General features: G+C 40.2%; 1 protein-coding gene and 1 non-coding gene across 6 annotated transcripts; one reads left to right on the top strand and one right to left on the bottom strand.

Annotated features, from left to right (window-relative positions):
- The first annotated feature begins 20,218 nt into the window (after window positions 1-20,218).
- Window positions 20,219-20,291, top strand: TRNAE-CUC (transfer RNA glutamic acid (anticodon CUC)). The gene has a single exon. It is a non-coding gene; the product is annotated as a tRNA-Glu (tRNA).
- A 9,233-nt stretch (window positions 20,292-29,524) lies between these two features.
- Window positions 29,525-65,122, bottom strand: MYB (MYB proto-oncogene, transcription factor). 5 transcript variants are annotated; one of them, XR_011568501.1, is made up of 17 exons: window positions 64,864-65,122; window positions 60,370-60,487; window positions 58,594-58,665; window positions 56,985-57,077; window positions 56,525-56,745; window positions 54,605-54,839; window positions 53,290-53,370; window positions 52,743-52,847; window positions 51,188-51,442; window positions 49,909-50,271; window positions 48,288-48,430; window positions 47,149-47,263; window positions 46,932-47,057; window positions 45,948-46,058; window positions 42,523-42,630; window positions 31,427-31,553; window positions 30,721-30,846 (listed from the first exon to the last, which is right to left on the bottom strand). XR_011568501.1 is itself a non-coding variant. In XM_019967473.2 (16 exons), the coding sequence occupies exons 1-16, from the start codon at window positions 64,884-64,886 to the stop codon at window positions 30,730-30,732; spliced, it is 2,286 nt and encodes a 761-aa protein (XP_019823032.1). In that variant the 5' UTR covers window positions 64,887-65,114; the 3' UTR covers window positions 29,525-30,729. The 5 variants fall into 5 exon arrangements, 4 of the variants coding, with proteins under 4 accessions (XP_019823032.1, XP_019823033.1, XP_070652315.1 ...); XM_019967473.2 differs by lacking the exon at window positions 31,427-31,553 and having other exon boundaries at window positions 29,525-30,846; window positions 64,864-65,114; XM_019967474.2 differs by lacking the exons at window positions 31,427-31,553; window positions 64,864-65,122 and adding an exon at window positions 63,550-63,764 and having other exon boundaries at window positions 29,525-30,846.
- Window positions 65,123-72,089: the final 6,967 nt, after the last annotated feature.

The raw sequence follows: 72,089 nt of genomic DNA, 5'->3' as shown, positions 1-72,089 counted from the left end.
ACAGTGGCTGACTTTATTTTGGGGGGCTTCAAAATCACTGCAGATGGCAGTTGCAGCAATGAAATTAAAAGACGCTTACTCCTTGGAAGGAAAGTTATGACCAACCTAGATAGTATATTCAAAAGCAGAGACATTACTTTGCCAACAAAGGTCCATCTAGTCAAGGCTATGGTTTTTCCAGTAGTCATGTATGAATGTGAGAGTTGGACTGTGAAGAAAGCTGAGTGCCGAAGAATTGATAGTTTTGAACTGTGGTGTTGGAGAAGACTCTTGAGAGTTCCTTGGACTGCAAGGAGATCCAACCAGTCCATTCTAAAGGAGATCAGTCCTGGGTGTTCATTGAAAGGGCTGATGTTGAAGCTGAAACTCCAATATTTTGGCCACCTGATGTGAAGAGCTGACTCATTTGAAAAGACCCTGATGCTGGGAAAGATTGAGGGCAGGAGGAGAAGAAGACAACAGAGGATGAGATGGTTGGATGGCATCATCAACTCGATGGACATGGGTTTGGGTGGATTCTGGGAGTTGGCGATGGACAGAGAGGCCTGGCTTGCTGCGGTTCATGGGGTCGCAAAGTGTCAGACATGACTGAGCGACTGAACTGACTGAACTCTCTTAGTACAGATTTTTAAATAAACTGAAGAACCATTTACTTTGTGATATTTTGCAATATTTTGTTTTGAAATGTATACTCTTGAAATCGATAGTAAGTCATAATAGTGGCCTTTATTTTCCAACTTCAAAATTGCCTTTTTTTAAAATCAGAAAGGCGTGTGATACCCTCTTAGCTACAAACATCATTTTCTAAGAAATAAAATACCCTCAGCAACAAATTTCAGGCATGTTTTATTTCCTGATACATAGATCAAGATAATGAAAATAATATGCCAGATCAGTTCTACAGAAATCTGTCTTTATTCAAACATCTCTATGAGTTTAAATACATTTTATTTATGAATGTTTTTGACAATTTCCAGAGCTTTTTCTTTCCATTAGAAACTCTTCATTCTAAATGACATCTCTATAAGTAATTATTATTTAAAGGAACAAGTATTATAAAGAAGAGATTGTTGCATCCTTTACAATACCATCTTCTCGGTCTTACCTGGTGGCTCACACATAAAGAATCTGCCTGCAATGCGGGAGACCTGGGTTCGATCCTTGGGTTGGAAATATCCCCTGGAGGAGGGCATGGCAACCCACTCCAGTATTCTTGCCTGGAGAATCCCCATGGACAGAGGAGCCTGGTGGGCTACAGTCCATGGGGTCAGAAAGAGTTGGACATGACTGCAGCAACTTAGCATGCACACACGTTCTTTCCCCCGTCTCTGCTCGCAAGCTCTAAATAGCAGCAGACAGCATTTATGTAACCTTATACACTTGGCCACAGAGATTGCTTAAGAGAAAGTCCCTGAATCAAATGAAGATGCATCGACTCCCAAGACACTGAGTGCAGCATTTCATCCTGGGAAAGCCTCATGTAACAGAAATTCTTGGAACTTTGCACCGATCCTCTCCGGTATCTATTTTTGTGTGCCCATTTCCTGGCTTTGGTGCACTTTGCCTCTAAGAGCTTGCATCTGTGATTCTCTTCTGAGGCCTGTATGGGGCTACTGGAGATACTTTGCTTTCATACATCTGCAAGCAAGTGCAGAGAGTCAGAAGCATCTGGAATGGTGTGGCCTTTAGCCAATGACCAGCTGTTGTGCAAGTTTAAAAGTGCGAGAAACTTGCCCTATATCTGGACAAACCTTGAATGCCATTTGCACTCCAGAGGTTCCCCGTAGGATCCAACTAAAGCTGGAATTTTGTCTGAAATTGAATCCTTGTTTGGCTTCCTTCCTCTTCCATGTCCTGCTCCTCCTTCCTTTTCTCCTAAGGGCACTTTCATTATAAATGACTTGAACATAGAGCCCCTTCACAGGCTCTGCTCCTAGCGAACCTGGCCCAAGCCAGCATGGACTTCCCTGGGGTCCATGAGTTTCTCTCTGAGATTTTCACACATGGGGTTGGGAGGTAGGAAGCTTGTTAGGATGAGCCTGAAGCTGACCCACAGGAAGCTGGGAAGACAAACCTGAAAGGCCAGTCTCCACCTTCAGGTATCCTGGAGGCGTCTCAGAAACTTCCAAGGTGTGCTTGAGATAGAAGCTGTGGTTCAGATAGTTTATTCCACCCTTACCATTTGCACAAAGAAAATCTCAACTAATATCATCCAGACAGAAGAACCCTCAAAGGCTAAAGTCCCTCTCCATGGGAAGCAACAGTTACTCCAAACGTCATACATAATTTCAGGGGTTCACAGCCACAGTCATGAATTCTTTATGGCTCAACCCCACCTCCTATTAGCGTAATCCCAGCACTTCTGAGTTTATGAAAGTTAAATGCTCACAGGTTGTTTATTACTCATCCTGGCAACAGTGCTTGCCTTGATTGATAATCCTTTAGACATGTATGAGAAAAACAATAACCAGGACTCTTCTGTTTGGATTTTTCCCAAGTAAACACATATACAAATATAGAAATCACAGCTCATAAAGTCAATAAATAAGGAAGAAAAAAAAAATAGTACATGCCAAGTGGAGCACCTACTTGTAGCTGTGCAAATGTCCCTTAGAACAGAGAGGTCATGAAAACAAGTGGGCAAAACAGAGAAAGATGGTATCCTTGAACTATCATCTGACCCTGAGCATTACCTAAGTAATAGTACTTCTCTGATAGAATTTTATGCTGCTGCAAGATCAGTGAAATTACAACGTATGCTCCATAATTCACTTACCTGATTTTGCATATTTTATCAGTTCTGCCATGTGTCCAAATGAAAAAAAAATTCTTCTCAGGACAGCTGGGCAAGCTCCTGTCTTCTCCCTGCTCTGCACCCTTCAGCAGCCCTGTCCCCATGCTACACACAGTATATTGTGTTAGGAAGATTAAGTAGCCTAATATTCTCAGGCCCATAGTGGCAGCATCCAGTAAATATCTACAGGTTTGTTTTAGTCCTGGACCTGTGCTCAGATGCACCTCATACTCTATTCTCTGAGCCCCTTAAGGTGCCCCTCTGTCACAGAAGCCCCTCTGGGTGTGGATGTCAGAGTAGCCGGAAGCTGAGTCTACGAGGGGTTCCCTTGGGACATTTACCTTGAAATCCCATCATCTTACAGAAAACACTCAAGAATGTTCTGGGATCATTTTGCACTAGTTCCTTGACCTTGGAAAGCAGGGCTAGGCAGAGGGGACAAAGGAGTTCTTCATGCCTGGCAGAATTGTCACTCTAAGATGGTAATCATCTTCTACAGTTGTAGGTAAATGTCCCTAAATTGTTTCCCAACAAAAGTTGGGAAACTTTTGGGGATCTGGGAAACTTTATTTCCCTCTGACTGTGTTATCTTCTGCTTTATGAAAACCCATCTTTGGAGTGGTGGAGAGGGTGAATTGGATGAAGGCAGCCAAAACATACAGACTTCCAGTTAGGAGATAAATAGTTACTAAGGATGTCATGTACAACATATTAAATGTTATAATATGCTGTATTTTATGTGGGAAAATTGTTGAGAGTAAATCCTAGGCATTCTTACCATAAGAAAAAAATATTTTTTTAGTTTTCTTTTATATATCTGTATGAGATAATGGATGTTCACTGAACTTTTTGAGGTATCATTTCATGATGTATGGAAGTCAAATTGCTATGCTGAAGTGCTGTGTGTCAATTATATCTCAATAAAACTGAAAGGAATCAACAGAAAACCTATCTTTATAATAAGTAAACTTATATTTGCCTATCCCTTGATTTTACAAAAAAAAAAAAGAAAGAGAAAAAAAAGAAAGGAGGACAAGTCATACCCTACACTTGATAATGGTGCCTGTCAGCATCTTTCTGTTGAACACATCATCTTCTCATTTTGACAGGCATATGGCAAACGTTAAGGCTGCCTCCACCTCTACGCCTTAACTGAAACTTGGTTTTGCCTGATGACAGTGTTCCTTATAACCAGTTTTCAAGAATAGAGTACTCATATTCCCTCTCCTCTTTAAACTTCACACCTTTAAACTACAGAGTCATACGCTGCTGCACAACAGATTACCACAAGCTTAGCAACCTCAAGCAACGCCTAATTATTAGCTCACAGTTATGCGGTCAGCAGTTTAGGAGGTTCTGACTGGGTTCTTTGCTTAGGGCCTCACAGGCTGAAGTCAAGGTGTTGGCCCAAGTCAGCTTTATCTGGGGGTTCTGGGGAAGAATCTGCTTCCAAGCAGATCGAGGCTGTTGGCAGAATTCAGTTGCTTGGGGGTTCTCATTTCCTTGCTGGCCGTCAGGTGGAGGCCTTTCTCAGCTTCTAGCAACTTCTCTCTGGCCCTGGCATGAGGCCCTGCTCTATCTGCAAAGCCAACAAGGAGTGTAAATCCCCATCACATTTTCTGACTTCTTCTTTTGCCACTTTCTGGAGAAAATTCTCTGCTTTTAAAGGGCTTATCTGTCTGTCCAGCCCACCAATAGAATCTCTGACTTGGGGTTTTAATGGCAGCTGCAAAATCCTTTCAGAGCAACACCTAGATGAACGTGAGATTGAACATCTAGGGCACAGACATCCTGAGGGAGAGGCCATCTTTGGAATTCTGTCCACCATGGCTACCAACTTAGAAGCACCTCAGCCTCTTTGAGGGTCTTGGATTAATGTGAAACCTTCACAGCTGGGATGTGTGGTTTCTCCTAGGGCAAGCTCAGCTTTTGGAGTTATTTGCAGCTCACTGTTTGGATTTTTGTCTGCTACGCTTCTTCATCTTATTTATGTCTTCTTCGAGTTTTGTGGAAGGTTTAGAGATTTCATTTACTTTCTTGTGAGGCTAAAAAGTTCTTTAAAAATTATGTTTGTATAAATTTATATAGGATCTAGTTATGTTTTAATAGAAAGGCATTTTGGAGTAGATAACCCTTATGATGATGCATTAAGTGGCCACAGATTCTTTAATTAAATATGTGTGTGTGTACTTATCAATGATACAGCATGGTTACTGAGCATTCAGAATGGATTCCAGCCATGAATGCCCAGTACAACTAAATAACAGCCTTGCTATGGTGGCTCAGTCCATGGGGTCGCTAAGAGTCGGACACAACTGAGCGATTTCACTTTCACTTTTCACTTTCATGCGTTGGAGAAGGAAATGGCAACCCACTCCAGTGTTCTTGCCTGGAGAATCCCAGGGACGGAAGAGCCTGGTGGGCTGCCCTCGGGGTCGCACAGAGTCAGACACGACTGAAGTGACTTAGCAGCAGCAGCAGCATGGTGGCTCAGTGGGTGAAGAACTCGCCTGCAATCCAGGCAACATAGGAGACATGGGTTCAATCCCAGGGGCAGGAAGACCCCCTGGAGAAGGGCAGGGCAATCCACTCCAGTATTCTTGACTGGAGAATCCCATGGACAGAGGAACCTGGCATGCTACATAGGGTCGCAGAGTCAGACATGACTGAAGCAATTGAATACACGTGTATGCTCTAATATCAAGGAGGTATGTTATAAAGTGCTATGAGAGACTCAATGATGAATACAAAAAGATGTGACAAGTCTTATGAGGAAGAAGAGCTATGTATGTAAAAGATAATAGAAAAATTTGTGTTAAAAGAGATAAAAATAAAATGTTTTGCATGGGAGGGGAGAAAGATTGTTTCTAGCTAAGCAATCCAGAAAATTCCATGAGAATACTGCTCATGAGATGAGGCCTGAGGAAAACAGGCATCCCAGGCCTTTCACAATCTCACCTAGGGAAAAAACATTTTTCAAGACCTTGATGGAGTACCCCCTGTAACATGTGTGTTAATGTGCTGGCAAACTATTAAAGATAACTTCTGTGTCTAATGTAGGTATAAGCCTATTTTCTGCATTAGATCTAATTTTGATTATTAAAAGGTAAACCATGACATCAAGACATCAATTTCATGACATCAGGAGACTCAAGAGACTAGCCATAAGGCTATCTATTGTTTATTAATCTCTGTTTAAAGTAATACAAAATATCCAGATATCATCACATTGTTTTTTAATTGAAGTATAGTTGACTTTCAATAGTATCATAGTTTTAGGTCTACAACATAGTGATTTGATATTTCTATAGATTGTATTTCATATAATGTAATTATAAAATATTGTCTATAGTCCCTGGGGTATACATTATGTCCTTGTATCTTACTTATTTTATACAAAGTAGCTTGTATCTCTTAATCCCCTTCACCAGTCTTGCCTGTCCCTCTAGTCCTCTCTACTCTGGTAACAGCTAGTTTGTTCTTTGTGTCTGCTTCTGTTTTGCTATATTTGTTCATTTGTTTTATTTTTCAGATTTTACATATAAGAGAAAAACACACAGTATTTGTCTTTTTCTGTCTGACTTGTTTCACTAAACATAATACTCTCCAGGTCTATCCACATTGTCACAAATGGTAAAATTTCATTCTCTTTTATGGTTGAGTAAAATTCCATTATATATATACACACACACACATATCACATCTTCTTTATCCATTCATTGGTTCACGGACAGTTAACTTTCTGTCATATCTTGATAACTGCAAGTTATGCTGCTGTGAATATTGGAGTTCATGTATCTTCAAATCAGTGTTTTCATTATCTTGGGATTTATATCCAAGAGTAGAATTGCTGGATCATATGACAGCTCTATTTTTAATTTTTTGAGGAACTTTCATGCTGGGTTTTTGTTTTTGTTTTTACAGTGGTTTCACCAATTTACATTCCCATCAACAGTGCACTTGAGTTCTCTATTCTCCACATTCTTGCCAACACTTATTCCTTGTCTTTCTGACAGTAGCCATTCTGGCAGATGTGAGCACATTGATTTTTCATAGCTCAGGGCTCTCATCTTTTGATCGTCAGTCCTGAAGCAGAGGATTTGGTTCATGACTGCACATCCTCTTTAAAGAGGAAGATATGCTGATCCTTTTTCAGCAGCATCTCTCAGGGTAAAAGTGATGGATGTGTTGGTTGCTTTGATAGATTGCAAATGTGGCTACAATTATTTGGCTCCCTTTGCAATGTGACTTTGTAGCTCTTCCCATCAAGATGGGGGGCCTATTTTCCCTCTCCCTGATTCTCAGCTGAACTTGTGACTTGCTTTAATCAATAGAATGTGAAAGAGGTGACATCATGCCTGGTCTCCAGAGACTGTGCCTGCTGCCCTGCTCTTTTGGAACTTTCTGGAACCACAAGTGAACAAGTCCTGTACCCCATGCAGCCAAATCCAGAAACAGAGCTGGATTTTAGGTGCTTGAGGAAGCACAGCTGAGATCAGCAGAAGTGTCGGTTCCCAAGAAAAAAAAAATAGTGGCTGTTATTTAAAGACACTAAGTTTGGAATTGCTTTGTTATTCTATCATAATTCCCTTTCTCTTCTGAGGCAGGTTAAAAGGGCAAGTCACTCCCTGTTCTAGTAGTATTACATAGGGATCTGGGACAAAGATTTCTTTCAGGAGCTTTGCAAAAATATTTCATTTGTTTCAATAATGTGCAAATTTTCTTTCTGTGATAGATACACATAGATTCTGGGTAATTTACTTAAGAACTACAGCTAAACATCACAATATTTTATTTCCCTCTTTTTTTCTCTAAAAGTGAAAAAAAAAAAAAACCACATTAAATGTGTAGTAAGCTCCAGGTACTTCAGAAGAAAAATGAAGTGTTTAATTAAAAGTCTCCTGAATGTCTAAGCTTCCCAAAGCCTCCAGCAGTGCTATTACATTACATAGCATTGGCCAAACTGGGGGGGCGGGGGGGTGGGGGCCGCTTAGAGGAGGGATGGTGTCTAAAACATCTGAAAAACATAAATGTCACTTTAGTTTTTGTGATGCTAATAGTGGATTTCTTTTTCTAGGTAACATTTATAACTTTCAAATTGTAAGATGTGGGCATTATTCTTCACTCTTGCCCTCCGAGCTCATTCTATGCATACGGATACAAGGCTCGGAGAAATTAAGTCACTTGGCTTAATGATACTGGTATGTCATTTTCCCATTGCCATCTGACACCCAAACCCAGGCTTTTCCCACATGTTAATGAATAATCGCTGCTGTTTGTTGTTTAGTTGCTTCAGTCACGTCTAACTCTTTTGCAACCCATGTACTGTAGCTTACCAGGCTCCTCTGTCCATGGGATTTCTAGGCAAGAATACTGGAGTGGAGATCTCCATTTCCTTCTCCAGGGGATCTTCCTGACCCAGGGATAGAACCTGGATCTCCTGCATTGGATTCTTTACCACTGAGCCACTTAGGAAACCCAATAAATAATGAGTGGTTTGAAATTTAACAGTATGTTTCACTTAAGATCTTTAAAATGTTAATAACTTTTCTTCTTCCATAACATCCATTTTTTAATTTGGAAAATATTGAATAGAGAAATAATTATTATAACAATATAACATTTAATTTAAAAACCACCTCTACAATAATCTTTCAGGCTAACCTCACTGCTAAAATTGTGTTCATCTCCCCACCCCCAACTTTTGGTTTGTGAATATTTTAGACATTCAGAAAAATTGAAAAAATTTTAAAGCAATCACCCATTTTGATTCTATAATTTATATTTTATAATACTTGCTTTACCACATCATCTACTCAGTTATCCTTTCTTACCCATCCTCCAACCAATTTTTGTGTATTCCCCTTTAAAAGGATGGTTCTATAGTCCAAGACAAAACACTGTTAAGAACATTGCTTTGTGGAGAAGGAAATGGCAACCCACTCCAGTATTCTTGCCTGGAGAATCCCAGGGACAGCAGAGCCTGGTGGGCTGCAGTCTATGGGGTTGCACAGAGTCAGACACGACTGAAGCGACTTAGCTTAGCTTAACTTAGGATGGTCTGTCTAGGCCAAGATACTCAGAAAATGCCTATGTTATTGAACGCAATAATGATCCTCAACTTTGAACCCACCTGAATCTAGCAACAAAGTTCAAAATTTGCTTCTAAAGGCTTTTTTCTTTTAAAAGTCTACAGAGGCTTAATGTTTCATTGATGTGAATTCTTAACAATGCTGAATAAATGATACTGGTTTTTTAAAAAAAAAAAAAAAAAGAACATTGCTTTGTGAGCAAAGGTTTGTCATCTCACCTTGGCACCAAGAGCTGCAGACAAAACCACTGATGATCTGAAAGCCAACTTCGAAGGAAGGATGCCAATAAAAGAGCCAACTGCAATCAGTTTCAAAATGAGTTACGTGGTCTGAAGGAGGCATTGCCTGCCGCTAATAGGAAGGCTTGGCAAGAATGCAACTCCTACCCACTGGCCTAGAGGATGTTTTTTCCTGCAGCTCTAATCCTGAGTCATATGTTGGCTCTTTCCCTTCATTTCCTTCTTTCCTTCTTTTTTATCTTTCTTTCTTCTTAGAGAAAGACTTTTCTCTAAGAAGGGACTTTCTTAGAGAAAGTTTGGGCTTTCTTCTCAAGAGTGATAGAAACAAAAATAAAAAACCATGGAAGGAATCATGGAATCAGGATATAGAAGGACAGGAGAACACCCGACTCTGCCAAATGGGCCAGATCCCTGAGATTAAGGGTAAAGATCACCGAACACAGAAAGCTGAAAAAAAAAAAAAAAAAAAAACATGCACAGTGTTGGAGAAAAGAGGAGAGGCAACTCCAGAAGAGTGACATAGCTGGAGGTTAAGGAAAAGTGGTCAATATGTGCTGCCAGGAGTCTGGAAGAAGGGCCTAGAAATACTCCATCCACTATTGTTTTAAAACCATAATGCCCACATAGGCTGGTAAATGATTATTTTTTTGTCCCTGGACCATGCTACTTTATACTTTGTTCTATTCACTAAATACAAGTATTGAACCAAAGGGAACCAGTCTTACAAATGGATTTGAAATCTTATAGATTTCAAATATAGCTATGCTTTGGGAGGCCCAGAAATTCCAGTGTATGCAGAGAGTTTTTATAAATCTTGTGGGAAGTTTTGTGGCTGCGTGACCCTGGCTTCTGGGAACTTCTCCAGTAAGTGAAGCCCACTGACTGCCCCCACGACTAAAACCACAACCATCCTTTGGGGGGGATAAACAGATAAACAAATGTCACTGCTTACCAAGAGAGCACTCAGACTGGAGTGTTTAGAGGACTAGAAAGAAGGATCTGGAGGAACTTGATCAACTGTCTTACAGTATGAAGAGTAAGGAAAAATCCTTCTTGACCTAAGGTTATTATAGATGTGGTTGTTATTTATGGATTTCACCAAGCACAAGATTACTTGGACCCTGGCTTGTAAAATGAGTGTTTCTGATAACAGCAGAAAATAATTCAAAAATAAAGCCTAAGACAAAAAAATCATGTCATTTTATTGTTACAGAGATAATATGAGGCTCTATCTGTTATAAGAAAAGTGGACCAGGGCTTGGAGAGACATTCGTATTAGGAAGGGCTATGGAACCAGAGTGACTGGGAGAGAACAGCCACTGAACCTTGGAAATGGAAGGCTACTTAGGGCAATTGGACGATCACAACTGCCTTGATGTCCCATAACCATCTAGCTCTCTGAAGCATCTGAGTCTGAATGTGTCTTTTAAAAAATATTTATTTATTTATTTGGCTATACAGGTCTTAGTTGTAGCTTGGGGGATCTAGTTTCCTGACCAGGGATCAGACCCAGGCCCCCTGCACTGGAAGTGCAGAGTCTTAGCTACTGCACCACCAGGGAAGTAAGTCTCTGGTCTTTATAGTCTTAAGCAGCTCAGACAACTGAAAAATGATGACCACCTCTCATTCTAAGCATCCCAGAAGCTCTATGTGTGTGAGAGGAGCAGAGAAATGAGCTGTATCACTCATACCTCTGTGTTTTTCGTATTAGGATCTCAGATATATTAGAGACAATATAATTTTATGGTTTATTATAAACCTGTATTTGTAGTCAGTGGTTGCTATGGACTGTATCATGTCCACTCAAAGTTTATATAAAATGTATCTGTTGAAACCCTAAGCCCCCTTGTGACTGTATTTGCAGACAGGGTTCTTAGAAGTTAATTAAGGTTAAATGAAGTCTTCAGAATAGGGTCCTAATCTGACAGGATTGGTGGCCTTTTCAGAAGAGGAAGATAAAGAGACCTCTTGTCCTCTCCCTGTGCACACACTGAAAGGCCTTGGAAGGATCCATGAGAAGGTGGCCATTGACAAGATGGGAAGGGGACCTCCAAATCCTGACCATGCTGGCACCCTGATCTCAGACTTTCAGCCTCCAGACTGTGAGGAGCCTCCAGACTTCAAACAAAATAAATTTCTGTTAAGCCATCTAGTCTGTGGCATTTGTTATGGCAGACTGAGCTGACTAAGACAGTGGGAACAAGACCAAAGGAGGAGCCTAGATCTGACTCCTGGTCAAATACATTTTTTTGCTATTTTTAAAAATTTATCCACCAGTTCTCTTTCATTTTTGTTCACTTTCTTGGACTTTCCCCCTCTCTCCATCTGTTTTCCCAAGTGAGTGTTGTGTTCTTGTATCTCTTCCAGCTGACCTCAGGATGACAGAACTTGGTAACATGGAATTTAAAAGGGGTTTTCAGAGGTCTAGGAACCATTATGCAGAGAATTTCTGTGTGCTGCTACAGTAGTCCATGTTTTTCTTTGTAGTACTCATGTTTGCTCTTTCCCTAGAGTAGAAGCTCCATGAGGACAGAGGCTTTTTAACTTGTTCATTGCTATATCTTTAGCCTCTAGCACAGAGAAAAATCATCAACTGTACCTTCTGTCACAATTCTCCCGTTTATCTGGTTTAGCAAGCATTAACAAAGGACTTACTACAACCTAGGCTTTGTGCCATGGTAGATAGTAACAGTATGTGCTCAGTCATCTCAGTCACGTCTGACTCTTTGTGACCCTATGGACTGCAGCCCTCCAGGCTCCTCTGTCTGTGTGATTTTCCAGGCAAGAATACTGCAGTGGGTTGCCATTTCCTTCTGCAGGGGATCTTCCCAATTCAGGGATCAAACCTGCATCTCCTGAGTCGGCAGTCGAGTTCTTTACCGCTGAGCCACCAAGGAAGCCCCTATAGTGGTATAGTGGTTCTGAAAGTGTGGATCCTGAACCAAAAGCATCAATATCACCTGGGACCTTGTTAGAAATACAAGTTCTTGGGCCTGGCCCCAGACCTAGAAATCAGAAACTCTGGGTGTTGGGCATAGCATCTGTTTTTTCACAAGCCCTCCAGGTGCTTTAGCTCAGGTTCAGGTCTGTAGTAGTGATTACGTCAGTCGTTCATTCCATTGCCCCCATTTTTCTATCTCGGTGGAAGAAGTCCTTAATGCCCAGCACCTGAGTATTGCCAACAGCCCTTAGTAACTCTGAGCTGCTAAAGTCTAACTCAGTGTGCTCAGGCACACTGGAGTCACGCTGGGGTGTTTCCCAAATGTACTGAACACCGGGCTCCTCTTTTAGAAGCTCTGCTTCAATTAGTTCTGCCCGTGACCTGGGCAATAATGTTTTAAAAGTTCTCCAGGTGATTGTAATATGTAGTCAAGCTTGAGAACCACTGAGATAGTTGGAAGAGGAATTGAAACTGAGCATGCTGAAGAAGGTTGAAGTTTTAGATTGAGTCACATGAAGCTGCCATAGTTACAGGTCAAACTCTGTCAAATATTGGTAATTATATGTAGTTTAATGTATTGAATGTTCTCAACTCCCCCCAAAAAGCAGTCAACACACCCAATCAAAGGGCTCAGAAATAAAGAAATTATTATAAACTCAATTTGTTCAACTGAAGCAAAATCCATTATCTTCACCATTAATAATAGAATTGCTGAGAATTCCCTGCTGGTCCGGCAGCAGTGACTCTGTATTTTCACTGGTGGGGCCTGGATTCGAGCCCTGGTCAGAGGAACTAAATTCTACAAGCCGTGTGGCACAGCCAAAAAAAAAAAAAAGGAACTGCTACTGTGATTTTTGATTACTTTTCCCAAGAGCTGGGGTCACCAACTTTTCTGCAAAGGACCTAATAATAAATATTTTAGGATTTGCAGGCCACACGGTGTCTCATACCTTCCCTAAACTCTGCCATTGTTGTAGGAAATCAGCCAGAGACAACATGTAAACAAAAGGGCACAGCTGTGTTCCAGGAAAACTGTATTTACTAAAACAGGCAGATTTGACCAGGGGCCATAATTTGCCACCTCCAGTTCTGTGTTACGAATTTTCTATAACAGTGTCAGATAAAAGTTAAGACTTTTGCATGATGAAACAGCTGCCTATTGACTTAAGTAAAGTTACACAAATTAGCTGTAAGACACAAAGAGAGCCTCCATATGTCAAGCAGTTTTCAAGTGCTCAGTGTAGTGTTGTTGAGTTCCTTGGAATAGAAGGACTCCCATTTAAGCAACAGTTGTGAGGTGTGGGGACAGAGATGGGAGAAGTCCCAAAGTGTGGGAAGTACTTTTCCCTTCCTATACAATTAATGTTTAGCAAATATTACTGTCTTAGTTCTTTACAGCATTGGACCTTGCGTCTATCACCAGTCACATCCACAGCTGGGTATTGTTTTTGCTTTGGCTCCATCCCTTCATTCTTTCTGGAGTTATTTCTCCACTGATCTCCAGTAGCATATTGGGCACCTACTGACCTGGGGAATTTCCCTTTCAGTATCCTATCATTTTGCCTTTTCATACTGTTCATGGGGTTCTCAAGGCAAGAATACTGAAGGGGTTTGCCATTCCCTTCTCCAGTGGACCACATTCTGTCAAATCTCTCCACCATGACCCGCCCGTCTTGGGTTGCCCCACGGGCATGGCTTAGTTTCACTGAGTTAGACAAGGCTGTGGTCCTAGTGTGATTAGATTGACTAGTTTTCTGTGAGTATGGTTTCAGTGTGTTTGCCCTCTGATGCCCTCTTGCAACATCTACCGTCTTACTTGGGTTTCTCTTTTTTTGGGGGGGGGTGGTTTCTCTTACCTTGGGCATGGGGTATCTCTTCACGGCTGCTCCAGCAAAGCGCAGCCATTGCTCCTTACCTTGGACGAGGAGTATCTCCTCACCGCCGCCCTTCCTGACCTTCAACGTGGGATAGCTCCTCTAGGCCCAGCTGTGGATGTGACTGGTGATAGAAGCAAGGTCCGATGCTGTAAAGAGCAATATTGCATAGGAACCTGGAATGTCAGGTCCATGAATCAAGGCAAATTGGAAGTGGTCAAACAAGAGATGGCAAGAGTGAATGTCGACATTCTAGGAATCAGCGAACTAAAATGGACTGGAATGGGTGAATTTAACTCAGATGACCATTATATCTACTACTGCGGGCAGGAATCCCTCAGAAGAAATGGAGTGGCCATCATGGTCAACAAAAGAGTCCAAAATGCAGTACTTGGATGCAATCTCAAAAATGACAGAATGATCTCTGTTCGTTTCCAAGGCAAACCATTCAATATCACAGTAATCCAAGTCTATGCCCCAATCAGTAACGCTGAAGAAGCTGAAGTTGAATGGTTCTATGAAGACCTACAAGACATTTTAGAACTAACACCCAAAAAAGCTGTCCTTTTCATTATAGGGGACTGGAATGCAAAAGTAGGAAGTCAAGAAACACCTGGACTAACAGGCAAATTTGGCCTTGGAATATGGAATGAAGCAGGGCAAAGACTAATAGAGTTTTGCCAAGAAAATGCACTGGTCATAACAAACACCCTCTTCCACCAACACAAGAGAAGACTCTATACATGGACATCACCAGATGGTCAACACCGAAATCAGATTGATTATGTTCTTTGTAGCCAAAGATGGAGAAGCTCTATACAGTCAGCAAAAACAAGACCAGGAGCTGACTGTGGCTCAGACCATGAACTCCTTATTGCCAAATTCAGACTGAAATTGAAGAAAGTAGGGAAAACCACTAGACCATTCAGGTATGACCTAAATCAAATCCCTTATGATTATACAGTAGAAGTGAGAAATAGATTTAAGGGCCTAGATCTGATAGATAGAGTGCCTGATGAACTATGGAATGAGGTTCGTGACATTGTATAGGAGACAGGGATCAAGACCATTCCCATAGAAAAGAAATGCAAAAAAGCAAAATGGCTGTCTGGGGAGGCCTTACAAATAGCTGTGAAAAGAAGAGAAGTGAAAAGCAAAGAAGAAAAGGAAAGATATAAACATCTGAATGCAGAGTTCCAAAGAATAGCAAGAAGAGATAAGAAAGCCTTCTTCAGCGATCAATGAAAAGAAATAGAGGAAAACAACAGAATGGGAAAGACTAGGGATCTCTTTAAGAAAATCAGAGATACCAAAGGAACGTTTCATGCAAAGATGAGCTCGATAAAGGACAGAAATGGTATGGACCTAACAGAAGCAGAAGGTATTAAGAAGAGATGTCAAGAATACACAGAAGAACTGTACAAAAAAGATCTTCACGACCCAGATAATCACGATGGTGTGATCACTGACCTAGAGCCAGATATCCTGGAATGTGAAGTCAAGTGGGCCTTAGAAAGCATCACTACGAACAAAGCTAGTGGAGGTGATGGAATTCCAGTTGAGCTATTCCAAATCCTGAAAGATGATGCTGTGAAAGTGCTGCACTCAATATGCCAGCAAATTTGGAAAAGTCAGCAGTGGCCACAGGACTGGAAAAGGTCAGTTTTCATTCCAATCCCAAAGAAAGGCAATGGCAAAGAATGCTCAAACTACGGCACAATTGCACTCATCTCACACGCTAGTAAAGTAATGCTCAAAACTCTCCAAGAAAGGCTTCAGCAATATGTGAACCGTGAACTTCCTGATGTTCAAGCTGGTTTTAGAAAAGGCAGAGGAACCAGAGATCAAATTGCCAACATCCGCTGGATCATAGAAAAAGCAAGAGAGTTCCAGAAAAACATCTATTTCTACTTATTGACTATGCCAAAGCCTTTGACTGTGTGGATCACAATAAACTGTAGAAAAGTCTTCAAGAGATGGGAATACCAGACCACCTGATCTGCCTCTTGAGAAATTTGTATGCAGGTCAGGAAGCAACAGTTAGAACTGGACATGGAGCAACAGACTGGTTCCAAATAGGAAAAGGAGTTCGTCAAGGCTGTATATTGTCACCCTGTTTATTTAACTTCTATGCAGAGTACATCAAGAGAAACGCTGGGCTGGAAGAAACACAAGCTGGAATCAAGATTGCCAGGAGAAATATCAATAACCTCAGATATGCAGATGACACCACACTTATGGCAGAATGTGAAGAGGAACTCAAAAGCCTCTTGATGAAAGTGAAAGAGGAGAGTGAAAAAGTTGGTTTAAAGCTCAACATTCAGAAAATGAAGATCATGGCATCTGGTCCCACCACTTTTGGGAAATAGATGGGGAAACAGTGGAAACAGTGTCAGACTTTATTTTGGGGGGCTCCAAAATCACTATAGATGGTGACTGCAGCCATGAAATTAAAAGACGCTTACTCCTTGGAAGGAAAGTTATGTCCAACCTAGATAGCATATTGAAAAGCAGAGACATTACTTTGCCAACAAAGGTTCATCTAGTCAAGGCTATGGTTTTTCCTGTGGTCATGTATGGATGTGAGATTTGGACTGTGAAGAAGGCTGAGCGCCGAAGAATTGATGCTTTTGAACTGTGGTGTTGGAGAAGACACTTGAGAGTCCCTTGGACTGCAAGGAGATGCAACCAGTCCATTCTGAAGGAGGTCAGCCCTGTGATTTCTTTGGAAGGAATGATGCTAAAGCTGAAACTCCAGTACTTTGGCCACCTCATGCGAAGAGTTGATTCATTGGAAAAGACCCTGATGCTGGGAGGGATTGGGGGCAGGAGGAGAAGGGGATGACAGAGGATGAGATGGATGGATGGCATCACTGACTCGATGGACGTGAGTCTGAGTGAACTCTGGGAGTTGGTGATGGACAGGGAGGCCTGGCATGCTGCGATTCATGGGTCGCAAACAGTCAGACACGACTGAGCGACTGATCTGATCTGACTGTCTTAGTTTGCTAGGGTCATCGTAACAAAGAACCACAGATTGTGCTAAACAGCAAAAATTCATTTTCTCACAATTCTGGAGGCTGGAAGTCTGAGAACCGGGTATTGGCAAGGTTGGTTCCTTCTAAGACCTTGGCTTGTCACTGGCCATCTTCTGATCTCTCTGTGCGTGTGTTCATCTCTTCTTTATCTTATAGAGACACAGGTCCGATTGGATTAGGATCTACTGGTATGACCTCATTTAACCTTAATTATCCCTTTAAAGTTTCTGTTTACAGATATAGACACATCCTGAGGTACTGAGAGTTAGAACTTCAGCACATAAATGGGGTGGAGGCATATATTCAGCCCATAACATTTATCAAATGCATTACCTTCATGACCAATACACATGTCAAGTAAGTTCTCCTCTAAAATCACTGTAGTTTCTGTTGCCGCTGCTGCTGCTAAGTCACTTCAGTCGTGTCCAACTCTAGACAGTGTCATACTGAGAGAAGTAAGTCAGAGAAGGAGAAACATCATATGACATCTCTTATGTGTGGAATCCGGAAAGAAATGATACAAATGAACTTACTTACAAAACAAAAGGAGACTCACAGGCTTAGAAAATGAACTTATGGTTGCCAGGGGGGAGGGGATAGTTAGGGAGCTTGGGATGGTCATATACACACTGCTATATTTTGAATGGATAAACAACCTATTGTACAGTACATGGAACTCTGCTCAATGTTATATGGCAGGCTGGATCGGAAGGGGGGTTTGTGGGAGAATGGCTACATGTATATGTATGGCTGAGTCCCTTCTCTGTTCACCTGAAACCATCACAACATCGTTAATCGGCTATGTATCAATACAAAATAAAAAATTAAAAAAAAATCACTGTAGTTTCCCATTTGCCACATCCTAATGACTTGTCTCGGAGAAGGCAATGGCACCCCACTCCAGTACTTTTGCCTGGAAAATCCCGTGGACGGAGGAACCTGGTAGACTGCAGTCCATGGGGTTGAGAAGAGTAGGACAGGACTGAGCAACTTCACTTTCACATTTCACTTTCATGCATTGGAGAAGGAAATGGCAACCCACTCCAGTGTTCTTGCCTGGAGAATCCCAGGGACGTGGAAGCCTGGTGGGCTGCCGTCTAGGGGGTCGCACAGAGTCGGAAACGACTGTAGCGACTTAGCAGCAGCAGTAGCAGCAGCAGCAATGACTTGTCTTACTCAGGGATAGTTACAGCTGGAAGGAGCCTGCAGCTGAGCTTATCCAAACTCATTTTGTAGCTAAGCAAACAGACCCAGAGAGATGCAGTGGGTGACCATAGTCATACCAATAGGCCAGAGGTAAGATGGTGTCAGGATGCTGATTCATGTTCTTACATGGATTTTCCAAATATTTCTTGAGCACTTACCACATCTAACCCAATGCTGGGCATTGGGTTAGATGCTAGAGATAAAGGGAGTTCCCGTCATGGAGTGGTTTAGACATGTACCCACCCATGAGCCATAGTTAAGCATGCAGTGTTGATGTGCCTGGGAAAAGTGGACTAAGTTTGTGGGGATGTTGAACATCTGTTGTTTCATCTCTAATTTCAACTCTAAAGCTAGGGAGTTCTTTCTGAAACTTTTGCTTTCTTCCTTTGTTTTATGATATCATCAGCTATATGGCTATATGGATTTACTAGCAATTTGCAAAGAAAGAAAACAATCAGACAATGTGAAAGATACATCCTGATGTAAAATGTTAAAACATGAAAAAAGGACATTTTAGATTTAGAGAAATAAGATTATGGTTATGAAGATTTAGAGAAGAGTCTGAAACAGGCCATTTTCTTAGTACTTTGGGGATATCCAAGATAATATTGCTTTGCCAGTAATTTGAAAATTGTATATATCAAATTATGTATAGTTTTGAACTCTGTATTACCTGAGAAGTTCCATAAATATTTGTTGAATGAGTGACTTAGATTATCGGTGAATGTCTCATACCTGTTGTTTTTTATCCTTTCTGACTTGTATATTTAATGCCCCTGTTTTCCCTGTCATTTCCCCTGTCATTTGGTGGAGTTTCCTGGTGGGGAGTCATTAATTCATGTCTTCAGTGCACTATATTTAACCAGAACACATGTTTCTAGTGTCTTTTTATTCTGGAAGATTTGAAACAGGGGAGGGAAATGGGTTTGGGATGATCTGAGTAAAGCCAAGTGGCTACTACCTTACATAATAACTATTTTTACGCTGTGCTTCAGGCTGTTCATCAGTCAGTGCTTGCACTGACTCAGAACTGTCCAATGAAGGGAAGGCAAGACAGTCTTCCTTTTGTTAGGTCCTTGGGACCATTAAGAAATAGGTGAATGAATTTACATTCTTTAGGTAAGTGAAAAAAGTCTTAGCTCTGTCCTTAACATCCGCTCCCAGAAACAGGTTAAAGGTGATTCATTAACTTTCAGATTCAATTCAGAGGGTGTTTTCTAGCAGGAAAGCCTAACAATTCTATCCACGTGCTCCAGAGTCTTTGGGTTACTAAAGCGTTCTTTGAATTGTATTTGTCTTTGATCTGAGGACCTCTGTGTGCTTTGTAACTATATACAGGATTAAATACTTCCTCCATTTATATAGAAATCCCAAAGCCCAGAGGTATAAAGTGATTTGAACAAGAATTTTCGGTAACTTGATTGGAGACTGGTTTAGAAGCAGGGGCTTCTGGATTAAAATAGTGTTGTTGTTTTGTTTTATTAATATGCTAAACTTCTTGAGCTATAAAATCCCTTTTGATAGATTATGTGCAATAGAATCATATTATTAAAGAGATTCAGATACACTGTGTATAAAATATGCTTTCCTACATGTTGTAAAAATCAAACAAAAGATGGCTCTTGAAGGCCAAAGTTAGCCTTAATTAACAGTATCTATCACATAGTAATTCTCCAGATTTAAGAAACTCTTATAGTTATGGGCTTAGTATTTTTCTAATATTCTATAGACCAGTGGGCATCTTAATGAAGAATTATGGATTCCACTGGAATTGAAAGCTACGGGGAGGGTTAGAAGGAAAGCACAGGTTTGGGGGAGTAGAAGGCTTTTCCTAAGGTGGGGTTTTTAGTGTGAACCCCTCAGACTACCTGCCTTAGAATCACCTGGAAGCTTGTTGAAATATTTCTAGGCCTACACCTCACTCATGAATCAGAATCCCTTTGGGTGAGGTCAAGAATCTTTATTTTAAATAAGTTCTCAGTGTGTTTCTGAAACCTCCAGTTTGAAAACCACTGGATTGCAAGAATAGGGAATTCTCTGGTGGTCCAGTAGTTAGGACTCAGCACTCTCACTGCTGAGGACCCGGGTTCAATCCCTGGTTGGGGAACTAAGGATCCTGTAAAGTGTGTGGTGGGACATAAATAAATAAACTTAAAAAAAAAAAGAATATGTTCTAGATTAAAGAGTGTAATAAAAGAATTGTAAAAGTGAACTGAAGATGCCCTCAAGAGAATATTGGCAGGATTCCTGAAAGGGCAAAAATCTCGGGCAAGTCAAGGATTATGCCTTATTTTTAAAAGTCACTTGGGGACTTTGCTGGTGGTCCAGTGGCTGGGACTCCACACTCCCAGTGCAGGGGGGCCCAGTTTGATCCCTGGTCAGGGAACTAGCAGAGAAGGCAATGGCACCCACTCCAGTACTATTGCCTGGAAAAATCCCATGGATGGAGGAGCCTGGTAGGCTGCAGTCCATGGGGTTGCTAGGAATCGGACACAACTGAGCGACTTCACTTTCACTTTTCACCTTCATGCATTGGAGAAAGAAATGGCAATCCACTCCAGTATTCTTGCCTAGAGAATTCCAGGGACAGCGGAGCCTGGTGGGCTGCCATCTATGGGGTCACACAGAGTCGGACACGACTGAAGTGACTTAGCAGCAGCAGCAGCAGCAGGGAACTAGATCCCACATGCTGCAACTGGGGGTTCATATGCCACAGCTGAAGATCCCTCATGCTGCAACCACAAGACCTGGCATGCTGAAACGAAGATCGAAGACCCCACGTGCCACAACTAAGACCCGGCACAGCCAAGTGGATAAATAAATAAAATAAGTATTTTTTTTTAAGTCAGTTGAAGTTTTGATGTTTGAAAACAGCAGGGAAACATTTAGATAAATTGTTGGTTGAAAATATTCTGCTCTTAAAGGAGAAAGGTGTTTTATGCAAACAATTCTTTTGAACTACTTTTTATATGATAAAATATGTAAACCCCGTTTATATACTCAGATCAAAGGATATTTTTCAATAAGATTTTCTGGGATTAAAGCACATTCCTTTGAAATTAAGAAGCACTAGGAAAGGTACTATGTAAAATCCAATTAACGGGGTATAAAATTCAGACTCTGCTATCATTTGGCCCCTGCAAACCTGAGGTTTAAGTTTATACCATGTATGAAAAAGGGATTTGCACAGAATGATTTCTGTAAATCAGGTGTAAATTAATCACCTTATTACCCTGACTAAAATCATTTGAAGACCCCCCCCCCATATCTCTAAGGACAAGGTTCAAAGCCTTGAACAATATTCATAGTATTCCTTCTCCAGTCTTATGTCTTTCCCCCAGGTTTCCCTTTTAGTTTCTGCTCATTTTGACCTTTCAGATCTTCTCCTTCTCAGACCGCCATTCTTCTTCTTGCTGCCAGCAACATTCCCTTTTTCTCCCTTCTTCTCTAGCACGTAGTGAGCATTTAACACATATTGTATTATTACTAATATTATCATTACTGACAATGAAGAAAAGTGCACATTAAGATATATTTTCAAGGTAAACTGGTCTTTCTGAGCCCATGGGTTTAAGAGGGGTGAGAAGGTATAGAGAGACATCTAGGATGATGCTTAAATGTTTACCTTGAGAAATGAAGAAATTAATTTAAAAGTTAGGGCTAATTACTGCATATGAGAAAACAAAGAAGCCCTAAGTGATTACACATTTTGTTTTATTCATGCTAAATTTAAGATGCTTATGGGTTGGGGGGGAGAGATGTTAACATGGAATAGAAATCAGGAGTCTGGACTTCCAGAAGCAGGTAAGAGTTGAAGATAGAGATATAGTTAAAGCAAGAGCAGTAATGGGATGTATTTAAAGATATATTTAAATATATTTAAAGCAACAGCAGTAATGAGATGTATTTAAAGATATATTTAAAGGTATTTAAAGCAACAGCAGTAATGGGACTTCCCTGGCAGGCTAGTGGTTAGGACTCCATGCTCCCCATGTAGAGGGCATGTGTTTGATCCCTGGTAAGGGAACTAAGATCCTGTACCCTGCATGCCACACAGAAGATCCAAAAGAAAAAAAAAAGCAACAGCAACAAAGAAAACCCTTGGAGAGAATGATGTAGAGAGAGGTGGGAAGGGCCACTTCAGGCCCAAGGGGAGGAGGAATAGCAGCAGAGGAAGCCAGTGGGGAAGGAAGAAAGCTAGAAGAGTGGTACCCTAGAGTGAGGAGAGGCAGGTGGTTCAAGAGCGTGGGGGTGTCAATTCTGTTGAAGACTGCCAGTAAGCAAAGTAAAACGAGGCCTAGGCAGTGACCTCTGGATTCGGCTACATGCAGGCTGCTGGTGACAATGAAAAGGAGTAGGGGAGTAGGGGTGATGGGAATTCATGCTGCCTGGGCTACAGGAAAAGGCAACAAGAGGAAGTGGTAACCAAAACCGTATAAGATCCCTTAAGCTGTTTTGCTTGCTCCTTGGAAGAAAACTTATCTAGACTTTGTCTAGACCAACCTAGATGGCACACTGAAAAGCAGAGACATTACTTTGCCAACAAAGCTCTATCTTGTCAAAGCTATGGTTTTTCCATTGGTCATGTATGGATGTGAGAGGTGGTCTGTAAAGAAAGCTGAGCACCAAAGAATTGATGCTTTTGAACTGTGGTGTTGGAGAAGACTCTTTGAGAGTCTTTGGACTGCAAGGAGATCCAACCAGGCCATCCTAAAGGAAATCAACACTGAATATTCATTGGAAGGACTGATGCTGAACCTGAAACTCCAATACTCTGGCCACCTGATACGAAGAAATGACTCATTGGAAAAGACCCTGATGCTGGGAAAGATTGAAGGTGGGAGGAGAAGGGGATGACAGAGGATGAGATGGTTGGATGGCATCGCCAATTGAATGGAAATGAGTTTGAGTACGCTCTGGGAGTTGGTGATGGACAGGGAGGCCGGCATGCTCCATGAGGTCACAAAGAGTAGGACATGACTGAGCGACTGAACTGAACTGAAGCAGTTTTGCTGAGAAGAGGAGCAGATGAATGGGGCTGTGTGATGATGATGCAGGATAAAAGGAGTGTTATTTTTTTACTGCTAGTAGATATACACCATGTTAACATGATAAGAATGATTCAGGAGCGAGGAAGACACTCGCATATAGGTGAAAGACAGTATCTGCAGGATGAGATCTGGAGGATACAAGAGTTACAGAGACCAAATAGAAGGACCAGGCCATGTTTGCAGCCAGGAGTGTTCATCCATGCTAACAAGGAAGGAAGGATATGAGCAGGTCTATGGATGGCTTTGGTGTGGGAAGAACACTTCTATTTTGTCACTGATGTATGAGTCAAGGTATCAGCTGGGAACTGGATGGAGACGTGATAGATGGAGAGGTCTGCAAGAAAGTGGTATCAAATGGTTGTCCAGAGGAAGGGAAAAACATATACTAGAGAATATCCTCAGGCAGTACCACTGCCTAAGTGCCCATCTGCAATTTGTCATCATGAATTTTAAAGTAAGACAAGTCATGTATTTGGGTGTTTTTCTCCCCAAAACACCCAATCTTCAGATGTAGTCTTCAGATGCTACCCTCACCCTGCTGGCCCTCCTTAGTTTGGCTTTGTCAGTCCTGCTAGATTCTTCTGTGGAAATCCATGTGGCTCCTCCAAGTCCAGATCAGGTGCTCTCTAATGGTCTCTGTTATTTACCTCTACTATGAACAAAGAATAGCAAGAAGAGATAAGAAAGCCTTTCTCAGCGATCAATGCAAAGAAATAGAGGAAAACAACAGAATGGGGAAGACTAGGGATCTCTTCAAGAAAATTAGAGATACCAAGGGAACATTTCATGCAAAGATGAGCTCGATAAAGGACAGAAATGGTATGGACCTAACAGAGGTAGAAGATATTAAGAAGAGGTGGCAAGAATACACAGAAGAATTGCACAAAAAAGATCTTCATGATCAAGATAATCAGGATGGTGTGATCACTGACCTAGAGCCAGACATCCTGGAATGTGAAGTCAAGTGGGCCTTAGAAAGCATTACTACGAACGAAGCTAGTGGAGGTGATGGAATTCCAGTTGAGCTATTCCAAATCCTGAAAGATGATGCTGTGAAAGGGTTGCACTCAATATGTCAGCAAATTTGGAAAACTCAGCAGTGGCCACAGGACTGGAAAAGGTCAGTTTTCATTCCAATCCCAAAGAAAGGCAATGCCAAAGAATGCTCAAACTACCACACAATTGCACTCATCTCACACGCTAGTAAAGTAATGCTCAACATTCTCCAAGCCAGGCTTCAGCAATATGTGAACCATGAACTTCCAGATGTTCAAGTTGGTTTTAGAAAAGGCAGAGGAACCAGAGATCAAATTGCCAACATCCACTGGATCATGGAAAAAGAAAGAGAGTTCCAGAAAAACATCTATTTCTGCTTTATTGACCATGCCAAAGCCTTTGACTTTGTGGATCACAATAAACTGTGGAAAATTCTGAAAGAGATGGGAATACCAGACCACCTGACCTGCCTCTTGAGAAACCTGTATGCAGGTCAGGAAGCAACAGTTAGAACTGGACACAGAACAACAGACTGGTTCCAAATAAGAAAAGGAGTTCGTCAAGGCTGTATATTGTCACCCTGCTTACTTAACTTCTATGCAGAGTACATCATAAGAAACGCTGGGCTGGAAGAAGCACAGGCTGGAATCAAGATTTCTGGGAGAAATATCAATAATCTCAGATATGCAGATGACACCACCCTTATGGCAGAAAGTGAAGAGAAACTAAAAAGCCTCTTGATGAAAGTGAAAGAGGAGAGTGAAAAAGTTGGCTTGAAGCTCAACATTCAGAAAACGAAGATCATGGCATCTGGTCCCATCACTTCATGGCAAATAGATGGGGAAACAGTGGAAACAGTGTCAGATTTTATTTTTTTGGGCTCCAAAATCACTATAGATGGTGACTACAGCTATGAAATTAAAAGATGCTTACTCCTTGGAAGAAAAGTTATGACCAACCTAGATAGCATATTCAAAAGCAGAGACATTACTTTGCTAACAAAGGTCAGTCTAGTCAAGACTATGGTTTTTCCAGTGGTCATGTATGGATGCGAGAGTTGGACTGTGAAGAAAGCTGAGCACTGAAGAAGTGATGCTTTTGAACTGTGGTGTTGGAGAAGACTCCTGAGTGTCCCTTGGACTGCAAGGAGATCCAACCAGTCCATTCTGAAGATCAGCCTTGGGTGTTCTTTAGAGCGAATGATGCTAAAAGCTGAAGCTCCAGTACTTTGGCCATGTCATGAGAACAGTTGACTCATTGGAAAAGACTCTGATGCTGGGAGGGATTGGGGGCAAGAGGAGAAGGGGATGACAGAGGATGAGATGGCTGGATGGCATCACCGACTCGATGGACATGAGTTTCAGTGAACTCCGGGAGTTGGTGATGGACAGGGAGGCCTGGTGTGCTGTGATTCATGGGGTCGCGAAGAGTCGGACACGACTGAGACTGAACTGGACTGAACTGATGAACATATTTATGCATCTTTACCTCCCATCTGAACATTAGCTCACAGAAGGCAGATATTTTTTAACCTATGTTGTTCTAACCTCAACTTCAAACACAGCACTTAGCACACAATAAGTGCTGAACATATACTAGCTGAATAAGAGAAATATAGTCCGTAAGACAGATATCAGTCTCTGCAGTTTCCACATTAGCACCAAGAACATTTGTGTTGAGTGTTGATTAAAAAGAATTTTAACCTATTTATTGCTAAAACAGTGACAAGTTTCCTAAGATTTACAGTTCAGCTTTTTCTTGCTTGTTTCCAAAATTAGTATATATAATTGTATACAAGTTTATTTCCCATAAGTTTTGCCTTTTAGCTGATTGCTTTCCTTTGCCTTCTAAAATGGTGAATAAGGAAGACTTAATTTTATAATAGCAAGATGAAAGGTGAAAAATAAGCACCAAACTTATATTTTCAGTGTAGTATAACAGATCTGCCCATCACATTTTATCTTCTAGACACTTTTCTTTTTCAAATTAGAAACCTACCTGTTTAAGGAAAAGACATCTTATATTCCCCACATAATTTGTACAAGAGGATAAACATATATTTAAATATATTTAGGAATATTTTGAATGATTAGGAATATTTTGAAAAGAGTATCAGATCAGATCAGATCAGTCGCTCAGTCGTGTCCGACTCTTTGCGACCCCATGAATCGCAGCACGCCAGGCCTCCCTGTCCCTCACCAACTCCCGGAGTTCACTCAGACTCACATCTGAGTCATAATATACATTTAAAGTTTCCCTTTAAATATAACTTATATTTCCCATCGAGTCATAATATACATTTAAAGTTTCCCTTTAAATATAACTTATATTTCCCTTGTGGCTTAGCTGGTAAAGAAACCACTTGCAGTGTGGGAGACCTGGGTTTGATCCCTGGGTTGGGAAGATCCACTGGAAAAGGGAAAGGCTATCCAATACAGTATTCTGGCCTAGAGAATTCCATGAACTGCACAATCCATGGGGTCGCAGAGTCGGACATGACTGAAGGAGTTTCACTTTCACTTAATGCAAAGGACAGATTCAACACACAATCAAGGATGTGGGCCTCACTGGTACCTCATCAATAAGAATGGCAATATTTTACAAAGATGCAAGAATGCATGTACTATCTCACAAAATCTTCACAATACTCCTCAGCCTTGAGATGTATTGTTATTTTCAGTATATGTAAAATGAAGTTTAGAGAGCTACAGTAAAACTCTTACCAAGTCACAGAGCTGCTAAAGGGCAGAGTCTGAACTTAAGCCAAGATTGGTTGGCTCCAAAACTGATTTTTGTTCAAAAATGTAATGTGGAGAATCCCTTATTGGATGCCCCTTATGATGTTAAAGGTTGCTTGCAGTTCTAATTTTGCATAACTTCTAAAGAGAAAAAGAAGTTTCTCTTGTACATCTTACTTACTTTGAATTAGCAGCCCCATTAGTGGCTGGGAGATAGTTTAAAATATTCTCAATGTTTTTCCTACTCTCCAGATGTGGATCCAAGCTTTACATGTAGTGGCTCAAAGGGACAACCATTTTTTGGAGAGTAAGTAATGCTGCTTCCATTTATTTTAACTACTGGAATCTCTGCTATAGAGAACAAGAGGATTTCAAAAATGTCCAGGATAGATAAAGGTTTTAGAGATACTTGCAAAATGTGTATTATTTGTTCATAAAACCTGAATTTACACTTCTTTTCATTAGTTTAGATTTTTAGTCTCTAGTTATTAAGTTATGTACTTACTGCAAAAGTAAATATTTATTTTAGTTCTATATAATGCTGAGTTCAATCTTGCCACTAATTTATTTCAACTGATATCCAATGACCCCTAAGTTGAACTCTACAACTGCTAATTCACATTATGGACCAGATGAACATCTGACACATCACACAGCATGCATCACTTAATTATGGAAAGCTTATGTAATAACAAACTTTTATATAGTGCACGTTTAACAAGAGTGCATGTAGGAATGAACTCATTTTACAGATGGAGAAAAAACTCTCAGAGAGGTTAGTGACTTGTCAATGTCAAGCTCCTAGTAAGTGGCAGAGTTAGCACCTGAAAATACTCTGAGGGTGCATGACTATAATAATCTTCCTGGGATGATGTGTTACCATGTATTAGAAAGAGAACCAAAGAATACTAAGTAGTCTTAAAGACTAGTAATTAGGGGCAACAAATCCTTGGCTCTAGGAATACCAACTGCATCACTTCCCGCTACTGCTATTGCTGCTAAGTCGATTCAGTCGTGTCCAACTCTGTGCGACCCCATAGATGGCAGCCCACCAGGCTCCCCCGTCCCTGGGATTCTTCAGGCAAGAACACTGGAGTGGGTTGCCATTTCCTTCTCCAATGCATGAAGGTGAAAAGTGAAAGTGAAGTCGCTCAGTCGTGTCCGACTCTTCACGACCCCATGGACTGCAGCCCACCAGGCTCCTCCATCCATGGGATTTTCCAGGCAAGAGTACTGGAGTGGGGTGCTGTCGCCTTCTCCAGCATCACTTCCTATGAAAACTCAAAATCTGAGCTGAAAAGGAGTGACTAAAGAAAACTGTAAGGAATCTGTATAAAAGGGATATTGTACCACAGTGAGAACACTGAGCTGAGAGATGGAAGCCAGTGGAAATTCATCCATAAAACAGGAAGTTGCCCAGAATGGATGACTCAGTTGGGTTGCCTTGTCCTTACCCCAACAGAAAAATGTCCTCTGGTTCTGCCCTAAGTGACTGACCAGCTTTTACATCCAGGTGCTCCCATGCCTTCTTGCTTCTGGCTGGTTCTACCAATGGGGACCCTTGGTAGAGAAGGGAGGGATGCGCTGTGCTGTGCTTAGTCACTCAGTCATGTCTGCCTTCATGGACTATAGTCTGCCAGGCTCCTCTATCCACGGGGATTCTCCAGGCAAGAATACTGGAGTGGGTTTCCATGTCCTCCTCCAGGGGATCTTCCCAACCCAGGGATTGAACCCAGGTCTCCTGCATTGCAGGCAGATTCTTTACCGTCTGAGCCACCAGGAAAGCCCAGGAATACTGGAGTGGGTAGCCTATCCCTTCGCCAGGGGAACTTCCTGACCCAGGAACTGAACCAGGGTCTCCTGCACTGCAGGTGGATTCTTTATCCGCTGAGCTACCAGGGAAGTCTGATGGGAGGGATATGGGGATGTAAAGTTAAGGCTTACCCTTGGCTCTCCTCCTGTGAGGATTCCAGAGGTCACTGCTCCTCTTAAAGGTTCCTGCTTACAGAAATTCCCTGGTGGTCCAGTGGTTAGGACTTTGTTTTTTCACTGCCAAGGGCCTGGGTTTGATCTCTGGTTGGGGAACCAAGATACCACATGCCATGTGATATGGCCAAATAAATAAGTAATACATTTTTTAAAAAGGGCTCCTGTTTTCCGTGACTCTCCCCCCCACATGACATCATCCTTCAGGCCTGCATTTGTGTGCAGGCCCTACCCTTGCTGTCCTCCTACCCACTGCCCACATCCATGGTATTGGTACCTTTGTAAATGAACTCTCTTTGCCTTATCCCAATTTAAATGCTTCTGGAACCTTGACTGATTCTAGAAGATTCTGAACTAGATTCTGGAAGATTCCTCCTAGCTGTCATTCTGCACATGATTATCTGTGAACTAACTTGGCTTGCCTGTTCTTTCTCCAAAGTTACAATTCTTGAATTCTTCAAGTTCAGAGGGTATGCCAATTATTAACAGAGGAAAGTGCTCTGCGTTCACTTCATTTTCCTAAAAGTGTAACTACTGTCCACAATCAAAAGTAAGACAGAAGTCAAAAGTAAGTAAAATAAGGGCACAGCTTTATTTCACTACAAGGCAGTAAGTACACTGTCATATCAAAAGTTCAGTACCAGCCATCTTGCACCAAAGGTTCTTAAGGCAGCAACTGGCTATGGACTCCAGCTGCAAACACGTAGGTTTTGTGTGGCAGTTCTGAGACCATATAGTTAAGGACTTGGGGGAATGCTGATTAACACATAAGCCCTGAATTAAAGAACAGTCAGGCTGAACTCAAAACAAAACACAGGACATCAACAACACAGATCTCCCAATAAAGAAGTGCAATGCATCCTCTTATAAACCAACAAGAACAAAAAAAAAAAAAAACAAGAAACAACCACAAATGCAAAGTCTCCCAAATAAGTTTTCCAATGTATTACAAAAGGAAAAAAGTATATATATATATGTATATATATATATATATATAAAATAAAAAAGTTTGACAATACTAGTGCATAGTCAATTACCTAACACCAAGTTTCTTTTCTCTCCCTCCCAAGCACTACAGCCCTTCTGATACTAGCAGCATGTCTACAGGCTAAGTCCATAGCAGCAAAACACATTTTTTTTTCATTTGGCATGTACAAAATTAAATTACTGAATAAAAATATAATTTTTTATAAAACTATTTCATACAGTAATAATTTTTAAAGCAAGCTAACAACAACAAAAAAACTCTCATAAAATGGTTTGGTACAATAAACGTACCTCCAATGTTATTGACCATAAATGAGCATTTACAATATCGATTACTTATTCCACGGTGTGAAGCCAACATTTATAATAATGCATTGTGTTTAGTGATTGAAAAAAGTGAAATATTGGAGTACCTTTTTGTGTGTTAAATTTCAAAAACCTTATCACAGAAAAAATACTGGTCTGTTGGATCCTCTTAAAATACAGATAAATCATTTTATGTTTTTTTTTTTAAAAATCTGCCTTAAGATACTTAACCCCTGACTACAAACCATGACCTAATAATTTAGGTAAAACTGTTAAACATTAATTTTTTAAAAAATCCGTTTAGTTGGGTGAAATCTCATACGATTTCACCCACCTAAATGCACTTGGTGCTGCTCTCAACTGTTGTACCACAACAAAAATAGGCTCTTCTCCCATTCATGAAAAGTCTCATGTAGAGGAATGCTATATCCCAAGTCAACTTGAAGTGTTCTGAAAACCATAATGCTTGTCTGCAAACGTCTCACATGACCAGAGTCCGGGTTGAGAAGGCATTCACATATTTCCGAGACTGACCGGAAGCTGTCATCTGATCGTCTGTCTTCCCACAGGATGCAGATTCCCAGGCACCGTTACAAGGCTAACAGGGGAGGGGAGAGAGAGGGTAAGGGCAAGGTCAGACCGGGAAGCACACGCTTTAGCCCACGGGTGGACTCCCAACCCCACCTGGCCCAGCAGAAAAAAATGCTGACCTCCAGACAGCAAGCAGGAGACACAGGGGAGCCTTTGTCAGAGAAAACCTTCACTCTGATAACCAGGAATTCAGCATTCTTAAGTGATATTAATTATCAGAAATTGTTTGTCGTGAAGAGAGAAAACCCACTCCAAGCAGTATGATAAGATCCAGCTGTATCTTCATGTTTGAGTGCCTTTTGTCTATTAGCAGATTTTACAGACTTGAAGACAGGAATGAGTCCAGTCCCCCACATACCTAAGGTGAGCTGTGGGCATTTACTCTTTGAGCAAACTGGTGAGTACTTGAGCTGCCCACTGAATAAGCTCCCATAGGTGCTAGAATTGATCAACACTTACTAAACATTGTACATATTTTTAATCAAGTTAATTACATTTAAATTTAGTTATGAACATTTAAATGTATCAACTAAAATGGATATTGATCAATACCAATTAATTAATATCTATTTATTAGAATAGCTTACTTTTTAAAGATGCATTGAAAGATACAGGATGGAACTAATATCTCACAGGCAGCATCCGGATCCAGATTCTTCACACATATGATCTCATTTACACAGCACAGCCACCCTGGGTGGGGGTTCATTCTCTCTTTAATTGAGCAGGAAATGGAGACTCAGAAAGTGCAGAAAACTTGCCCAAAGCCAATCTATGGGGAAGTTGTGGAATGGTTTTGAACCTGTGTCTGTCTTCTGCCTAGCCCCAGCTCCTACCTGCCCTCCATGCGTGAGTGTTTAGTCATGTCCGACTCCTTTTCACCCCATGGACTGTAGCCCACAGGGGTCCTCTATCCATGGGACTTTTCCAGCAAGAATACTGTAGTGGATTGCCATTTCCTCCTCCAGAGGATCTTTCCGACCTAGGGATCTAACCCCGGTCTCCTGCGTCTCCTGCATCCTAGGCAGATTCTGCGTCTCCTGCATCCTAGGCAGATTCTTTACTGCTGAGCCACCAAGGAAGCCACCTGCCCTCCATGTTGCTTCAAACCAAAATATGTAATATTTGTACAAGGCCTGCTCTTTACAGCATTAAGTTTGCCCTACTTAGCTCCCAAGAGTATTGAAGATGCTTACAAAATGAATATAAATGAACAGAATTTAAAACATAGATAAGGGTAGGTCACCAAGAAATGTGGAAAAAATAAACAATACAAAGATGAGGTGCGATTTCGATTCAAAATACTTGCCATGAACCAAAATGCACCAAGATGTAAATCTCAAAACTAACTCTGAGCTCTCTAGCAGTCAATCCAAAGAGGGAAACAGAAACATAAGCAGTTGTAAGATTTGCTGTCTATAAGCTCAAAAGTGTGGTTTAGAAAAAGCGCAGCTATTCCTAGTATTTATATCCAAGTGGGATGTGTCTCATGGACAGAAGAATAAGAAAAGAAAGCCCTCTGCTCTTTAGAGCCTCAAGTGTCCCTCAGGACAGTGGTCCCTAGCCTTTTTGGCACCAGGGATTGGTTTCGTGGAAGACAATTTTCCATGGACCATGGGCGGGGGGATGGTTTAGGGATAATTCAAGCGCATAACATTTAATGTGCACTTTACTTCTATTATTACAACAGCTCCACCTGAGGTCATCAAGCACGAGATCCCGGAGGTAGAGACCCCTGCTTAAGAGACAAAACAAACACCTGACACCAGTGAAGTGATGACAGGCAGATGAAAGGTCTGTGGTGCCACAGCCAGATGAAGAGGAGATAGGACGCCAAGGAACAGCCAGGGCCATGCTCTAGGCAAAGGGCATGAATAGGCGGGATTGAGATCGACAGGTGGTGAAGAGGATAACCCAGGTGGCAAAATAACATGAAAGAGTCAGGAAGCTGCAATTTGTACATTGCTTGTGGGAGGGACTGGGAGACGGAGACGAAGGAATAAGTGGATTAAACATGAGTACCACTCATGTTTCTAAGTATTTTGCATGTATCATCTCATTTAATTCTCAAAAACACCTGTGGATTAGGTAAGGCTCATTACATCTGTTTTACAGAGCAGGCAATTTTCCAGGAAGAGAGAACTTAGGCAACATCCTTAAAGTCATCCAGCTAAGAAGTGATGAAGTAGGAATGCGAATCCAGGCTCTAATGAGTATAAGTTGCTGTTTCCTTTAGAGTTCTTATGAGTGGGAATTGTGTGGTCTGGTCAGCAGGGAATGCAGGAAGAAACACTGAGAGGAGGTGTTAAAGTCATCAGACTATTTAACAGAGAGGTAGGATAATTCTGAATGAACATGGTATTTGTATGGTGATGGGACTTCTTTGCCTAGGGTCTGGAACAAAGTTTCAGCGACATAAGATTTACAGTGCCATGTTTCTAACTTGTAAACTTTCACAGGACACAAACTAGATTTCCCAGTTTCTGCCCAATCTGTTGTGCCACCTCACTGCCAACATAAAGGCACCATCCAAGTTTACACATGTTTACTCTCAAGGCTCAGAGGCTGAATACATAACTTGAAATACTACATAAGCAAGACTGATTATCATAATATTTTCCTGTAACTGTGAATCACAAAACGACAGGACAAAGATGACATCTGTTCTGAACTGACTTCTGATACTGAGTCACATTTAATGTTTTCTAAATAAAATCACCAGGGTAATTTAAGCATTCTATGATACAGTTCTGAATAAATGGTGTTTCTGTAGTTTGACTCATTGGAAAAGACCCTGATGCTAGGAAAGACCGAAGGCAAAAGAAGCGGGCAACAGAGGATGAGATGGTTAGATAGCATCACTGACTCAATGGACATGAATTTGAGCAAACTCCAGGAGACAGTGAAGGACAGAGGAGCCTGGTGTGCTGCAGTCAGTGGGGCTGCAAAGAGTCGGACATGACTTAGTGACTAAACAACAAGGAACTCGAGTTTGAAGGAAGTGGATTAAATATACATATCTCTCTGGTGTAAATCTGTCCATTCAAATCCCATATTTTAGTTTAGCTGACTGCTCACATGTTGTTGCTAACATTTTTCAGTGCAGTACTGGAACACCAAAATGACACAAGAAACCCAATTAACAAAATAAAATTTAATGGAATCATTGTAATTATTGAGCTTGTGTTTGTAGTGACACGCATAGAACATATATGATAATGTGACATATAACAACAATGTGACATCATAACATATGACAATGTGACATAAAATAACAACATGACATATAATGACTACCATTTGAGAGTGAATAATTAAAGATGATGGCTATCCACCATGAGTATTATGCAGGGCTTAGAATCGATGATGTACACAGAACAAAGAACATTGATCATAAAATCAGATGACTAAAAATGATGCAGAATATTTTAATATACTAATCTTATATGTAAACATAAAATAAAGATACACACAAAACTCAAAAATGTATGTTTTGAAAGAATGTTGTTGTTGTTGTATTAGTCACTCAGTCGTGTCTGACTCTTTGTGACCCCACAGACTGTAGCCCGCCAGGCTTCTCTGTCCATGGAACTCTCCAGGCAAGAATACTGGAGTGGATTGCCATTCCCTTCTCCAGAGGAACTTCCCAACCCAGGGACTGAACCCTGGTCTCCTCCCTCACAGGCAGATTCTTTACCATTTGAGCTACAGGGAAGTCCCTTTTGAAAGAATACAGACAAACAAATGAGAGGGAAAGGAGAATAAAAGTGAAAATGGAGGTAAAAGTGAGGAGCAAGGAAGAAAGGATTGTTCATGTTTTTCTCTAGCTAAAAATTTTTCTACTTAGCTATGCTTCAATTAATACAGAATAAGTTTCTACATTAAATGAAATTAAGTATCTTAAAGTACCATATTAAAAGAATCTTATGCTTGCTTTTAGACTTTCCAGGTTGGCTGCATGGTAAAGAATCTGCCTGCCAATGCAGGAGACATGGGTTCAATCCTTGGGTTGGGAAGATCCCCTGTAGACGGAAATGGCAACCCACTCTAATATTCTTGCCTGGGAAATCCAGTGGACAGAGAAGCCTGGCAGGCTACAATCCATGGGCTGGCAAAGAGTTGGATATGACTTAGCGACTAAATAACAACATGCTTGCTTTTACAATGTCTCTTAGTAAAAGTCAAGTTCTGACCTTTGACAATCTGATACTTAATTCAGAATTCCCAATGTCTGTTCAGGAAAATCTAATACAATTATCACCCCCTAGTACATTTTCAACTTGAATGTCGTGTTTTGTTGGATCTCCCAGATGGCTCATCATTTTATTCATGTTTGGCTCTTCCTCCAGGACCAGATATTTAAAACAAGATCAATACAAAGAATGTACCCTATATTTTAAATTAATTTTTTGAAAAAAATTCAATCAGCCTCTCCCAAGTAGAGATGAAATTTATGAAGAAATAAATCAAGTTAACTGAAATATCCAAATTTCAGAAAGCAGAGCATTTCAGGGGCACCTAAGTCCTGAGGCTCATAGCCTAGAGCAGACAAGATGACTTGCAACACCTAAATCTCCCAGTGTAGACAGACACCAGGACACAGTACCCACTCTGTGCAAGAAAAACAGACCGGAACAAAAAGGCGAGCACATTCAGTGGACAGCTCCTTTTCTGCATCATGAAAGTATAAAGCTAATACTTTTTGCAACCATGAATGGAAAAACTGGTCAGAGCAATCACAAACCTACTTCACGAAAGCAAAGTAAGAGCAGAAGGTCAAGTACTGGGTAAGAAAAGAAATGTTGAAGTCCACCACCCAAAAGGGCAGCTGCCCCTTCTTGCGATTTCTTTCTCCCTCCTTACCTTGAAGCCTTGGGGTCCTAGGCCAACTTTTCAAGCAGACAGAATAGTTTTGACAAAGGAAGATTAAATGTCTTCATGCTAGAAGGATTTTTTTTTTTTAATACTGTCAAATAGATCCTTGTGCATCCTCCTTATTCCCTCTCCTTAAATGTTAGTTTCACTTACACTAAAGAATTGGTAAGAATTTCTGCACATGAATCCTTGTTAAATGACTAACCCATGGTGCTGTTGCAGACATGTCACTAGACCCTAATTCATTTCAAAGTTAATAATCTTGCCACACATCCTCCTCCTCTTGCTCGCGAGTCATCTTACTTATCCACAATGTACCTTTGATCGCCCCTGGGCAGAGATGAACTGTAAACAGACTGTCAGAGCTCTAACTGGGATATCCTGCTGAAGCACTTTAAATAAATACTCTGATCCTCAGCAGAAAACAGAAGAAATCAAATGAGATAAAACCATGTCCACAGGTGATTTTCTGTCGGAATTAGATTATCTTCATATTTTTCACTAAGAATATGAATGGTTTTTTTCATCACGCTAAACAAGAACCACTATTGTGACATTCATAGAGCAACTTCACACGATAACTGCTGATATCAACAGCCGTGGCAGGGTATGCGCTGTTCAATTTACAAAGCCCTTAAGAAACTTGTGGAAGTCATAAAAGAATGATTTTGTAAAACCAAAGCAACTTATGAGATGGTTTTACATTTCTCTGTTTCATTTTTTTAAATAATAGCAGACATAGATGGTGTCCAAAAGACTTAAGAATTATTTGATTTTTCCATTTAATCTATCCATAGAAAAGACTTTTAAAATGAAAGTGAAGTGAAAGTCACTCAGTTGTGTCTGACTCTTTGCGACTCCATGGACTATACAGTCCATGGAATTCTCTAGGCCAGGATACTGGAGTGGGCAGCCTTTCCCTTCTCCAGGGGATCTTTCCAACCAGGGATCAAACCCAGGTCTCTTGCCTTGCAGGAGGATTCTTTACCAACTGAGCTATCATGGAAGCCACAGAATTAAAATTCTAAAAATCAGAACTCATTCTCAAAGAGGCATCTTTTAAAATGTATTCGTTATAAGAGATAATGTAGAAATCTTTAGTTGTATCTTGAAAGTCAAGAATAAACCTGAGACGAAGGGTCACTGAGGTAAGGTTAGTTTATCAAACTTTTCCTATGCATAAATGCTGCCAAAACAATCAAATGTGCCCAACTCCAGGACTGATAATTTTTCATAGAAAAGAGCCCTAAAAGTTAAAGGATCAAAGGTGCAGATGGTGCTGGGGGGTGCCCCATCCACATGCTTCCACATGCCACCCAGACCTAAGTTAACAATTACTACAAAGAATGGTCTTTCTCCAAATTTGGAGTTCGTCCCCAGTGTCTCTAGGGATCTTTTCATCTTACTTGTTGATAGATTTTCCAACAGTTTTAATCACATAACCTCAGGTGTCACAATTTTTTGGAAGAAAACCTCTTTCCTTAGTAACGTATTCGTTTTAACTATTAAGATTAAAGCAAATGCCAATTAAAGCAATTATACCTTTGTTAGCCCAAGGAAAATCCAATATCACAGTGTTTACCAAACCCAACCAAACAAAAAAAATCCAGGTCTTGTACTCTCTGGGGTAGGGCACTCTGAATTTGAGCTCAACTTTCCTTCCTCACTCATTTAGCCTTTCCAGTTCATCCCAAAACTCTACGTGGCAAAGTTATTTTATAAGATATATTGAAAGCAGGCTGCTGCAATATTACTAACAGCTATATGAAACCTTGCCAGGGCAAGTGGAAAAAAAGTGACCCAAGGGAGAACTAAGTGAACACAGAGGTATCCAGGGAAGCAGGTCAACAATAGCATACCAACACTAAGAAATGCCTGGAAAGATCGATGTCACACGGAGACGGACTGTTTCTCTGTCTGTTGACATGCCAACAAGGGCAGCAGAAAAATAGAGAAGACCAGTAAATCAGTTGTTTGATCTCCATAATACCGAAGAGATCTGACTAACTTTTTTTCAGGAATCAGTTGAATCAGCAATCTCTTTTGGTGACCCACTGACACAGTTCTGCCAGAGTGGAAGAAGGAATGAGAAAGAACATGTGAGAGGAAATAATACACCTCAGTGCAAGTGGACCTGCTGTTGGTGAAGCCTCCTTGCGTACGTTTCTAAGGACAGGGACTATCTAAAATAGGTACCACCAATGCATACTGGTAAGTGTGCTGTCATTTTGAAAGTAACACTATATCCACTTGACCTTCACAGCAACCCTGTATGATACACATGGAGGACAAACTACAGTCCCCAATATACAGATGAGCATTTTTTTTAAGAAGTTAATGAATTAAAAACATGCAATTAGAAATTGGGGAAGTCTGGATTAGAACCCAAGAGCCTGTTGTGTGCATGCTAGTGCATTATACTTCTTAGCCATGCCAATCAAGCAAAAGGGTTTGCCTCACTGAAAAATTCATAAACAATTCATATGAAGTTAGGAGCAATCCAAAGCACATGGAACTGGAAAAGTGAGTTTCAGCTGCTTGCAATAATACTCTAAGATTCTTTGATACTGTGCAAATGTGTTTAAGTATTAATAGCTTGAGAAATTTACTTAAATTCACTTTTAAAAAAGTAAGGCGAAGACAAGCCAAGTCAGGAAATTAAAATTTAAGGCTGTCACTCTGTGGTTACAAAAAAGAGGAAAGAGAGTGAGTAAAAAGCATATGAACACATCTTTTACATTTGGGTTTTAAACAGGAATAAAAGAAAATTATAATTTAAGAGAAAAATACACAAGTTCAGAGGCTTTTAACTTAAGTGTAGTTTCAGATCTACCAATGAAAATGTTTACCTTAGGAAATGTTTATTAGCAAAATGTATTTATTTCAAAATGTAAAGCAAATCGAAAGCACAGGCAGCTCTTTTCTCCTTACTGAGGGAGTTCTGTGCATGGCGCGTGCGTGCGTGTGTGTGTGTCTGTGTCTGTCTGTCTGTCTGTCTGTATGCCAGTCTTGGGCTCTTTCAGAGTAACTTTCAAACAGCAGGATCCAGAAGGGTTCCACAGTGAACCTGCCTTTTCCATCCCAAACTGCAAGTATTCTAAGCTGAATATCTATTTCCTCATTTGTGATCATTGTATAAGCTTCTAGACTCCATTCTCTACTACCATACAACATGGAGAAAATGGCACATATTCTGAAATCTCACATATTCTGAGCTACCTGAAAGACACAAATATCAAAAAAGTCTCAGAACATTTTTATTATGAGTCCTGTCCCTGTTTGTTTTTAAAGTTAAGGAAACTAAAAAAAAGAAGAAGAAATCCAACTATACTATTTTGCAGCTGCTGCAAATTCCTTTTAAAAAAAGATCAAGCATAAATAATTTCAAAAACAAATATAACATTATTTGTGTATAATGGCTTATACTTGCCTCTAAACATTATAGCTTATGGACTAGGGAATACATGGAAAGCTCAAGCTATTAACATATGTTAATGCCCATGTGTTATGTGGCATAACACATAATACGCCACATAACACATGGGCATATCTAGCAGCCTGAGTTTGGTCTCTACATACCATTTCCCACTAAAAGATCACAGCACCTTGGGAAAATGGAGAGGAAGGAAATGTAGCTATTACATGTATTCATGTATAAGCAGGGCTTCCCAGGTGGCGCTAGTGGTAAAGAACCCTCCTGCCAATGCAAGAGACATAAGAGACACAGGTTCAATCCCTGGGTAAGGAAGATCCCCTGGAAGACAGCCTTGCAACCCCCTTCAGTATTCTTGCCTGGAGAATTCCACAGACAGAGGAGCCTGGAAGGTTACAGTCCATGAGGTCACAAAGAGTCGGACATGGCTGAAGTGAGCTAGTCGGACATGCATGCAGGCACATATGTATAAGCGTATGCATTTACATGTGCATTAGAATCTTAACTATAAAATCCCAATATTTGGGGCCTCAAAACAATAACTGCTCTATTTAAGGTGTTGTGGGTATAATTAAGCCAGGGATCATTAACACTGAAATGACAGGACACAGAACTGCACTGTTAGTGTAGTCTTCAATAAACTTTTCTTGTGCCTAAGCAAATGTATTTAGACAGTTAGATGGATAATCATTTGCAGTATTCAACTGACAAACATTTCATATTTTAGAAGTACCAGAATTTTAAAATATTTTAAGAGTCAAATTTAGTTGTTTTAATTAAATGCACTCTAACAAAATGTCTAGGTTGTTTGGATAAAATCCCATTTAACATTTGATATATTTATTAAAGGTACAAATTATAAAGTTTCTAGATTATATAAAGTACTCAAGTTGAATAGCCAGGTCATTTAACAAATGCACAATATGTTCAATAGTACCATGCATGAAAAATCTGTCCAATTAGGTCAAATTGAATTATCAATGGAAATATATGATAGATCATAATGGTTTTAACAAAAAGATTACCAAATTGCTTAAAAATCTATATAAATATTATTGAGTCAGGTTTATATGAAATATAGGCAATATATGCTTAAATATTTAGAATGACCTGATGCATTTTCTAATTTGAAACATTTTAGAAATCATATATTTCTATGGTATTAGAAGCTAGGTTTCCATGACACAAAATGAAGGAGATACTTGGTAGGTGCCGTTCACTCTTAAAATTAATTAGTTATCTATTATAGCAAGTTATTAAAATATATTTGAGTGGTGTACATCAGTAAAACCATATAGTGTATATGAAAGCATTGACTCCAAAATCAGCTTGTGGTGTCAATTCTTTAGGTGGGTGGAGTTGACAACTGTTACCTTCACCATTTGATGTATGTAGGTGGCTTAATCTCAGTATACAATGATAGAATCTGAAGAGTACCAAATATGACTCATTTGATATGCTAGAAAATATAGATTAATAAAAACAGAGCTACTACTTAATACTGAGCTTCAAGGATGAGGAATATTGGGTTGGCCAAGAAGTTTGCTTATAATATGTTATGGAAAAACCTGAATAAACCTTTTGGCCAACCCAATATTTTCATTAAATAAAATATAATGATAATAAAGTTCCATATTGATTATTTTGTTAATTCAATAGCATTAAAACATTTAAGGTAAGAATTAGCCAACCTATTTTTATAAACACTGATATTGTTGCCAAATTTTTATATATAATACATATTTGATATCTGTACTGTGTTTGGCTCAATATATTTTATATTTGCATAAAAGTTTAGATTTAGGTTTTGCTGAACACTATCTGGTTAGGCCAAAAGCTTTAGCATTTAGTTTTAGGGAAAGAACCAGGGGTTTTCAACTTCATAATGATAACTGTCTCCAAATATATTTACATGTTGCAATTTAGCACTCAGAATGCACTTTTTCTTACTACTATAAATATAAGTCAGATCCTAGCCTAGGTTACAAAATTACATAAAACAGCTTAATTAATGCACTAATAGCACTAGCCAAATCCTTATCCTCTGGAAACCCAGGGCCAAAAAATTCAGGGAGGAAGAAAGCAAGAAAAACAAACAAAAAAAGCGTTTTCATTCTGGATCTAGGAGCAGCTGTAGGTAAAATTTTGTAATGGGTGACCTTTGCATTCTTCTAATCTCCTTTCTGGGTCCCCCCTTATGCAGAGTTTGTTCTTTTCCTCATCTCCCAATTCTGTGCCATATTCTGAGACTTCTTCACACTTCTACCCAGGCCTGATCGACTCAGGAAAGACTCTGGATCCCCTCAAGGACCGTCTTTCCCTAGCCCACACTCCAGTCAGTGGTCACCTTTCATCAAAGCAGTTGGATCAGACAGAAGCCACAAGGAGAGCAATCTGATGGAATTAAGACACAAAGTGTGCCTACAGCCCTTCCAGCTGTATTTGCATTTCTTAAAAATAATGCGAAGTATCACAAATGCTTTCAAGGGGGGAGTGTTAAGATTCTCATAATTTGGAGAGTGCAGGCCTACCACAGTGACAAGAAAGCCCATCCAGGAACAGGACATTCTTTCAGATCATACCGTCTCACGTGGTGCCTTCCCTCACAGGACAAATATGACTTTTCACTTCCGAATCCAGGTTCTCTATATGCTCCAGGGTTTATGGTTTTTCCCTCAGTGTGGCAAGGGGGGGATGAAGGGGAGGGCTCTGCAGGTGACTGGGTATTGTATTATTTAATGTTGGGAACCGCTGTGAATAATTTAAGGGAGCAAATTTGCATTCTTATTTACATTTGGTTCAGGATTAATTTGGAATTTGTTGTATTTCATCAACATACACCTACTTCAGAAAAAGGGAAATCTCTTTTGATATTAAAACCCGAGAGCAGATGTTCAGCTAGAGATTAGCCACGTAACACTGACAGTTGACTTTCTCATTCTGATAGTCAAATACGTTGTAATTCTTTTCTAGCTATCTAATTTCAAACTTCTTTGAAAATCTAAACAAGGTCTGAGCTTTGATGGCTTAATGAGGGAACAAAAAAGTAAAAATTTTGAAACTAAAAGTAAACTGTATCAATTATTTAATAAAACCTTTAAAAGCAGAAGAAAGAGATACTGTTACATGTGATTAACAATCTTAGTCTCAGTCACAGTAAGAAATGCTTCACTTCATCATTCCTTGGAAGCTTGCTCTAATAAAAAAATTTTCAGTGAGTCTCATATGAGTGGCAACAAGGAATCTTAGGAGTCTTTTAGACATTGGGAATTATTTAAAAGCATCACTCCACTACATCTAAAATGTTTGTTTGTTTGTTTTTTAAAGTTTTATAGTGAATAACTTTTTAGATACCAATGCTGGAATAGTAATTACCTGCAAGGGACTTGCCAGGGACCTGCTTTTAGGTACTGTAAATGCTTTGAGAACATTGTCTTCATCTTCTGATACTGGCGTCATTAAAACGGAACTTGTAAGAATATTCTAAAGGAAAAGAGAATAATTTGAAATTGAAATGAGGTAGGATAATAAGGGGACTGACAGAATTCTAACACTTGAAAGAGTAGATTACTATGAGTTGACACACATTAGCAGGAAAAAAAATGCAGGTATCTGCCAGAAATTCTCTTCCCAATGAGCTAAATGGAGAACTCAACTGTACTAACCCTAATCCCACTGGCAAACATTACTAAAACAAAAAGCTTCGAGGTCCCACACAGTTCCAGGAATGAGGCAGTGCACTCAAAAACATCTGCTAAATGAGTTAATAAAGACACATCTTTAAAATGAAAGATTTACTAAGCTCTGGTGAGAGAACTGTTCATTTCACATAACGTTAAGAAATCTTTTTGAGTTACAGATTAATGGTAGTATAGTTTAAAGGTGAAAAGAATGGAATTTAGAACCAAAGTTCTAACCCAGAACCAATACTTATAGGCTATACAATTTTGAACAAGTGACTAAGCCTCCTCATGCCTCAGTTTCCCTACTAGTATAATGGAAATGACAATGTTACCAACCTTGTAGGGTACTTGTCAGGGTTAGATATCTGAGTTAATGCATCTAAAGCTCTGAGAATATTAATCACCACTTTGTACACACTGAAAAAATATTAGCAATTGCTATTACCTCTGATTCTTCATAAGAGAAAAGGGTAATCATTCACAAATTACAAACTTTTAAAATAATGGTTAACTAAGAGGAAAACAAAAAAGGAAAACAAAACAACAACTACCAAGCTATGAAAAGACACAGAAAACATTTAAGAGCATATTACTAAATGAAAGAAGCTAGTCAGGAAGCTTCATACTGTATGATTCCAATTATATAATATTATGCAAGATGCAAAACTGTAGACTAAAAAGACCAGTGGGTGCCAGAGCTGAGGGGGAGGGAAGGATAACTAGACAGAACATGGAGGACCTTCAGGGCTGTGAAACTACGTTCTATTATACTATAATGGTGAATAAACGTCAGTATGCTGCTGCTGCTGCTGCTGCTAAGTCATTTCAGTCGTGTCCGACTCTGTTCGATCCCATAGATGAAAGCCCACAGACAGAAGCCCAGCAGGCTACCCCGTCCCCGGGATTCTCCAGGCAAGAACACTGGAGTGGGTTGCCATTTCCTTCTCCAATGCATGAAAGTGAAAAGTGAAAGGGAAGTCGCTCAGTCGTGTCTGACTCTTAGCGACCCCATGGACTGCAGCCCACCAGGCTCCTCCGTCCATGGGGTTTTCCAGGCAAAAGTACTGGAGTGGGGTGCCATCGCCTTCTCCGTCATTTCAGTCGTGTCCAATTCTGTGCGACCCTATGGACTGTAGCCTTCCAGGTTCTTCTATCCATGGGATTCTCCAGGCAAGAATACTGGAGTGGGTTGCCATTTCCTTCTCCAGTGCATGAAAGTGAAAAGTGAAAGTGAAGTTGCTCAGTCATGTCCAACCCTTAGCGACCCCATGGACTGCAGCCCACCAGGCTCCTCTGTCCATGGGATTTTCCAGGCAAGAGTACTGGAGTCGGGTGCCATTGCCTTCTCCGAAACGTCAGTATAAATTTGTCCAAATACATAGAATGTTCGACACCAAGAGTGAACTCTAAGGTAAACTATGGGTTTAGGGTGACTATGTGTCAATGTGGGCTCATCAGTTGTAACAAATGTAACTCCCTGGTGGGTGATGTTGCTAAGGGAGAGGCTGTGCATATGTGAGGGTGAGGATACATGGAAAATCTCTGTATCTTTTGTTCAACTTTGCTACTAACTTAAGACTGCTCTGAAAAATAATCTGTTTTAAAAAATGGTTAAAAAATAGAATAAAATAAAAAATGGTTGTAACCAAAGCAATGCAACATTGTGTATGATAAAGGGCATTTACTACATACAAAGAGTAGGACAGGACTGAGCATGCATGCACATACTCAGATGCTACATAAAACCAAACAGGAGACAATTTACCAAGGAGGAAATAGAGGTATCCCCTGCTATTCAAAAGTTCACTTCACACCACTTCACTTTCATTAAAATCCTACATTAGTAGTTATTTTCATGAACGGCTAACCAATAGAAATCCAAAGAGAATTTTTGCTTTTGTTTTGCAGCCAACTATTATAAAGGCAGCACATACCCTGAGTAGTTAGAGTGGCACCACCAAGCTCCTTCCCCAGGCAGTACACTCAGCATCTCAGCACCAAGTGCTACAGTTTAGAACTGGTACGAGCATCTTCATCTCAATTTATTTATTTTTATTCATTTTTTTACTGAAGCATAGTTGCTTTAAAATATTATATTAGTTTCTGATGTACAACATGTATAACACTAGATATTTTTATACATTATACATCATACACAGTTATTACAAAATACTATCTTTCTTGTGCTACACATTGAAAGTGAAAAATGAAAGTGTTAGTCACTCAGTCATGTCCAACTCTTAGTGACCCCGTGGACTATAGCCCACCAGGCTCCTCTGTCCATGGGATTCTCCAGGTACTATACATTTTATCCTTGTAATATTTATAACTGGGAGTCTGTACCTCTTAAACCTCTTCACCTATTTCATCCTTTTCCCCACCCCTTTTCCCTCTGGCAACCACTAGCTTGTACTCTGTATCTGTGAGTCTGTTTCTATTTGTTTCTTTGTTTTGTTTTCTAAAATTCGATTTATTTTTTGCACCTGTTAGTAAGATAAGTCCTAAGGTAAACTACTTCTTTGCTTTATGGTGGCTCAGTGGTAAAGAATCTGCATGCCATGCAGGAGACCTGGGTTCAGTCCCTGGGTTGGGAAGATCCCTTGGAGAAGGAAATGGCCACCCACTCCAGTATTCTTGGCTGGGAAATCCCATAGATAGAGGAGCCTGGAGGACTAAAGTCCATATGGTCACCAGAGTCAGACATGACTTTGTGACTGAACCACCACCAAAGGTTTCACAGGAATGCTCTACTTTCAGATAGTAGGAGAAACTTGTACTCCTTTTAGAAGAAAAATAAGTAAATTAAAAGATAATGTAAAAATTAGCATTGTTTTCATGAAAATATGTATTTCCATGCCGTAGATTTTTTAAGTGGCCAGGACTCTCAAGTCATGAGTGAATAAACAACAAGCAAGTCTGCAGCAGAACAGAATCAATTTCCAACACATGAACAAAATCTCACCATATATTCAACATTAATGATCATAAGAAAATAATCATGTGAGAGAATATTGAGAAGTATGATGCACAAAAGAGTGCCAAAACCACAATGGCCCCACATGCCACACACAGAATTCTGTGAGCCACCAACATCTTATAACACGGGCGTGTACTTACTGGCATGTCTGCCACAGGTGATGCCTGTGTGAACAGCTGAGTGTTCAGACTATCCCCTTCCCAGTGGTTTGAGCAGAAGAAGTTTCCTGCTTTATCAGTTGGAGATTCCACCTAAAAGCAAACAGGAAGTGCTTTGTTGTTTCTAGAGCTAGAACTTCCCAAGAAACAGTTACATTCAAGAGTCAATTTCCCTAAGATGAATAAAGTCTGAGGATCTAACGCCTAAGGTAGTGAGTATAGCTGATAATACAATATTGTATAGTTGACATTTGCTAAGAGTAGAACTTAATTAAATGTTATCACTGGAAAAAAGGTAACTATGTGAGGTAATAGATATATGTTAACTAATTCAATGGGGGAGAATCCTTTCACAAAGTACATGTATATCAACACATCACATTGTATACTTTAAATGTCTTATCATTTTATTTGTCAATTATATCTCAGTAAAGCTGAAGAAAAAGTCAGTCTCTGGCCAATCTCTCAACCTCTTATCCTTATATGAAAATAAATTCAAAAGGCCCGGTATCTAAGCTGCTGGAAATGCTTCTTGACACCAAGCTAAAACTTTGATCTTGGCAAGTTAGATTTCCTTTCTTTTACACTATGAATTAAAGAAACCGTTATTTTATTAGTTTCATTTCTCCATGATATCCAACAATTAAACATCTATGTATCAGTCAGTCATCTATCCATCTTTATATCAGTGATTTTAAAAAGTACAATACAAAGCTGCTTCCTTCTCTTTCCTCTATACTTTCTAGCATCTTCTCTGTTCAAACAGGAAGGAAATAGAAGTGGCCTGGCTTCCCAATTACAAGGTGGCATGCATATGCTGCCAAGCCTGGCTGTATCTCTTAACAGCATCTTATATGAAAATATTGTATGAAACATGGTATTACACAGTGCCCACGCCAGACAATCAAGCTGCCCACAAGGAACAAAGGCAGCAGCGTTGTTCTTTTCAAAGGATCCCATGTTTACCTCTTGTTTAATCTTCTTCAGTAAAGGTTGTCCATTTTCTTGAAACTCAGCAACAATCCCAGATTCATCAGATTCCTGTTTGATCACATCCTGTAGGTCTTCTACTAGATGAGATGGTGTCTGAGGCTGAAGGAAAAATTGGGTACATTTGCATTAGAGGAGATTTTCTATCTGTATTAATACACCAACTAAACCCAAGAAATTTACTAGAACTTACTAGCATCTTCAGGGGACCATATTTAATTTCTTGAGCTGTGAGTGCATGTTTGAATGGTGTAGGAGTTCTTGGAGAGCTTTCTAGAATTGACCTTTTGATAGCTGGAGTTCTGAAGCTTTAAAAAGAAAACAAGAATTGGTTCAATATGAAAGATCATATGTCCCTTATGTTTCTCTACCTATTAAATGTAATATTCTTCTACTAAATACAATAAACTCTTATTGATATAGAATAGGGTATGCTGATGGATCAGGTATGTATTATTAAGGAAAAGATAATATGTCTATCGTGTATTTCCAAATATTTCAAACTACCATACCCCAAAACTAAGAGCATTAAAATATTTCTCATCTTTCTTTAACCATTCTGAAAATACATGTAGTGACTCTAAGCCTTTAAAATGAACACAAGCATTATGAAGATCTGATGTCATTTACAAATCAAGTTTATCTATTATCTTTTATCTATCCACAACAGAAAACATGCTAACCTCTGAAAACTAAAAGGTTTTTAAAACTGTTTTTAAAATGTATTTATGGTATAAGAAATAATAAAATTGCATTTTTAAAAGGCTTATTACAATTCATATTGATGTTGTCTGGCATTTTTTTTGAATTGGTTAAGCTTTTATTGAATATAAAAAATAGCTTAATCATTCCTTGGCTTTTAATCATATACTTTTCCTGGGGATGGCAAAACAGGTCCAATCGATAGATAAATTTCAGAAAGAAAAAATAAGATTTAAAAATATAAACTAAGTAAAGAACCATACTTATTCGTATTCCAAAGTTTATAATTAGAGAGGAAAGGATGTTGAAAATCTTGTTTTCAATGAAAAAGACTTACTGAACAAACAGAAAAACTGAATGGAAAAGTTATGTTAAACCTTCCTCTAGATATATAGGAAATTGTGAAGTGAACTACAAAAGATAGTTTATTCTCCCCCACTTCCACCTCTAGGTAGCTCTAACAGGCCCAGGACAGACATATTCAATGTGGAAATACACATGATTATGTACATAAAAGTGGATCAGTAAAATTATACACATATAAGTAGATCAGACACTTGGGGACTATTTTCTATTAATTAACTATAAGTAAATAAAATAAATAATTTTTTTCTTGAAACAAGGACTTACATAGTATTTTCCTTTTGAATTTTCACAGTCTGGTCTCTATGAAATGGAGTTGTAACAGTCAATTTGTGACCATTTAGTGGGGTGGAAGTTAAAGAAGGCATTTCCAAGTCTAAGTTTTCATGGTTATTGGAAGTATTTAAGAACTAAATATGAGAAGAAAGAAAAAAATACTTAAGTTAAACAGTGATTCTTTACTCAGCCCAATTTAAAAATTGATGTTAACAAATAGGTATGTTTTACTGACCCACTATATGAAATAATGATGTTAACAAGCACACAGTGTTTTATTTCAATTTTGCACCCAAGATTTGGAATATGATTTCCAAAAAAAACTTGTAAAATCCTAAGAAAACATTCTCAATAAATGACACCTGTCATTAAAAGAATGAGATGCACTTTTTATTAATGTTAAAAGTGTGGAAGTGACATCTTTTGGAAAGTAATCATTGTTTTTCTTTCATACTTTTTTTTCTCTTTAGTCATCTAGGAAACATCATTGTATAAAATTGACATTATGTGGAAAATTCTTGAGTAATAACCTGTATCTCTCAAAATACTGATGTTCTGGGAAAGTAATAGGTGTTCCTCAAATGGTTTCAAGGTAAAACAAATTTGGAAAACATATTTCAATCTCTTGGAAATTCACAATGCACATTAGTGTATTTAAAACTTTGAGAGATCCTGCAGTAAAGAAACTGCCTTAATTTTGTTCAATTCAGTGTTTCCCAAACTTATATACTTGTATATTTAGGTATTTTTCTGGAATATCATTAAAGTCTTACAGAACTAATATACTCCAGAACAGAATTTGGAAAATACAAGTGAAAAATAAGATTGGTTTTTTAGTGGGCATATCATTTGCTCACACTTAGAGTTGTTCTTAAAACAGACTCAACAGACATAACTGGAAAAATGTTTTAAAGTGCCAAATTAACTTCAAATGTTTACATAATTAAGGAACAAATCTTTGATAAGAATGATAATTTCTATGCCTTAAAAATCTATATGAAGTAAGAACATTCATTGGCAAAAAAAAAAAAAAGTGCTAGTAAAATCTTATGGCATGACTCAGAAGAGCCAATGTTGAGAAAGTGAAATTAAAACGTACGTTATTTTTCTTAAGCATTTGTTCCTCATTTTCTTCCAAAATTTTTTCACTTAAAGATGGATTGGAACCTTTAAATCGTCTAGTTGCACTTCAAATGTTATCTAAACATTTGGTCCCCTTCTCCCCTGGGTCAGTGAATCATGTAATAATAAGTGAACAAAGAGATAGAAAATCTGTTAAAGTTTTTAAAGGGAGGGAAGGGATGGGAGACAAGGAAGAAATAGAAATGTTAAACTCCAGTGTGGAAGGAAATAAATGCACATCCCATGCAACTAACCATCCTTCAAATCACCAGAAGGTCAGAGAGAGATTATGACAAAATCATCAGTCAGTCTACAGACAGCCTAAACTCTCGGAGGCAGTATGACTTAGCAATAGCTAGAGGCAACAATGGAACGAAATCAGTGAAGACAACAGTAATTAGTCATTTGTTCCAAAGGATTAGTTTCTAGATTATTAAGGCTCAGGTGTCTGTTGAAAATTAGTAACAGCTGTGCAAAAATTGTGCTCTACCTGCGAGGGGGAGAATGGTAGGCTTTTGACAGGGGAACGCTTGGGAGTTGAACTGCTGACGTCAGCAAGTATCAAGGAACTAGAGTGTCCGGTGGCTACGGGGCTGGCCTGGCCCCGCTTTTTTCGAAGGATGACCCGTGGAATTGTGCTGAGCCTCACAGGAGGGAAGGGCTTGGGCAGGTCAAGTGAACCCTCACTCAACTTGCGTCTGTTCGCCCTCGTGCTAGGCTCTCCTGCAGGTCTATTCACACTGCCCTCTCTCTGCTGAAGCTGGAGGGCTTTGCCTGCATCGTGTTGGCTAGGTGAAAAATCTGCTTCTTCAAAGAATTCAAAACTGCTGAGATCACCCCACGATGAAGCATCCTGAAACAATGTGGGAGGCACAGAACTTTGAGACAGTGTGTGCATGGTGTGTGCCATCACCTGTAACACAGCACTGAGAAAGATGCTGAATGCAAAGAAAACACCTGGCCCCCTTGCTAGACTTCCTGTGAAACAGCCTGGAGACTGAAACAGTTATTCTGGCACAGGGCACGGTGTGTCTCCCATCCTGCCTCGAGGCTGGCCCTCCTGGGAGCTGCAGGAAGCTCCCAGTACTCTATCATTTGCATGCAGTTCAAAGCAAAAAGAAAAGCTCTTGGGTGGCACATCTTGGCAATGTTCATCCTCTGTCTGATGGGGATGCAATAAATGCTTTTTAATCAACTGGGAAACAAAGAAAATGAATTGTCAGCTTTTCTGATGCTGAATTCAAGTTTGTTTCACCGGAGATGGTTTGTGTCAGTGAACTAGTTGGGACCAGCAATCAATAATCAATGTTTGTGGAGAAAGCCATGTCCGCCAATGAACTTATTACCACTTCAAATACATTGGAAGACTGCTTTAAGTTCTAAGTATTTCTTAACATAATTCTTAATGAGCTATCCAAAAGCAAAGCACAGTTCTGGGAAAACACAAAGGAATAAACAAAAGTTAAAAAAAAAAAAGGTTTAAAATAATCCAAATATTCCTATAGCCCAAGCTCTACTTAAAGGTCATTGACTCTACTATTTTTATAAATATGCATTTTGAAGGAAATGTGTGAAAAGCTACCTTTTATGTGGGTAGCCTAAGAAATCAGATATTGAAGAAACACACGAAAACTAAAGTCACACTTATATGTTTACATTACTATATGCTAATAATACAATATTCACTACAGAAAATGGCCACGATTTGAGAAGTGGGTTTCCTAATTCCTCTTCCCAAAATGTTAACTTGCCTTAAAAATTCTACTTACAGAATCTATAAATTGAAGTGTTTCTGCAAATTCTAAGAGGTTCTTAACATTGTCCAGGATGGTGCTTTGGTGGAAGATCATGCACCTGGCAGGAGAGGCACTTTCTTCAGGTAGGGAGCCGGGATCCGCGGGCAGAGATGGAGTGGAGTGGTGCTCTTCCAAACAGGAAACAGGTGCACTGTCTCCATGAGGTCTGGTGTGGTCGGCAATGGTGGTGCTGTGCCACCCGGGGTAGCTGCATGTGTGGTTCTGTGTCTAAGGAGGGGGGTGGGGGAATAAAGAAAGAGCAGGGAGAAGAAAGGGAGAAGGAACTTAGCAATGAAGTTGCATAAGGTATCAGATGCTGTTAGAGGAAAGATAAAAGCCATTGCATCATCCAGAACTTGCGCCTATGAAACAGTTGTCAAGATGTTTCCTTTTATCAATGCAAGACCCCACTTTTTAGTAGTGGTATATAGCCTGTCATCTATGGATGACCTTCACTGCCATCATTTTGTTAAAATTGCAAACAGAGGAACTCTGTTACAAGGAACAACTCTCACATGGAATGTCTTAAAGATCTACTTGAACATAATTTCCAAAAGGACCATAAATGTTTGTTGTGAATTAAGTGGGCTGTTATTCTCACCCTAACCTACACAAGGGCTGGAAGATTCAAAAGTTAGAGTTTCTTTTATCTGTGTATATTCTTGTGTCTTCTATTCCTTTTTAATGCTACAGATTGCACTGATGCAGTAAAGAGCTGCCAAATCAACGTGGTTACAAAAGCAGAAGAGCAAATTAACAGAAGTCTCCTTTCAGCATGACCACGCAACAGGAGAAATTGCAAAACATTAACTAAAGTTAAAAAGTGGTCGAACTATCAAAGGCACATAATCATTTTATTATTTAACCAAAAAGAAATCTACTCCTGAGGATACCTACTGGGTATCGTATCTTTTATTCTCTTTGTTGGTTAACTACATATGTTACAAAGTACAAGCTGCTTTCCCAGTTTGTCGTCCAGTCACTAGAAAAGATGTCAAAATTCAATAATGGTCCACACGGCTTTTGTGCATGCAAACAAAAGAGGGTCACTTATTTATGGAGAGATTTGATATATATATAATTTTTACATGGATATACTGGGCATACATTAAATTATGTTTGAAATGATAAATATGAAAATCTAGCTTAAGAAAAGTAATAGAAAAAAATTCAATGAATAGGCACCAGACACACAGCTTTGTAAAAAAAAATTGCAAATTTTCAGTTTTTTCTCTGCTACTCACTAAATTGATTATAGTCCTTCTGAAGAAAAAAAAATTGAGGAAGAGACTCATAGATGGATATTGAGGTTCTATGGCAACACAAAAGGACGACTTCCAAGTTAGTCAACACACACTGTGATACCGATTGCATTTTATTACAAGCAACCTCTAGTGTTTAAACATTGTTAGTGGATATATGGAGTCTTGATTAGTGTGATTGTTAGAAGATAATGGAAAAGATATAGAAGAACACTGGGGTCAAGCCATTATCCACCGCTTGGATCAAGCACGCAGTGACAGCTTACTGGAAGTGCCTGCTGTCCTTTGAGTTCGTTCTCAGTTGACATTAGAAGCAACTCTAACTCCTTTATTCGCTTTTCTTTCTCAGGGTCTTCATCATTATAGTGTCTCTGAAATGAAAAGTTAAGCAAGAAGAAAACACAAAGGCCTGGTTGGTAGCTGTAAATACAATGGTCATGGCCTGTGGTTCACAAGAGACCACACAGAACCCAAAGAACCCTGGCATGGAACCAACGCCAACTGAATCTGGCCACTACAGAAATCTCTGTGAATGTTATCCCAGACATAAGGGAGGGATGTGAAACGTGAGGCTCAAGGAGATGCTGACAGAGGGGTTGTTTCAACTTTCAACATCCGAGAACCAGAGAGTCCCGTGCTAATTCAATCCGGAAGTGGAGACTGCTGGCCAGAACTCCGCCCATTTTTTCACTGTCCCCCATTTTTTTAACTTCAATGGATCAGGTGGAAATAAGTGTTTGGATGAAAGAACCAGAGCTGTGCCTTGAGCAACTAATGAGCTTCTTTATGAAATGATCTTTACAGTGGGCTTACCTGAATAGCTGCAGCAGCTGGCTGAGGGACATTGACTATATTTACATGTAATGCTACAGGATATGGGACGTGACTGGAGACCTACATCAAAAATGCAAAACAAAGGCCAAGTCATTCATGGTTACACATGCTTCAGGGGACTTGTTGGCTTCCTCAAGTTTCACTCTAAGACTAAGGAAAAAAAAAGCACTTTTCTGATAAAATTCACAAAGCAAAATAAATAAAATCCAATTCTAATTTGAAATTTTAGCCAAACATTTAATAATATTAAAGCAACGTAGTGAAAAAAAATTTAAATGCTCATTAATTATGACAGGAAGTATTCCTTAGAGAAAACTAGAAAGAAAAATATAATCTGAAACACATTCATGAGTGTATGAACGAAGTTTTGATGCAAAAAACAGCTGGCACTAGCTGTTTATAAATAAAAATATTTTTCTGTGAATTATTATGAGTTTTTTTAGTAAAGAGTACAGCAGCTCTTAGGATAGTTCATTCATCTAAGACTTTTTAGGAAAGTCTGCAGTCAAATTTACAGAATAGACAGAGAAAGTAAAAACTACTTGGGAGTATGTTTTGCATAGAATTTGCTTATGAGCTCTGAATTCTTGGATAAATTTCATCATTTATTATTGTTAATTTTAAGATTCAAGTCTTGCAATCTTGATTTTTTTTCTCTTTATTCTTTTCTAATCCATTATGAAAATTTCTTTCCATAAATATAAATATCAAGAAATGAAGAAAGAATCACACTGATTCAAAGGAGGATAAAAAACATCAGATGTCAGTCATGAAACTGCTCTTGTTTCTCAGTAAGAAGGCAAACACTTACTTAGTGAATGAATAAATTAAGACCTTTCAGCTAGATCACTACCAGAGCTGAACTTACAATCACCTGTTAAATTTCAGTGTCAAACTATTTCCCTGTAAATGTAATATTACATTCACTTTTTATTTTGGCAGAGAAAAGTACTAGATACAACTGCACCTCCATGCCCTCATTCTTCTTCAGCAATACCTTGTTAAGTAAATTTACATTCAAAAGCTAACTTCAAATTAGATTTGAAGCAGCAAGTTAAAACCAAACAACCTGGATTCTAGTCTGGACAGTCTCTATGAGCTGTGTAACCCTGGACAAATCACTTAACATCCTCATTTCTGGATTCATATTAGGGATAACACCACCTACCCTTCTCAGTTGATCATGATCATGTCTGCGAAAACTAAGTATTCACTAGAAATTATCATTATTACCTGGAACTAGTAATAAAACAACCATCTCTTTCATTAAACTGAATGCTCAGGAACAACTTACGTTTTGTGCTTCAGAAATGTGGTAATAGGGATAGTCACTGTTAACGGAGGGTTGGCCAGCTGGAGGGAGTTGAGCTGAAGGTGGAGCATGCGTAAAGCCCATCAAATGGCTGTTCTTCTGAAAGCTTGTGGTCACTGGTGGCTGGCTGGCTTTAGAAGACTCCTGCAGATAACCTTCCTGCTCGACCTTACGACGCATTGTAGAATTCCAGTGGTTCTTGATAGCATTATCAGTTCTGCACAGAAATATATCACATATTCATTTTACAAACAACAATTTCAACTCAGATTACAGTTAATTGACAGAAAACTGTTTCTAACAGAGACTTTTCTTTTGGTCCAGTACTAGTGTTTTTTTTCACTTCTGTCTTCTCTACGTCCTTAAAAGCACGCTACCCCAATCAACTAATTAAAAATCCATAGATTTCTCTAAATTACATAATATGGAAATTATATAGTTTTATACAAATTTTGAAATCTTTTAGACATTTGTCTTTCCTTGTTAAGTGTATTTTCAATACAATACAATTTCAATACAATGTTTATTCTGACTGTGGTACAAGACTCTAATACAACTTAAAGTCCTGGTTGTTCTAGAAAATTACTCCTTTGAGTTGTGGACTGACATACACATCACAATAGGCACTCACTGAAGTTTGGTGAGCAATAATGATGTTGCTGCTGCCTCAATGTCTACTCTTTATCTAGAACAGTACTAGCTAGAGATTTTGAGTAAAAAATCCTCCCACATTTCAGAAACCACCTAAAACTGTTCCAAAGCGGGCAGAGATGAAAATGTAAAATGGCATCCAGAAAGGAAAGAGGCTAACTTCCAATATATTTTTAAACTGCAAAGCATTTTTACTAAAGTTTTTCAATTCTCAGGAAAACAGTTTCTCAATTCAAAAAAAAAGAACAAAACCGTTTTAAGCCTCTCTTTTACTATTTCTGTGGGGGTGGGGGAATGCATGCTAAAGAAAGAGGAAGTTCAATCGCCCCTTAAAACTTTAAAAGAATCAACAACATATCCTCTCAGACCATATGGGAGAAAAGGCCTCCCTTTATCAACCTCTTGAATTCTCTGAGCTTATTCTGGACCAAGAGAGAGGAAATGCTTCAGAACATCACAAGGGAATACTGAATAGACCATCAGAAGCACGGCCTTCTTTGAAACGACTCTTTCTCCACTTTGGGTCATGAAGCTGAAGAATAAAAGTATTTAAAATATTTCCTATCTTATGATATTTTTATGAAGATTTATAATAAATAGTATCTCCCCAATTAAACATCTGTTATAAACTGTTTAAATGGTGAAAGTGGGACAAAAATGAGCTTCCAAAGATATCCCTCAAACTGAGGTCATTTTCATGCCTTGTTCATGAAAAAGAAAGCATAACAACAACATTATTTAAAAACCTGGAAGAAGTATGATAATTCTAGAGATACAGCCTTTCTTTATTCAAAAGAAAAAAATTAAGCCAAGTGGTATAATGAAATGAACATGGTATCAGGAAATGGTACCTGAACTCCTTCTGGTCACAACTAGCTGTATGAACTCATACCAAACTATTAATCCTTGGTTTCCTTCTACATGTTTAGAGTTTTGAAGTTTACAGAGTGCTCCGATATATTTTATTTGGTACTAACATTGGCCCTGAGAAGTGGGTTATAACCTGTTTTGCAAATGGGGCAATTGAGGCTGAGAAAGTTGGCTCAAGCTCACCATTGGGGTGGATTCTGGAAGTCCTGAACCAGATAACCTCTAAAGTCTCTTCCAGTTTTAAAAGCTATGGATCTGGTTTATCTAATGAAACATACACCACAACAAAATGTAATTCACTCACCATACATTTTAAAACAGAATGTTCCATACCCGTTCCCTCATTCTTCCCAATCAATATATTTTTTGACATATTATTACCGTCCAGGCAGTAGCTTTGCGATTTCTGCCCATCTGTTCCCCAGTCTCTTGTGTGCCTGGTAAATAATTCTGTCTTCCTCTTCTGTCCAGGAGGTTTTCTTAACTTCTGGATTCAAGTGGTTATGCCACCTCTCCCTACATTGTTTTCCAATTCTCCCCTTTAAGTGCTTGGCAATAACAGACCAACGTTTCGGACCGTATTTCTGTACAAGCTCTATCACCTTCAGATAAACACACAAAAATAACCTATGTTTTAATGTTATGTAATGAGTCAGTGTAATCATTCTTCATGTTATCTTTAGAAAATTTCTAAAAATCTTCTTTCATTCATGGGAAATATGGGAATAGAGACCTCAACTTTCTGTTTGTATACTTTACCTGTTTCTTCAAGCTGGGAAATATTCAACAATATTGGGGGCTATTCGTAATTGTGATTCACACCAACGAATCAAGAACTTACTCTCTGATCTTCCTCTTTGGTCCAAGGACCCTTGATGAGCTCAGGGTTTAGTACTTTCTGCCATCGGTGCTGGCACTGGACATCTGTTCGATTCTAGGCAAATAAGATGAAGCAAGCACTGTCACGTAAGACATGATGTGATAACACATGAATACTGTTGTCATATAAATCACATGTGGGCAATATACCACGAAAACATTCAAGAACATTTTAGGGCATGTTTGGAAAGCCCATTTCTTATAGCTAAAGAACATACAAAAGAATACATCAAAGTTGTATCTAAAATTAGAAGTTCTCCATCCTGAGGGAAACAGTTCTTCTACGTGATCTAAAGGATCGTCATACAGCATACTTGGCTGTCAGTTTAACTTAACCTTAATCTCAGTGTGTTGCTTTGGAAGTACCCATATGGATTAAGACTTCTTAGAGATTTTATATTGATGTTGGACCTTTATGTTGATGTTGGACCACTCTAAATGACATAAGTTTGATTCTCATTCACGCTAAGAGATGTGCTTCAATTTAGGACTAAAGTGTTAATATTACAGAAAAAACAAAGATGAAAAAAAAATGGGCCCTATTTTATAAGAGCTTATAATCATGTAAGTAGTAAAAGACAAACATATAGTTAACTAAGAAGGTGAAATTTGATTCATAGGCAAGAAGAGACCACAGCAAAATGATATTGGGGTGGAAAAAAGGAGTGTCTCCTGAGAAGGAGAAATTATGTTTCCTTAGAAATAGTCTGGAAAAGGTCTTGGCATAGACTGTGAAGGATGGATGCAACATTTTAAGAGGTGGCATCACCAGGGACACAAGTTCTCAGGAGGGAAAGCAGAAATGAATTCAACCAAACCTGCTTACAGAGAGGAAGCAGGAAACAGAACTGGAGCTATTAAGTCGAGGCATATGGAAGAGCCTCCATGTGCCAGGTCTAGGCAGTTTACTTAATGTGTGAGACTTGAAGTCACTGTCGCTAGTTTTGAGATGTAAGGTAAAGCTGCATTTTATGAAGCTCCATCTACCAATGGTGTCTGGGACATGTGAGAAAGTGAAAAGCTACAAGCTGGAAAACCAGTTATGAAGGCAATGCAGTTGTCCAGAGAAGAGGGAAAGGGGCCAAACATGTAAAACAGTGAGGAGAATGAACAAAGGCATCCCAGATTCCTTAATCCTGGCTTTGTGTAGGGGACGGGGTGGGGGTGGGGGGCGGGTAAGTCTAAAGGAGCTCCAAAATTTTAAACCAGGATACCAAAATTATGGCTATTGAAAAGATATGAAATTGAAGAAAAGCAGACTTGGGGGAAATATCATGAGTTTAGTCATCCACCATACAACAAATTTAATCAAATTGCTAATATATATTATCCTAAAAATGAAAAGATAAAGAAGGAAGCATTTAAGATATGCTATAAAAAATCCATTAATAATATCTTTAGAAATTTAATTATATGCATTACAATAGAAATATAAGTTATGGATAGGCATTTCTCCCTTACTTCTTACATAAAAGCACATGTGTAATGTTTTAATATCATCTCCTAGGATATCTTATTTAAATCTTTGGGAGAGGATTTCCTTTTACAGAAAGAAAAAATTACTAACTTACCGGGAGATAATTAGCAATAACTTTCCAGTCATCTGTTCCATTCTGTTCCACCAGCTTCTTTAGTTTTTCATCCTAAGATATTTAAAGGTAATCCTAGGATATTAGTCATTTACTGTAAACTCAGATCAGAGTTTGAATCTTGATTCAACTACTGATGAGTTATATAAGCTTGGGTACATCATTTAGCTTTTCTGGGCCTTAATATTGTCATCTGTACAATGGGAATGATAGTGTCTGTCAACAGGATTATTTGAGAATTATATGAGTTAATTATGCAAAACATTTAGCATAATGTCTGATACAAAATGTTTAACACTTGGTGACTTTTAAAAGTTCTACTTCATGGGAAAAATATGAACTCCACTGTTTGATTTAATAGACATTGAATTATGGCATTAGACAGGATCTCAATAAGAAACAGTTCAAGTTCTACTCTAATATTTACTAAGTTCAATATCTTCATTTAAAAAAGTGGAGGATCACTTTTCTTAATTAAACTTGAAGGTATGATGTAAGAAAATCATTTAGTTTTTGTATCAATATATTCACAATTTAAATGAGACCAAATTTATTAGAACACAGAAGACACTAAACATCAGGGTGAAATCTTTCAGTTCACAACTGTTTTTCTAAACATATTCAACCAAAAGAGAACCCCCATGTTGCTGCCAAGGTAACTTTCACACATGATGTGACTCCCATGGTACAACACAGACACAGGAATTAGGAAACCAGGGTTACCATCAGAACTTCTGAATCTCTAAGAATAATCCATGTGCACGAGTTCCACAGGTAAAATACATTTCCCATGGACCTCATTGGAAATCCTGCCTGCCTGTCAATGAGAGATCTGGTTTAAGTAAAGGAGGGCAGAATGAAACTGAACAAGGGTCAATATCATTTATTCTAACACGAAATCCTCTACAATCAGTTGCAAACTTTGAGGACTTTAAAGAAAAAAGCAACTTTTCTCTTACATTAATAATTTTGCCCCCTAAGCATTTTTCCATTCCTACAAAGATCAAGCTTTTGATAAGCTCGCAGAAAAAGAGAGGTGAGAAGCAGACACATCTCCATCCATTCTGAATGCTCTCAGAGCAGACTGAGCAACTAACACTTTCAGAACAGACACCCAGGTATATTTCTCTGTGTAACATTATATGCCAAGAATGTTAAATGAACCTGTTACAACAAGTTTTATGGGTGCTGCTTTATTCTTTTGTTTTGTTTTTGGAAATAGCAATTCATTCATTGGTTCAGGGAACATTTATTAATATTCCACTTTGTGGCGATCAATTCTGGGTTCAGGAACACAAAAATGAATAGATATTTAGCCCTGCCCTCAGCAGACTCACAGTCTACAGGCAGAGGCATTTATGTTACAGGAACAATAAATACGAACGTGTACCCAGTGGTTGGAGGATGCATCCAACGTGTCTAGGGAAACCAGGGACAGCGTCACAGAAGAAGCAATGTCTCACAAGTGATGAAGAAGTAGTTGTGGAGTAAAATGACAAGAACAGAATAGGCAGAGGAAAAAACAATAAAGTGAGAAGACAAGAACATTCAAACAGCTGCAAAAAGTTTGAAAAAGGATGGTACAGTGTCCATGTAGGGGAGTGGTGAGGGGTAAGCACACTGCACAGGCAGGCTAGGGTAAGAAATCAGAGAGCCTGCTAATAGGTTTGAACACCTGTAGTTTAGCTGAAATTTTGTTTTTCACAAATGGAAGCACTCCATGCTTTTTCCTCATGTTTTGATTACATAATTAGTTACCTCTTCCCTGGTCCACCTAGTTTTCCCCAAGTGACGCTTTCCAGACTTGGGAAGCAATCCATCATAATCATGGTCACACATCTCAATGTCTTCATCATCCTCGTCACTACTGTAGATGCTGCAGAAATAAAAAGTGGGCAGATGTGGACTGAAACAAGAGGATCCAAACTACAGCAAGCAAAACTCACACCAAAACTCCTCAACAATCTCTTCAAAGTTTACAAAGATAAAACTTGGAAAAGTTGCACAACAAGAGTGTTTTTGGCACTTTGTTGCTCTGGGATTGTAAACGAGTTTTGCTGTTTTTGGTATCCACAGATACGGCAAAGGACCTGGCACTTTCTATTGCACTGCATGTTTAAACCTGCTGTTAATGTTAGACCAGTGACAAATTACACAATTGGCAACCTTCCAACCAATGAAGGTTTAGGTTTAAAACTTAATGTTAAAGACAATAAAAAGAACGAGAGCCCACATCCTTTATATAAGTACACTCAAAATCTTTGGCATACGTCACATGGTTTAAATAATATTTCCCAAATACAATAAACAACTCAATTGCGTTATCTTCATGGGGCTGGTGTTTTATTAGGAGGAAAAAATTCAAGAAGTAATACACCCAACAATACAATTATAGTCATCTCTTAAAGATTAGAAGATTAAGAGAATCTAACAGGGAAAGGATTTAAAAACTGAGAAAGGATAAGGGATCAAGTGATCAAACTGCATTGTAAATAACATTTATATCAAACAGTTAAAAACTCCAGACCAGGTCTATCCAACTTGTGGCCATGTTTACAATCCTCAGTTTCCAGAGTAACCAAGTGAATAATTTAGGCCACATGGTAGTCAGAATCTTACTTACTCATGTTTTTTCTACCTCAGACTGAATGGTATTTGAAAGATCTTAAAATGTACCTAATTCAAAACTGAGGGATTTCCCCAGATGAGTTTAAAAGGAACTCATTACTGTTTTCAAAAGAACTTTTCCTTTTACCTACTTGACCAAAACTATAAATTTTGATGTCTTTTGAACTAACTCTATACTTAATATTTATTAATCATATAATGATGAATGTATCCCTATAATAGATATGAGTCATTTTACAGCCAGTTTACTTTTAGTTATTATTTTACTTATATAAAACTTAAGTTACAAGGAAAAATTATACTATCTTTAAAGAGTTAACTAAAAATTTATCATTGCAATATTGAGAATTCCATCAAATTAAGAACAATAAAAATAATTATATAAAGTAATATCATAATGCAAATCATTATTCTAAAAAATAAAATGTATATTCATATCTGGTCTTCCAGAAGCAACTTACAAGTATATATTACCCATCCCTTACAAACCAGCAAAATTACTTCCCCCAAATCCTGAATTTGAGGTTCTTATAATTTAAAACTATTATTCTGGGAAACAACGCGAAGGTTCAGGATTCATGGTGAGCAAGCAGGATGTGATCCAAATTTAAAACGCCATCACACAAAAAAAGACCACTGAACTATATTTATAATCTATAACCATCTTTCACTTAGGGGCTATCCTTTTAAAGGAGAGCCTGATCCCATTTCACACTATCAACAAAGGGTTCTAAACAACTTCTGATTAATAATTACAGTAGCTTTCCTTTAATAAAAAACACAAGCCTCATAAGGTGAAAAAAATGTTATTATAATCCCAGGAATTTTGAAAGGTTCATAGAGAACTCCTTGGAAAGCCCCCCAGATGAAGTGGCACCCTTGTGAAATATCCGGGATTCCAAGAAAGCCTGAGTCATCTGCAAGTGGAGTCACAGGTTCAGCTGAATTTAACTTTGGGGGTCTCGATAGATCTGGAGATCACGTTTTCAGAACTGAGAACTACTCGTTCCAAACCAGTAATCCGACACCACTGTCTTGGCAACAGCTGAACACTCAGGAATAAGCAACAAATTCGGCCGCCCATAGGGGGCAGCCTACATCAGGAGAGAGCGCATAGACACTAAATAGGACTAGGCTTCTGGAGGTAAAGGTGCCAATCCTAGTTTTGCCTCAACCTAGCTGCGTGACTTGGACAAATCACTTCCCCTCTCTCAAGACCTCAGTTCCTCGCCTATACAGAAGGGCTTGGATTCTACTTCTAAGGTACTTTCCAGTGCTAATAAAGGATAATTCCAGATCTTTCGTTGAGTCTAAAAATTAAGCAGAAACGTGCAAAATCAGAGATGTGCACAAGCAAAGTCTTGGGGGAAACTTGGTGTGTGACTTCCGCAGGTCCTGAAGAGGCCACTGAAGAGGGGAGCAGGGCTACTAGCCCAGGACTGGTCAAACTATCAGCTCCAGGGTCCATTAGCACGCGAGGCACGGGTGTTGCCTTTGAGCTTTGCATGCGATTTCCTCGCTCTGAACGGTCCCGGTCGTCTAAGTAGGATGATTAATTTCTACTAAGGACCTGAAATAACTTTTCCTTTATCTGCTCTGACAAGATCTCAGACCCAACAGTCAGAAGACTTTCAAAGGCTGATTTCAAGCTTGATGCACCCCGGCTCCCCACCTGCTAGACCTGGTGTGGTTACAAGAGTACGACTATGAATGTTACATTCTGTCAAGGAAACAAACCGTGCAAAGAAACGAAAAAGAAAAAAAAGTGTTGGGGGTTGGGAAAAAGGGAGGGGAGCGGGAGGAAGTGCCTTGTGGCCGCTACTGTGATTCTAGAAAAAGGGTTCAGACTCATTTCGCTGACCTGGTTAATAATCCCTGCCGAGTCGATGCTCGCCTTGCAAGAAACGGCTTCGAGCCCACAGCCGGGTTTCTCTTCCCCCTGAGGCAGGTTCAAGGCTCCCGCCCGTCCCGGCCACCTCCCCTCGCCGCTACCTGGGAGCCGCCGGGAACCTGAGCAGCCCCGCCCCGCGGGGACGGTCAAGATCGCGGCGCGCGGAGCCTGCCTCCGCGCCTCCTCCCAGCACCGCTTCCCAGCTCCCTCCTCCTCCTCCTCCTCCTCTTCCTCCTAGTTTCTGCTCCCGAAAAAAAAAAAAAAAAAAAAAAGATGACCCCGGCTGCTCTACAGTTAAGTCCCAAAGGCGAAGGTGAAACCACTCAAGAGGCAACACCCTCGCCCCGCGCGCCCAGACCCGGGAGAGGCAGAGGGAACCAGCGACAGCCCCAAGTCGTCTCCCTTTTTTTCTCCAGTACCTGGCCTTGTCTGGGCGCCGCTCCCCGGCCCGGCCAGGCCCGGCCGAGGGTGCTGCTGCAGGGCCCACACCCACGCTCTTTGCAACTTCCTATCTCTGCGAGAGGATAGGCGACCTCCGATGCAAAAACGAATAAGTAAAAGAAAATCAAACAACCCGAGGAAAAAAGCGTGGGTTTGCTTTGCCTCCAGGGACTTTTTCCCCCAGCACGTCTCGGCCAAGGTCTGTCCCCGCGTCCCCTTCTCCGCCCGGGGCGACCGAAGGCTGCGCGAGCAGGGCGCCAGGAGGAGCGGCGACCTTGGCCGCGTCCACGTGCGCGCGCCGCGCCGGGGCCTCCTGCACACGGGAAGCGCCCGCGGGGATTGCGTCCCTGTTGCGCGGCAGCGGCGTTGGGTGCCGCCCGCCTCCGTCCCTTGCCATTGAGCTGCAACCGTGGCGGCGGCCGAACTAGCCCCCGCACCCGGCCACTCAATGGGAGCGCCGCGGCGTCCAGTCCGGGAAGTCCACAGACTGGTCGAAGCAGGAGCTCCAGCAAGTGACAGTTCGGACCAGTCTCTCCTCTCTCCTCTCCCCGTTTCCCTCCGATCCGCCAAAATGTAACAGCACTTCACTCCCGACACCCGGCGAGCCTCCCCAAGTGCACTTGACATGTGCGGCGCGGGCGCGTGGGGGTGGATGTACAATGTTTGCTTTAGAAATAAAAGCCTCCCAGAGAATATGGATTCGAACATTCAAAACCAGAGCTTAAAACAATCTGCAAAGGTAGAGACCCTTTCCTCCCCTACAAGCTTCTTTCCAGCAGCCTGTCAGCTGACACTCTTCTTCGCCTCCATAAAGAATGAATGAAATTTAAATGAACTACCTGCAGCCACTAAACAGTTCGGCATTTCCCCTATATCAGCCATTAGCTCTGCACTTCCAAGTCCAAACATATCGCAATGCATCCAGCAATTACGCTGCGACTCGCTCGCCGACACCCGCGGCATCAAGCCAGGAACGTAGTGGGCTCCCCGGGGCTGGTGGGCACCGCTCTGCCCCTGGCTGGAGAGTGCTGCTATTTTCCCCCTAGAGAGAAGGTACCCTGTGCAACTTGCAAAATGAGCCTCAGGGCGTGCTTCCCAGCGTCCTAATGGATTTCCAGCACCGACTCTTCATTCTCCGTCCCTCGAGTGGCTTCTGCTGCCGAGGCAGGGGCTCCGGGTCCTCGCAGTATGACAGCCCCGCAGAAGATCCGGGAACGAATTCCCACCTGCTCCCAAGCTCCTGGAGCCCAGCGCGCCCCCGCCCACGGCCGCCCACCGGGGATCCCCATTACCTGTGCCGGGGTCTTCGGGCCATGGCGCGGCGGGCGCCGGGCTCCGCTGGGAGCCGCGGGAACCGCACGGGGCTGCGCCTCCCGCTGCCCGCCTGCGTCCCTCCCCGGCTGCGCAGTGGCGCTCCGCACCGCCGGGGCGAAGTTTCTCAGGAGAAAGAGGAGGAGGAGGAGGAGGAGGTCTCGGAGGAGGAGGAGAAGGAGGAGGAGGAAACAGGTTGATATTAAAGTGTAAACTCTGTAAACAGAGATGCCATCAAACAAAGAGCTTTGGACACTCCCCCTCCCGCCAAATCTGGCGCCCCTGCAGTGCGCACGCGCCCTGTCCGCCGCCTCCGCGGTCGCCTTGGCTGCCGCCCTCCGGGTTGCCTGGCCCGCGGGGCCGCGGCTCCCCTCCGACTCTCGCGCCGCTGTGTGGCTCCTGGCGCGCTGCGAGGCCGGGGCGGCGCGCGGGCGGAGAGCCCGGGGCCAGGGAGGGGCGACCGGGGGCCGCGGCGGCGCCTTTTCCTGAGCAAACCCCGCTCCCTGGTACCGGCTAAGCGGGCTCGCGCCGCGTCCCACTGATGCTGCCTCCCCTTCTTGGTGGCCGCACTATCGTCGCCCCACTCGGCTTGCCCCAGGGCCCCAGAAATGAGCTCTCCAGGCTCTGCCTGATTGTCGCGGGGGCGTCAAGGAACGGGGGCGTGGGGGGAGGGGAACTCCCGCATTCGAGATTGGATTTAGGCAGGGTGTAAAACTCAGCTCCCTGGAGATGGGGGAGAGTTGGGTTGGGGAGTCGGTAGTAGGGGATGGGAGCATACGTTTACATAGGATATTTGGCTAGCTGCTTTGAGTTTGTTTTTGTTGTTCTGCTCTGTTTTTAAAGAACATCTCTAACTTGATAACAAGAGACACTTACGTACGAGTGGGGTTGGAGCTATCACCGCTCACACATGGGGCACCCCAGCGGAGTTTTCACTCTCCACCCAGATCCTGGAGCCGACACGCCACCTTCGCATTGTCACATGCCTTCAGTCTCACCCCGGCACACGCCCGGCCCCACCCACCCTGCCCGGCCCAGGCGGTGCCCACCACACACCTCTGTCCATGCAGAATGCTGCGCGCGCCCTGAACTCCACACCTGCAAAATCCACAGGGTTCCAAACAGCCCAGCAGCCCCCAGCAGAACTCAGGAAGCCCCACGTGCGCTTGCATGGTTTTAAAAGTTCAACAGTTTGTGATACGGAGATTGGCACCCGCGTTTAGGGTAGTTTAGGACTCTTGTTTTACCAGATAAAAATCACGAAAAGACTAGTGTTCACTTAACTAGAGGCTCCCAAACAATTAAAGGGAGAAGATAAATGCTGAATTTATAAGGATCAATGATTGGGGGATTTTAGGGGAGTTTTAGTTTTACTTCCGTTTATACACTTGTACCATTGGGGACTTTTTTTTTTTTTTTCTCATTCTCTGTACACACTAATTTATTTTTCCTTTAATCTTATAGGAGTTTGAGACTTCTGCTGACTGGGTTTTGTGGGTGTCCCGTGTGCCCTGGCAGTTCAAACTTAGCTCAGAAAGCATTTTTTTTCACTAAAAAAGCATTTTCTTACTGATATGAGTCATAATTTTGTTAAATGGTGAGCATGCTTGGTTTCAAGACTTTATCTGGTAGTTTACACATTGTTTCTTAACATTGTAATATAGTTTAAAACCTTATCAAAAAGTATTAGTTTCTAGTTAGATTTTAGCATTCCTTTCTCCATGAGGGGGAAAAAAAATCCACTGAAACAACATTATTGTGAGATACTTCAGGTCACAATCTTGAAAGACAAGTTAATATATTTTTGAAGACAATATTCATTTCTAGATTCTATAATAAATTTCTTTCTCCATATCAAAAATAAACAATTAAAAAAATCTAGAACAAACTTCTAAATACCACTCTTAAAGTAATTGCATCTGTCTTTGGGATTACTTCATGAATTTAACTGGCATGATTCCCAAATGCTCTTTGGCACAGTAAAGAGTATGTGAACCCTTCTGGAAGTCAGCTCATAGTCTCTTTTCCAAGATTCTTAGGAGATGGAAGTGCTCTGTGATTCTTTAACTCCTCCTAAGTAGGAAAACACCAAATTCAGTTTTATTTCCTTTATTCCCTTTGTGCATCATTTTCCTAAATGTTGTTTTGAGAATTTATAATATTTTCATTTCCCAGACATTTTGAAGTTTACATTTTTTCCCTCATATGTGTGACAAAAATATGTATGGGGACAAGTATAGTCTGACAAAAAGTATACACATGATGATTTTACTAGGCTAATTTGGGATATATTGCCACCTGATAAGTATATAAAAGGATGGACTCAAATGGAGTTATAAGTTCTTGTATGGATGAAAATATATTTTCAAAGACATTGCAGAATTTTTACTATAATTATATTTGTACATTTCCTTCCTTCACTTATAATTATTACAAATGCATTTTTAGATGAGAGCATATTTCATTAGTATCAAAGTCTTTGTTTTTCTTAAGTTGTGCTGCATCAGTGGTTTTAGTGTGGCAGGCCTGGGTGAGAGCTAAAAATTCAGATGCAGACTTTTTTTGCAATGTACTAAAGAAGGGTAGAGCTTCCTTGGTGGCTTAAGAATTCGCCTACCCATGTAGCAGGAGTGGGTTCAATCCCTGAGTAGGGAAGATCCCCTGGAAGAGGGCATGGCCACCCACTCCAATATTCTTGCCTGGAGAATCCTATGGACAGAGGAGCGTGGTGGGCTACAGTCCATGGGGTTGTGGAGTCAGACAGAACTTAGTGACTAAACAATAAGAACACAGGGGTCAGCAAACTTTTCTGTAAAGGGCCAGATAATAAATATTTTAGACTTTGTTGGTTGTGTTGCTTATTCTTCTACTTTCCTGTTTTGTTTTTTTAACAACTCTTCAAAAATGTAGAAACCATTTTTAGCCTGAAGGCCATATCCAGTCTACAGACCATAGCTGGCCAATACTAATCCAGTGATCCTCAGTCTTTAGAATCCGAATCACTGTGTGTACCCATGAAAAATGCACTGTCCCAGGCCATCCCTCCTGAGACAAGATGATTCAGTAAGTTTGAGACAGGGCCCAGGAAGCTGCATTTTAAACAAGCATCCAAAGGGTTTTTTTGTTTGTTTTTTGTTTTCATGGAAGCTGTCTTCTGGATCAGTCATTGACAATTTCAATATTAGAGCGAAGGCAGGCTGGTTCGAAACACTTTTCCCCCAGCACCCCCGCCCCAGCCCCCAGCCCATTGCCTCTCATGGCCTTCCTCTATCTCATTCTCTTTCACCTCTCCTGGGCTAAGAAATCAAGACTCTCGAAAACCTTAGACGACTTAGGTCCATGGAAACATTGGTGCCAGTGACTGCTGGGCTGTGGCATCCTATTCTTTCTTCCTTTGCTATTAAACTTCAGCCTCATATTTGCAACTTGCAAGAAAAGGAATCTCTTGACTGCTTTCTGATAATCATTATGATTCTCTACCTCCAGAAAGCCAACCCTTAAAGCATTTTATTTTATGCTAAACGCTGGAGAAGGGCTGACAGAAGAAAGATGTATATTCTAGCATTTTTGCTCTGACTTCTGAGAAACTCCGGGCACATGGTAGATCTTTAGTACTTGTGAACAGTATCCCAAAGATGAATGAGGATTATCAAGGGTGGTGACAGACCAGGCCCCAGGGGCCCAATGTCTCTAACCACCCACCTTCTCCCACCCCCTCAACCCAATTTGGTTCAGAGCATTAAGAGGGAAATAATTACAGTAAACACCAAATGGTAAAGTACAGACAATTCTTGATCATTTCAGCTAATGAATGACAGCTGTAGCATGTATAATTGAAATCCATAGGTTTGAGATAAATCTCATGTTGGTTCACAACAAACCTTTTAGTAATAACAATGGGGCAAGTGCTTAATGTAATATGTTTCATAGAGCCTTCCTAAAGGATGGCCACCAGAAAATTTGTATTGTTAAATGATTCCTGGGTTTGGCATTTCCTGTTTGTTTTCAGCCTCTAGATTCTCATAAACTTATATATGTATTCCCATGACAACCAACCTGCATATTTTCATCGTCATTTGAACTGAGGACTGAATAAAAGGTGTGAGGGGTTTTTGTGTGTGATTAAATAAGGATATTCCAGAGGAATGTAAAGGTGTGAGCAAAAGCCCACGATTGTGAACCACAAGATGCATTCCAAGCACAGGAAATAAGGAGTTGGCCAGATTTCCTGGATCAAGGAGAGCTCTGAAGGCCAGATCAGAATGTATGTGTTTTGAATGGAAGATCTACATTATCGGAGAGGTGCATTTGGAAGATTAACCTAACAGTATCACAGATAGATTGGAGAGAGAAGAAAGAGTAGGGGGAGAGGCCAGTTAATTGGGCTGGATTAGGACAGTAAACCTATTTGGAATGGAAAGGAGGGGGGTGGATTTGAAGAACATCGAGAGGCAGAACCTTCGAGACTTAGCAACTGATTGGATGGCTATTGGAGGCACCATTAATAGAAATAGGGAAGTCAAGAGGGGAAGAGAAGTGTGCACTAAGGAGATTCAAAGAGGAAAGTGAGTTTAGATTTCAGTATGTTAAGTTTGTGGTTTCTTATGGAAGAGATCCGGGTAGGACTGTTGAGCAGGTGTGTGGTATCTGTGCCTGAAGGAGAGAGGTTGAGCTGGGACAGTGGTATGCTGGGAGGAAACTGGGAGCCTGCTGTTAGAGACATTATCAAACCCTGGATTATATAAGCCTACAATTAAATAGATTTTAAAAGGTAATAAATATTCAAAACTCATCATTTCCTAATTGTTTTACCTTATTTCACTGTTGGGTATGCTCTTGAGGTTATTTATCTTTATTATATCTGCATCACGGAAATGCTATGTAATGTATGTGAATGTACATCTCTTTCCAATTTTGTGTTCAGTTAAGTCATGTAAGCAGCTTGAAATTGGCTCTGGTTAGAGTATTTGCCCCACAAAAAGTGGCAAATACAAATAAGGGATTTCCCCCTACCTTGGAAAACTGGTTGTTAAATGTTTACCAGGGCAACACTGGATGAATGCCATATTTAAGAGTTATATGCATGAAGACAATAATTGTGCTATAGCCTGCCTTTACTAATAGGTGGTTGTATAGAGAGGAAGGAAAAGTCTTCAGAGAATATTTAAGAGGTTGGAAGATGAGGTTGAGACTCAGTGTAGGAGCTAGGGGGAGAGACCTGTTGGGAAGTAAAGAAAGTTTCTATATATATATATATATAAATAAATGTTTTTGTGTTTTCTTCTTTTATAATATAATTCTGTTTTTTGTCAACTGATTTTGAAAGCTTTTCCTTTACTTTGAGAAAAAAATATTTATTAGGAAGTGACTTTCAAACATTTTGAATCAATGAATTATTCTATTTATTCTATTCCATTGTATTCTAAACATCCTGGTTAGGGACTCTTCATTGTTTTTGTGCCCTGCTCCTAGGTACTGAATGACATGATTGAAAACCCCTGTTGAAAAGACAAAGGCCTCGCCTCTTTCTGCTTTAGAAAAATCTGCTTTATGGAAAGCTTTTGGGGAAAAATCCTTCAAACCAGTTTACAGAAGTAATTTTTCTCCCATCTCTTCTCACACCTATTCTTGGCCAATTCTTGCTCCTTTTCCATATTTCTCCCACATGTGTAACAAATGTAAAATAGCAGTTTTCAGAGTCAGTCAACAAAATAGCAAGCTTTTATTAACAGAAATTGTAACCAAAACAACAACAATAATGCTTAGGGGCTTCTTGGAGTAATGAAATGACAAAGTGGGCAAGGCAGGTTCAGCAAATGTACGGCAGTTGGCAACTTTTATGAACCCCTAATTCTAAACCTTCAAAAGGCAGAGATTGCAAGAGAGAGCTTGAAAGATGCTTCCAGTCTTTAATATTGTTTTTTCCCAAAATGCTTAGGTCTCCCATTTTACCTTTACACGCCTGACAATGTTTCTACTGTTTGTTTTTATTGCACTCTGCAAGGCCATGAGCTTGCAGAAAGGACAGGCCCTTTTGCTAGATGATTATTGCCCATTTTCAGCCTCTGTTCTAGTCCTATTGCCCCCACCTTCTCCTAGCGCATCATGCCTTCACCATGATCTACCATACCGGCCCCTGACTAATTTTCCCCTCTATGATCTCTCTCCCCCATCCACCTCACCGCTGGATCAGCCTCACTCTAACTAGTCATATGTTATGATCCCATCACTGGCTCCCTAATGTTGAGAAGATAAGATCTGAACTCCTTCACTTGGCATTCCCTGCCTTGAGGTTGCTCTGGCCTCTGTGCCTACACAGCCTACCCCCAGGGTGATGGTATTTAATAATGAGGATGGCTCGTGTACCAACCAATCAGACCGGGCCTGGCTAAGCCCAACCTATGTAGCTCCAGTGGGGCGCACTGGCTGAGTGTCATGCTTTACAACACACCACCTTTCCAACCTTATCTCCTGGTGTTATGTTCACTCCGCTTCCTCCTCATAAAACCATTGGCAATCTCAGGGCCTTTGCTTACACCATGCCTCCTGCCTGCAATGCTTTCCTTCCTCCTTTCTGCTTACATAAGGGCCCGCTGAAGCCCAGCCTTTCTTCTGAAGTCCTCTTAGACTTCCCTAATCCACAGTCATCCTACCCACCTGTGACTTGTATTCATGCCTTTTATTGAACATATGGCCTGCATTGTCTTCCCTCTGCTATTTATTTACTTATCTTTTTTCTCTGTCTTTATTTTTTATAATGTGCCTTATCTCATCTTGAGTTTTGATTATAAACTAGAGGAGAGGGGTGTATCCTCTGCCTTTCTATATACTCAATTAATGAAGCAGGATCTTGAGCATAAGGATGCACATAAATGTTGACAATTGATGACGAGTTAGCTGGGGCTGTTGAGTGTGTGTGTGTTGCTTTAAATATATATATATATATATGCCTTGTATTTGGGTTTTAGAGTTTACAAAAGGCTTTGCCATATATTATCACATTGAATAGCAGTTCTTATCTTTCTGCCTGTGTTTTTCCCCTCCTAAATATTATTTTCCCCATTTTCGGGTGGGGGGTAACTGAGGTTGAGAGATGTGAAGGGATTTGTTCAAGGGCACACAGATGATAAATTGAAGAGCTGGGATTAATTAAACCCAGATTCTTTATTCCAAATTCTGAGTTCTTTCTACTACTGTATGATAGTCT

Source organism: Bos indicus, chromosome 9 (assembly GCF_029378745.1).
Source record: "Bos indicus isolate NIAB-ARS_2022 breed Sahiwal x Tharparkar chromosome 9, NIAB-ARS_B.indTharparkar_mat_pri_1.0, whole genome shotgun sequence".
NCBI lineage: Eukaryota > Metazoa > Chordata > Mammalia > Artiodactyla > Bovidae > Bos > Bos indicus.
Note: the sequence above shows the minus strand (reverse complement) of the source record. Positions and strands in the feature narration are given on the sequence as shown.

Excerpts from the sequence above, each read along its gene's own strand:
- MYB (XM_019967473.2), bottom strand. The coding sequence starts at position 64,886 with ATGGCCCGAAGACCCCGGCACAG. Across the intron at positions 58,666-60,369 it reads CTAGGTGGACCAGGGAAGAG|GATGAAAAACTAAAGAAGCT; the intron begins GTAACTAATTAT and ends TAAATATCTTAG. Across the intron at positions 52,848-53,289 it reads CAGCTGCTGCAGCTATTCAG|AGACACTATAATGATGAAGA; the intron begins GTAAGCCCACTG and ends TTTTCATTTCAG.